The 72,089-nt window shown below is 37.2% G+C and overlaps 1 pseudogene; it reads left to right on the forward strand.

Moving 5' to 3' along the window:
- The first annotated feature begins 49,279 nt into the window (after nucleotides 1–49,279).
- On the forward strand, nucleotides 49,280–49,378 carry LOC122903861 (annotated as a pseudogene).
- Nucleotides 49,379–72,089: the final 22,711 nt, after the last annotated feature.

Consider the following 72,089-nt stretch of genomic DNA (forward strand, 5'->3'; position numbering starts at 1 on the left):
ATATCAAAGGGAAAGGTACCCTCAACCAGAAATAAATCTTTCTGCTACAGCTGGCTCAGCTTCAGGTACCGTCCAGGCTGGTCCCAGAAAAACAAAATTCTGAAATAGCAAAGTAACACTACTGCAAATCTAAATTTTTCTCCTCTTATCCTCTTATTTAGTCTTATTGGACTAAAATAGGAATCCAAGCACTCTTACAAACCTCACCTCTGCTCCTGCCCAGACAATAATAGACCTTCTTCTATAGTGATGATAATGATGATGGTTATGACAGCAATGAAAACAATGATTATAAAGGCAATGACCACACACTGAGCAATTACCATGTACAGGGCACTATGTTAAGCTTTCCCTTGTATTATTTTAGTTAATCATCTCAGTTCTATTAAGGTAGGTGCCATTATAAAAGTATTTTATAAATAAGGAATCTGAGTTTGGAGAGAACTACTACTTTGCCCAAGCTTCTATCTAGAGAGAAGCAGACTTAGGATTTGAATTTAGGATGAGAAAACAGAGGAACATCACTGAATTCAAGAGGTGGTATCTACTCTGAGGAATCAGAGCAAATGAGAGAATGAAGAAAGCTAAAGTTTGGAAAATCTCTAATCCATGTTCTATAAAGGATACTATACTTAAAAGCTGGAGGGCCCAAACATAAAATTAGGATAATCCAAGATCTGAAAGGTCTAAATGCATTTAAAGATATAACAAGTTTTCTAAATTAAAAAGTGCTGTGGAGGCAGAGCATAATAGATTTTTTAAAAATTAAACCAGGTTTGATTAATTCAAAATCTTGGAAAAGAAGTAAAATAATGAGGGGAAAGAATAAGGAATGTGAAGAACAGATCTGGGAGATGCAACATAAAAATAATAGGCATCCAAGGAGTAAAGAGAGAAAACAAAGAAGAGGGGGAAAAAATGCCTTAAAATAAGATTTGTATCGGGGCACCTGGTTGGTGCAGTTGGTTAAGTGTCTGACTCTTGGTTTCAGCTCAAGTAATGATCTCAGGGTCATGAGATTAAGCCCTGTATCAGGCTCCATGCTCTGTGTGAAGTCTGCTTCAGATTCTCCCGCCCCCTTTCTCTGCTCCTCCTCCTCCCACTCATGTGTTCTTCCTCTCAAATAAATAAATATCAAATAAATATCTCAATAAATAAATAGCTAGATCTCAAATAAATAAATAAATCTTTAAGAAACAGATTTGAGTCTGAAGAGGACAAAAGATTTAGAGAGGAGAAATACAAAGCAATCTGCCCAGATATAAGAGAAAAATCATATAGGAAAAAAAAGATTTTCTACCAAAAAAGTATAGCTTAGTAAAGAAAGACAGAGAGAGAGCTAATAAGAAAATTTTATTAATAAAAATCTAGAGGGTGCAGGGAATAAAAGATTGTCACCCAAGAATTCTATACTGCCAAGTTGTTGTGTATGAGCAAGAATAATTAAAATTATCCTCATAGATGGAAAGAGCTAGACAATCCCACATATGCCCTTATTAAAAAAAATTTTTTTTCTCATCTAATTAGTTTTCTAGACTAAGATTTAATCAAAGTAAAAAACATAGGAACAGGGAAACAATGGTATTAAGGAAAATATTAGTGAACAACAAAACCAGTAGAATATAAATAATTGTGATGACTATGATGGATGAATTTCTGTTGTGGTAACAAATCACCACAAACTATATAGCTTAAACAATACAAATTTATTATCGTACAAGGTCAGAAGTCTGGCATACACCTCACTGGGCTATTATCAAAGTAACAACAAGACTGCATTCATTTCTGGAAGCTCTATGGGACAATCTTTTTTTTTTTCCTCCCTTTTCCAGCTTCTAGAGGCTATCAACATTTTTTTATTCATGGTCCCCCTTCATCTTCAAAGCCAGTAGTGTTGCATTTCTTCGACTATTCTTCTATAATACCATATAGAAGTATTATATACAGAGGGTCCCTCTGATCCTCTCCTGCTTCCTCTTTTTTTTTTAAAGATTTTATTTATTTATTTGACTGACAGAGATCACAAGTAGGCAGAGAGGCAGGCAGAGAGAGTGGGGGAAGCAGGCTCCATGCTGAGCAGAGGCAGGCAGAGAGAGAGGGGGAAGCAGGCTCTATGCTGAGCAGAGATCCCAATGTGGGACTTGGTCCCTGGACCTGGGATCATGACCTGAGCCGAAGGCAGAGGCTTAACCCACTGAGCCACCCAGGCACCCCTGCCTTCCTCTTTTTTTTTTTTTTAAAAGAACCTTGTAATTAGCTTAGACACACCAGGATAGTCCTGGAAAATCTTGCCATCTTAATTTCAATAAATTAATTACATTTAAAAGTCCCTTTTTCCATATAAGGTAACATATTCACAGGTTCCATGAATTATATCACAGACCTCTTCAGAGGAGTTTTACACATATTGGGTATGGTAATACAAGATGTAAGCATTCAGCCTATTCTTAAATTTAATAATAGTAAAAATTAGTAGTTTAGCTCTTTTCCAAGATTTCTTGATTTTTTTTCCCTCAATTTTTCTTTTGACTCTGGCCCTTTATGTTCCTGTTCTTGACTTTGCAAACTGACCGTTTTGAGCTCCCATCTTTGGCTTTGAAACCTAGCATTGGTTTCAGTATCTTCTTCTGCACTGGAGTGAGAATAGACAGTCCTATGGTAGGACATTATATAATTCCAGCCTCTTATGTAAAACCTAGAGATAGAGATGAAATAAAACTTCCTATCATTACATATACTCTTCCATTCTTAGATGGGTTATGTGTAAGAAGGGAGACAGGAGGTTGGTATACTTATAGAAAAGTAAAGGAAATTCGAGACCAACTTTGGAATATGACAAAAGTAAGTATGAACTCATACATAATATTAACCAAATATAAATTTTAAGGTTATTCTTAAATTTTTCAATTGGTTTGGTCTGTGTATAAAGCATTACCTCATTTCTAATACCATCTTTAATTTAAATTAATAGAAAAATATGTATGTATATAAAACATAAACATATACATACTTACATATTTACACATGGGTACATATAAATATATATGTACTAAGTATATATAAGTTATCAAGGAATAAATAAGGCTTCAGCTCAGAGAAACCATTACTTGAAGCAGTTTATCATATGCTGTTGCTCAAAGGGTGGAACTAAGTGGAACATAAACGTAAGTTATGCTTGAAAACCTGCTTTGGCTAAAACCCTGAATTCTTAACTGATGAAAGAAAAGTGGAATTACAGTATATATTTCCAATCCAGTTTTTTAAAAAATGTTAACTTCTGCCTGTTAAAGGAGATCATTATTTAAAACCTAAATCTGTTGATATTTTTGTTGGACATTGATTCATTAAAAGAAAATTCACAGGCAAGCCATTTCTGCCAGTTGTCGGAAAAGCAAACTAAAATAAATTGGCATGTGAAGTTTTAGGCAAGAATGAGAGCGCTGCTTCTTACTGCCTTCCAATATGTATAGGAAAAAAAATGTGATATTATTTCCAAACTGGAAATTTTGGTCAGACTCTATCCAGCCTTCTGCATTTTAAAGAAATATATCCATAAGGAAAGTGTTGGCAGGCTTTTCAATATTACATATACTTCAATAGAATATATTTCTGGAATAATTAAATTTAAAGCCACATTTTATAGTAAACTCTGGGTACTTCGACTGAGGTGGTAAGAGCCATGCCATAAGACAAGTAAGTGAATGAACGGGAGAACTTTCATTTGAAGAAAATAAATTTAAGAAGAACATGGAGCAGATTTATTCTGCATTGTTCTCTGAGCTAGATATCTCCTAACTGCCACTTCAGAATAGTTTTCCTTTCTAGATCATAGGGCCTGCATTTGTTAGATTTTCTAGACTCTACAATTTCTTTTTTTTTTCTAATTTATTTATTTTCAGAAAAACAGTATTCATATTTTTTCACCACACCCAGTGCTCCATGCAAGCTGTGCCCTCTATAATACCCACCACCTGGTACCCCAACCTCCCACCCCCCCGCCACTCTAAACCCCTCAGATTGTTTTTCAGAGTCCATAGTTTCTCATGGTTCACCTCCCCTTCCAATTTACCCAAAAGCACATACCCTCCCCAATGTCCATAACCCTACCCCCCTTTCTCCCAACCCCCCCTCCCCCCAGCAACCCACAGTTTGTTTCGTGAGATTAAGAGTCACTTATGGTTTGTCTCCCTCCCTATCCCATCTTGTTTCATGGTACCTTTACAATTTCTAGACCAGAATAATCAATCTTTCTCTACAAAGGGCCAGATAGTAGGTATTTAGACTTTGTGGGCTATATGGTCTCTGTTGCAAATACTCATCTCTGGCACTGTAGCACAGAATCAGTTATTGCCCACAATTTTATATGTATATAGCTGTGGGCCTACTCTAGACTCCAGCCTATAATTTCCTGTAGGAAAGTGAGTCTGGGGTATGTAATTTATAGATGATTAGCCTTTGAGATATGGGGAGAACTCAGAAAATCAGATTCTTAGAGTACCAGAGGGGGGGGAAAAATTGCAATAGCGCAAAGACAGAGCTCCCTTTTAAATTATAAGAAAGTTATCAGACCTATGAAAAGACTCAGTTGTCCAGAAAAACAAGGAATCACTTTTTTTTTAAGATTTTATTTATTTATTTGACAGAGAGAGATCACAAGTAGGCAGAGAGGCAGGCAGAGAGTGAGAGAGGTGGAAGCAGGCTCCCTGCTGAGCAGAGAGCCCGATGCGGGACTCGATCCCAGGACCCCGAGATCATGACCCGAGCCGAAGGCAGCGGCTTAACCCACTGAGCCACCCAGGTGCCCCACAAGGAATCACTTTAAGAAGTCATTTTCTAAGCACCTTAGATATACATATGCTTATGAAATAAAGACAAAACAAAACAAAAAACATGAGGGGCAAGATCCCTAACAAAGCTTCAGTTCCAAGGCCCAAGGCCCAAAGCCTGACTAAGAATGAGGCCTGAGCAGGACAACAGAAAAACCTACTCTCACTGCTATGGTAAGTTTAGAAGATACCAAGTAATAGGCAACAAATTTCTGTCCCTGAAAAAAAGGTTGACTCCTACCATGAGATGCAAGCACAAAGAGAAGGCTGACGACTGAGGATGGATCAAGGACATTGAGGATAAACCTTCTGGAAGCACATTTTCCAAGATAACCCTGAAGGAAACAATAGTAACAATGAAACTCAAACCAAAGCTCAAAGATTCAGTAGATTGACTCAGCCTCCCATGCTGCTGATTTAATAGAAGAGTCATGCCCATTTCCCAGCATAATTGTTATTTGCCTCAGTCCCTACTTGGGCCATATGCAATGACTAGTTTCAATTAAAAAATAAATATACATAAGGCAAAAATGAGAAAAGAGAATGCACCATCAAGAGACAAATCGAATAACAGAACCAGACTCAGAAATGACACAAACATTGGAAATATCACCTAGGAATTTTAAACACCTATCATTAATAAATAATAAGTTATAACTTTTAGTAGAAAATAGAACCAATAGGCCTAAAGAGATAAGGAATTTAGCATAAAAATGAAAGCTCTGAGGAAGAGCCAAATAGAAATGCTAGAAAGACCTTTTTAAAATGATGATGAAATAAAGTCTTTGAGATGAAGGGATAAATTAATTAATTAATTAATTAATATTAGCAGAACTGTACCACAAGAAATTTAAAACAAAAAAGTCTTTAGGAAAAAGGGAGATGATGCTAGACAGAAACTGAAATCTATACAAATACTTGCAAATGAAGAACTCTAGGAATAGTTAAAATGAAGGTAATTATAAAATACAGTTGATCCTTAAACAGTGCAGAGGGCAGGAGTACTGATCCCCTGAGCAGTCAAAAATCCACATGTAACTTTTGACTCCCCCCAAATTTAACTACTGATCGCCTATTGTTGACCAGAAGCCTTACCAACATGTTTAGTTAATTAACACATGTTATGTATATTATATGCTGTATTCTTGTGATAAAATAAGCTAGAAAAAGTAAAATGTTAAGAAAATCATAAGGAAAGGAAACTACATTATAGTACTATATTTATATAAAAAAAATGTAAGTGGACCCATGCATTTCAAACCCATTGTTTAAAGGTCAACTATACATTTTTCCTTACTTTTACATGCTCAAGAAAATAATTAAATGTTGAAAGAAAGCTAGTAGGGATGCATTAGGGGTTTATAACATATGTAAATGTAAAAAGGATTACATTAGTAGCACAAAAGATGAAAGGGAGGTGTTGACAATGTGCTATTTTATGAATTGCACTCTAAATGAAGCAGCCTAATATTTAAAAGTACATTGTTATTAACAGTGTGCATGGAAGACCCTGGGGCAACTGCTAAATTTTTTTTTAAAAAAGGTATATATAATAAGCTAATCATGGAAATAAAATAGAATTACATAAATTATTCAATCAAAATTAAGCCAAGAAAAGGAGACAAGAAAGAACAAAGAACAGATGGAATAAATGGAAAACAAATAGCAAGGTGGTAGATTTCATTTAAACTACATCAATATTTATACTTCATAAAAATGGTTTAAATACACTAATTAAAAGAGATTGTCAGATTGGATAATGTCTTAGTCTGTTCAGGCTGCTATAACAAAATACCATAGCCTGGATGTCTTATAAATGACAAAGACTTTATTTTTCACAGTTCTGGAGACAGGTAGTATGAGACCAAGACACTGTCAGATATGGTGTGTGGTGAGAGAAAGAGCATGGTTCCTGGCTCGTAGAACAGCCATCTTCTCACAGTGTCCTCATATGGCAGAAGGGGTAAATGAGCTCTCTGGAGTCACATTTATAAGGTCACTAATCCCAATCATGAGGACAGAGCCTACCAAACACTCACTTCCTAATACCATCACAGTGAAGTTTAGGATTTTAACTTTTGAATCTGTAGGGGACACAAACATTCAGTCTTTAGCAGATAAAAAGCAAGATGCAACTTTACTTTGTCTAGATGAAACCATTTAAGTATGAAGAAATATATAGATTAAAAGCAGAAGAATGCACAAAAGATATACTATGCTAACACTAATTAAAAGAAAGTTGGAGTAACTATACCAATATCAAACAAATAGACTTCAGATCAAGGAAGACTACCAGGTAAAAAGAGGACATTACATAATGACAAAGGGTGCAATTAAACAATAAGACATAACATTTCTAAATGTGTATGCATTTAACAGCAAAACTTGAAATTACATGAAGCAAAAACTGAGGTACTTAAAAGGAGAATTAGTCATATCCACAATTTCACACACTTTAATGCTCTTTTCTCGAAAATCAATGGAAGTGGTTAAGTAGACAAAAAAAGCCAGGATACAGAAGTCTTGAAAGACTCTATCCTCTAACTTCATCTAATTAACATTTATAGAATTCTCCATCCCATAATAGCAGAGTAAACTTTTTTCCCAGTACTCATGGAACATTCACCAGTATAGACCATATTCTAATATGTAATGCATATGTTAAGAATTTTAGAAGAATTTAAATCGTATAGTTCTCCATAACAGAATTAAACTAAAATCAGTAATTCAGAGACATTTGCAAAATATTCCAATATCTGGAAATTAGATAACACACATTTAAACAATCCTTGAGGCAAGGAAGAAATTACAAGGGAAATTACAAAATATTTTTAATTTAATAAAAATCAAAGCACATCATATCAAGCTTTGTGAGATGTTGCGTAAGTAGAGCTTAAAGAGAAATTGACATGTTTAATGCTAATATTAAGGAAGGGAAAAGGTTTTAAATCTATTATCTAGGTTGTTACCTTAAGAAATTACAAAAAGAAGAGCAAATTAAGTCCAAATTATGTTTAATCATGAACATGGAAACAATATAATGAAAATAAAAAACTATTTTTGGTCAAAGAAATGATAATATTCTAGCCAGGTTGATGGGGAGTGAAAAAGAAGACACAAATGACCAACACCTGGAGTGAAAACGGAATATCTTTGTAGAAATAGCAGGTATTAAAAGGACAGTAACAGGTATTAGTCCTATGCCCTTAAATTTGACAACTTGGAAGAAATGAACAAACTCCTTAAATAACACAAACTACAGAAGCACACAGAAGAAAGAGAGGATCTGAATACTGTATCTATTAAATAAATTATGTTCATGGTTAACTGAGGCATTTGAAGTGGCGGGGGGGGGTGGGAGGTTGGGGTACCAGGTGGTGGGTATTATAGAGGGCACAGCTTGCATGGAGCACTGGGTGTGGTGAAAAAATAATGAATACTGTTTTTCTGAAAATAAATAAATTGGGAAAAAAAAAGTAGCTAAAAAAAAAAAAAGAAGTTTCCGAGAAAGAAGACTCCAAACCTAGATGATCCCAGTTGCAAATTTTATCATGTTTTTAAGGAAGAAATGAGAACTCTACAAAAACATTCCAGGGAAATTAAGTTAAAAGAACATTCCTATCTTATTTTATGAGGCCAATGTTACCCTGGTATCAAAACCAGATAGAAACAGTACAAGGAAAGTATAGAATAGCTTTTATGAACAAATAGGGAGAATGAAATGATAGAACCAAATGAGATTTATCCCAAGAATGCAGGGCTAGTTCAGCATTTCAAAATGAATCAAAAAGGCAAAGCTGTAGAAAGATAGAAAATTGATCAGTTGTTGTCAAGCACTGGGCTTCTTATTCTAACCAATATTTTAAAATCAAAATAGATAAAGCTTTTTTTATACAATACTTTTGACAATTAGCATGCCATCATATGGAAAAGAAGTAGGAGTATGAAGTGGGAGTATGAACATCAGAAATGATTCAGGGATTTGAATTACTTTTTTTGTGTGTACAGTGCGTGTTAAATCACTCATCTCACACAGTAACCCACACTCAATACTATAAGACTCATTACCATGAATTAGAAAGAAGTGAGAAATGTTAGTTTATCCTTTAAGTGCTAATGCTGTAATACTTGGCATCATTTTAATGAGTTTCCTTGTGACTTATTCATAATCTAGTTTTCAATGAAAAGAAAAGATATCTCAGGCATTACTGCACATTGAAATAGATAAAGAAGAATTAATTTTTGGAAATAAAGCAAAATTCTGTATAGCATTCCTTTCTAGACACACATTTGGAGTAAAAATTTATCTATGAATTTATAGTTAAAATATATTTAAAAATATATAACATATTCTTATGCCTGAAGCTCTCTATCCCATATGTTTTGGTTGATACAGGCTGAAATTTGATCAAAGGAAGGTAAATATATTTAATATTAACTAGTGTGAATTGGGTCATCTCTCTGTGTCACAGTACCCAACTGATCATATCTGTTTATATTTCTGCTTTGCATGAAAGGGAAGAAAACCTCCACAAATTTTCATTTTTATTTCTTATTATACAAATATTTTAGAAATTATAATTAAACACCAAATAAAAGGACAGCATTTATTCATAATCCTGTCACCTCAACAAATTAAACTTTTTAATTTTTCACTATCCTTTTGAAGCCTTGACAATATGCAATAAAAATGTGACATAGTAGTAAACATAGCAACAAAACCATTTATTTATCCATTCATTCGCCAAATATTTATTAAATGTCAACATCATTTCAGGAGTTTGTTATATATCAGACCAAAAAATCTCTGCTTTCATGTAGATTAAATTCTGAGAAATTGAAGACAATAAAAAAGAAGTAAATTTGTGTAAGTGTTAGAAGATGAGAAATGCTTTGGTTAGAAAATAGAGAGAGGATGAGGGTATCTGGAGTCCCAGGGCAGGGGGAGGGACCTTGCAGTTATAAAGAGCATAAACAGAGTAGGTCTCCTTGAGAAGGTGATACTGGAACAAAGATTTAAAGGAAGTGAACCAGTTAGCTTTCAAGGGTGAGAGAGTTCCAGACATAGGCCAGAGCCAAGCTAAGTCCTTTAGGCCAGTGTGCCCGAAGTGCAGCGAGCATTAGGGAGAGACAGGAGGTGAATTCCAAGTCAGTGTGGCGAGAGGTCAGAGTAGACCTTGGTGGGTCTCTGTAAGGCCTTCAAGCTTTTGGGTTATATAATGATCTTCTGCTCTTGTTGCCCATTTTTTCCCCACTCACCATCAAATCAGAAGCATTTTCCATATCATTTCATCCTCTTGAATGGCAAGTATATGGTATGATAGAAAATAAATCCCCAAGTGTTATTAGCCTGACCAGTGGAGTATAACCAACCCTCTCTATAAAAAGATAGATGGATGGATAGATGGGTGGATAAACATAGATTATAGATAGAAATATAGATATATGGCTGGGTATGAATCCATATACACCAGGCAGATTCTATTTTTGGACTCCCTCTACTTTCTCTCAATTTATTTCAATTTACTGTTTCCCATTCCTGTTACCACATCAGTGTCACAGGGGAAACATGACTGTTCTCATATTCATATACCTTACAGTACGAAGGATTTGATGTTTCTTTTGTTGTTGTTGTTGCTAATAATGTTTTTTATTATGGATGTGGGAGAGATAGTGTTTGACACAAGGGGAAAGTGCAAAGAAGGAATTTCAGACATTGGAACCTTCTGCTATCATGTGTAAGGAAGACTATTTAACATGTGAGTCCTTAGTAAGCCAGTATGCTTCCCTCCCATGAATGTGTGTGGCTAGAACAGGAATTCAGTCCAAAGGTGACTATTAAAGCCATACAATTTTGAGCCATATACTCTTTCCATTATAGCTTTAAGAAATTCTGTCCTCTTCCCAGGAGATAGTATTAGAATTGATCTGTCTCATACCAGTGTTTCATATCTCTGTGCTAGCTATTCTGAGAGCTTTACTCATTTTTCCAAAACTATTGTCAGTATCCTTTGTATCTGCCATAAATAGAAACCAGAGCCTACTCATTACTATGAAATGCTTTCATGATCTCATATTATTATTTCTTTTTAGATGCAGCCAGCTAAAACGTGTTTGTGAAATGTGGCAATTAAACAACAGATCCCAAATTTCCCTTTTCACTTTCAAGTGACTAGTTAATTAGATGATTTACTATTTAAATGCTACCCAACCTATGTGACTGCTCATTATATTTATTTCCAGTGTAAATATAAACTTAAAAACAAAATTTAAAAAAGCTTAGGATAAGTATTAGCTACATAAAATTGAATGTGCTCATTTCATTTTGTGTTATTTTGGCAATTTCACATTAGATGTTTTCCTATGTGGAAGTACTTTGGCAAAACAAATTAGTCTCCTCACATTTTCATCATTTATTCTTCATAGGAGTCATCATCCCCAAGAAGTACAGAGGAGATATTTCAGATTTTGTTACACTTGATAGCCATGCTGTATTTAGACAATCATCTCCCTTTAGTGCTGTCACTGCTGTCAAACTTGATACTCTCAGTTTGTAAAAACAGTTTCAGTTCCTAAGTAAGTCTATACTTTATTGCATTGATAGAAGTGAGTGGATTTCAGTATACTTACACTATTTGTAGGAGGCACAATTATTTTGTTAAACAGAGTAGGTAACCTCCTTTTTCATCATTTTCACTTCTAAAACATTTCTCCTGCATCAATGCCTTCTTCTTTGAAGTGCATTTTATCAGCCTTTCTTCTTTCTTTTTGCTGTCACCTATGAACTCCTGGCAACTGTCCTTCCTACCTGGATCCCGTGGTTACTAGTTACTTGAATACATGATTCACCGTAATGGTCTTCATTCTGGTCATTTATTATCCACAACAGTGACCCGTCCCACACCTGGCATCTGTTCCTTCACATGCCCTCCTCAAAGGCTTTTTCCTCTTTAACTGCACTACTTTGAAAAATCTGTTTCAAGCATTCCCCTCTCTGACCTTCAGTCTTTTCATTCCTGTTGCTGTGTGCTTGCATTTTGGCAACGCTGACCACACTAGGTCCTCCAGTCCATTCACCCCACTGCGCTTCGCTCTCAGTCACCTCCATGTCCTCCTCCCTTTCCTTATCCAGCTTGGATTCTGAGTCTATTAAAATAAACACACCTTTCCCCTCAATACCTTTCTTTGCCTCTCTATAAATCCAAAACTTCTGTCACTCTTTACCTACATCCAGGAATCTGAATGGCCATAAATACACTGCCAGGTTATTATATTTCTCCAGTAAGCTGCCTGCCCTAGTCTCTGAAATGAATACTTCAGACATGTTCTTTTTTTTCTTTCTCCCTCTTTGAGTTTCTGATACCTATCCCGTTTTTATCTTGGCCAATCGCTTTCTTATATTTAGAGAGAAAATTGATGCTAGCAGATGAGAACAGCTTGCTCTTCCCATCACCAAATTCATACTACATCTATATGCAAATTTCCATTGAAATAGAAGAAATGTCTTTCTTCCTTCCTAACGTTAACCCTCCATTTGTGTTCTGGACTAACCTCCCGTCAGTTTTCTAAGGTAGTACCATGTAGTCCTAAACAGTTAAGACATATTACTTGACTAATGTGCATAAGTTTTCTCATCCATAACCTGGAGATAGTTACAGCACCTCACTCAAAGTGAGTGAGGAGTAATTAGTACATGCAAAGTAACCAGATTAGGGCTGGTCATAGTTAGTACTTTACCAACATAAACCATTTTTTTTTCTTCTCCAAGTTTTTTTTTTTCCTGCGTTTTCCCACATTATATCCTGCATCATTTCCTCACTCTCACCTAGATCATTCCTGTCAATATACATAGGTAACTTAAAAACTTCCTCTAGATATCAAGAAGCTCTGCTTCTTGCTGTGCCCTATACTCATTATATGTATTCACCTCTCTACTCTCTGTCTTCACTTTGTCATTTTCAATTCTCTCTTCAATTCTCTTTTTTTTTCCCAATTTATTTATTTTCAGAAAAACAGTATTCATTATTTTTTCAATTCTCTTTAATCAAGCTTTTTAAACCAACACTAAAATAAATCTTATAAAGGTCATCATAACAGTGGTTGTTTGACATGGTTGACTTCTTCTTTTATCTTCAAAAACTCTCTATTTCATGGGATTTTCTTCTAGTACACTCAGTAATACTTCTAATTTACCGCTCCTTCTAATTATTTCTAGTATCTATTTCCTGTTGGGAAATATTCAGCACATCTTACAAGCAGAGGCACTGGCTGTCTTCATTTCATTCTGTTTTGTTTTGTTTTGATTTGTTTTCATGCATTTTTGTGTAGCAAATAGATAGTGTCTCTTCCCAATACAAAGATAGGTTTGTTTACTGCCCAGTACAATTAAAAAAGAAAAATTTGTTTCTCTGGGTGGAAATGAAAGAGGCTTACTGTCTATTGGAAAGATTTGAATTTCCTAGGTTCATAGTTCCTCATTAATGGCACAAAGCCAATGCATGCAAGGCGCCCACCTCGACCCCTTTGCATCACCAGCCATGAAACTTGAGACAAGAGGAACTGATGCAAACATTCCAATGTGCATGCCACCTGCCCTGTTTTGAGTAGTGAAGCCCTTTGATTCTGATCCTGGAGCCTCGTATCTTCTGCATGGATTCCTGAAACTTGACCAAGCTAACTTGTTAGCTTTCAAGAAGGCCAAAATCTCAGAACTTTCACAATTCTTGCCACTTCTTAGTAAACAAGTCTTCTTCTGTATGTTAGGATGTTTTAAGCTTAGCCCGTGTCATTTTCTTCTATTAACATGTTCTCCCTTGTCGATCTTATGCAATATTCTGCCTTTAAATGGTTCCTACCCTGCCAGCTCCCAAATGTCTGATTCCAGCCCAGCCATTAAGCTCCAGATATTTAGATTCAACTTCCCTTAAATGTTGACCTAGCTATCTAATTAGCTATCTTAAATTCAGTATGGTAGGGGCACCTACCAGGTGGGTGTCTCAGTCAGTTAAGTGTCCAACTCTTGGTTTCACCTCAGGTCATGATCTGAGGGTCCTGGAATTGAGCCCAGTGTCAGACTCGCATTCAATGGGGAGTCTGATTGGGATTTTCCCTCCCCCCCCCCTCTGTCCTTCCCACTGCTTATGCAAGTACATGCACTCTCTCTCTCTAAAATAAATAAATAAATCTTCAAAAAATTCTCTCATGTCATTAAAGTGCTTTGTGGTTCACAGTTTTAACAGCAACAGAATATTCCATCATAGAGACAAAACATAATTTATATAGCTACTATCCTAGTGTACATTTGATTTTCCTGAAGTCAGAGAATAGGATCTCAGTTTGACTTACTGATAGAACCTTGTGGCACTTGGGACACTTGCAGGAAAATTCATTTTCTAGCAAAGTTAGGAAAGGAAGGTATAGGTTGGAATGGGCCATACCTTGATAATTAGTTCCCAATAGAGGACTCTCTAAATAAGATAAAGTTTGTGGACCACAATAAGTATATGTATAGAGTTAAGTAGTTTTTATGTCATTTAAGGTAACTCTTCAGAAAAAAAGTTTTGGAAGAATTTTAAAAAGAGGTTGGGGTGCCTGGGTGGCTCAGTGGGTTAAGCCTCTGCCTTCGGCTTAGGTCGTGATCTCAGTGTCCTGGGATCGAGTCCCGCATCGGGCTCTCTGCTCAGCAGGGAGTCCGCTTCCTCCTCTCTCTCTGCTTGCCTCCTGCCTGCTTGTGATCTCTCAAAAAAATAAATGTCAAATAAATAAAATTTAAAAAATAAATAAAAAATAAAAAGAGGTAAAGTAATAAGGGGGAGCTGGGTGGATACATTTCTGAGGTGTAACCAGTGTAAGACATAAAGGTTTTTAACCATGATTAGTGTTTTAGACATCAGGGCCTGCCATTATACTCAAATTGAATCATGTCAAAATTGGGGTGGTTTAGAGGAAAAGGATCTATCAAATATCTGTCTTGACCATAGACTTCAAAATAAAGATGTATGGTTCAATAATATTGACAAAGAATAAATTGTTGTGTTAGGATCATATTTATCTAGAATTTACCTGTGATAATTTTAACAACCATGATACTATATTATATCAGGAACAAAGATTAGTGCCTTTTGACAACATGAATTTCTTTCCTGATTTCTGATTTTTTAAAAAAAAAAAATCTGTCCAGGAAATGCATATATGTATAAAAACATAAAATTCTGTGTACCTATTCAGGAGATTCAGGGATGCTTTAAAACAAATTGTTTCCTTTTAGCTCAAAAATCACAATCAAGACAATGAGAATTAATACAAAGTATTCAGAAACATCCTCATAGACAGAACCAAGCAGTATAGCCTATTAGTAAAGGAATAATAAAAAGAGAAGAAAAAAATCCATAAAATAATCACAAGATCTAAAAAGGCATGGGAATTTATCACGGTGGCAAAGGGCCCTGTATATGTCATGTGAGAATTCCATGATGATTTAGTTGGACTTAAACAGTATATTATGATAGATGGTTACAGCACGCTCCCTGAGTTATCAAGAATAGCTAAATCATCTTTGGTGTTTCTATCTAAAAAGGCACTTCAGAAAGGGTTCCAGAAAAAAATGACTTTGTGTTAGAAATTTTAAAAGTTATAAGCTAAACAGTTCCTCTGAAGAGACGCTTTCATTTCCCAATGACGCCAGATAAATAAGTCGCTATTTTGACACTATCAGTCTCCCAGTATGTTAGCTCCTTCCTCACATGTTTAAAGACTTTCCCTACGTTATTATATCCTTTCAGTTAAGAGGCCTTTGGGGGATCACCTTCTTATAGTTAAAACCTTTGCAGTTTTGCCAAGATTGATTTTGGAAATAAGTTAACGTAACTTAGATGAACAAGCGAACTCATCATTTAAAGAAGTCGTGTAGTTGGCAACTTCTTCAAAAAGTTAAACACAGAAATTTCAGTCCCAGGTATGTGTCCAAGAGGATGAAAAACATATAGCCACATAAAAACATGTACATGAATGTTCACAGCAGTCAAAATATGTTCATGATGGCCAAAAAGTAGAAACAACTCAAACAGTAAATGAAACTTGCTATGTCTACACAATGGGGTATTATTCAACCATGAAAAGATTGAGATATTGATTCATGCTTCAACATGGATAAATTAAAAAACATTATAGTAAACAAAAGAAGCCATACACAAAAGGACAAATATTATATGATTCTATTTATATGAAATATCCAGAATAAGCAAATCTACTGAGACAGAAAAAGATGTTAGTTGTTTCCAGAGACTGATAGGAGGAGAGAAAGGGAAGTGACTGCTAATGGGTGTGGAGTTTCTTTCTCGAGTGGTGAAAATGTTCTGAACTTGGAGATAATAGATGTACAACTTTGTGAATAGACTAAAAACCACTGAACCCTACATTTTAAAAGGGTGCATGTTATATGTGTGAATTATATCTCAATGAAAAAGTCATTTTTAATAAATTTAGATATTTCATGCATCAGCTCTTGATGTAAACCACACCCATGATTTACTTTTCCTGGCGTATGACACTTTTATAACTGAATTCAGAGGCTCCGAAATAAAGGGGTAACTCTAATAAGGCAAAGTTATAAAACAAGAAAAGGGACAGTGATTTTAGGGACTAGTCATATCAATAAAATAACAGTAATTAGATAAAATATCTGAGAATAGTAAGGACCCAATTAAATCAGTGCCTCCTGTTCTCTCTTCCTCCTCACTCCCTCTTTACTTCCCCTTTACCTTCTTCCCCTGACCTCCACCTCCAATTACAGACTCCTGAGGCATAGTTCCGAGGCAGAGTAAGCATCTCGGCCAAGAAGTTGCAAGAGGGGAGCAAAGCAGTTTCATTGGTACTCTATTTCTTCCTGATTTATGCAGTTCAAATTAAGTATTTTATCTTTTAGCTACAAAGCAAATGCAACCTGGCCTGGGGATGCGGAAAATTGTTAATTAGGAAAATGGCAGAGAGAAGGAGAAGAAATCTAGCAAATACACTTAAGCTTTATATGCAGAAAAGTAATAAACTTCTACATAAACATCTGTGGTTTATGAGAGCACTATATAGTTTATTATTAAGCAAAAATCATGAGACAGCAGAGAATACACTAATGATGGCATATATTTGCCAGAACTAGATAAATTGCCTGAGCATAGAAAGGTTACATTTGTTAATAAAAACATCATAAGATTATTTTAGTATTTTCCCTTGGGGAAGGATTTTTCAATATTTTATGAAGTGTAAAGGATTCCCGCTCCTCATTCACTGTTTCAAAGACCTTGTATGTTTTTATCTAATGGAAAAATAACACTCGTTCAACAGTATAAACTATTGTATAAACTCTGAGGCTTTTTCCTCCTGAGCCCTCGCATCTGAGCCATGTGTAATTTGTAGCCCTGTCACCGAACTACTGAAAGTTCCTCTCTTAATTCTCAGCTGACATGAATTGAACCAGAGAGTTCTGGGTAATTGTCACATTGGAGTATTGCTTCTTTTGTGGAGTATTTTGTTATAATGATGATATGCTTGGTTACAGTGCCCAACCTGTTCATTTCAAGTTCATCTGGGAGACATTTCCTTTTAGAAGAAAAACCATCTTTGTGAATCATCGCATCCATAAAATTTTGATGATTGCTTATAAGATGGTCAACATGATTCAGCAAGTTATGTGACAGTGTTTTGTGTTCAGGCGTCTGTAAGGAATTATAACAATGGTTGAAATGCTTGAGACATGGAAATCACGATGTAGAACTTATTTTTAAACAGGAAGATAAGAATTTATTCAGAACATCACTAAAAATTTCCATGTTCAGAAATTATGACATGTGATTAGTATTCTTTAAGGAAAGAAGAATGAAGGGGTACCTGGGTGGCTCAGTTGGTTAAGCAGCTGCTTTTGGCTCAGGTCATGATCTTGGAGTCCCGGGACTGAGCCCCCACATCAAGCTCTCTGCTAAGTGGGAAGTCTGTTTCTTCCTCTCCCTCTGTTCCTCCCTCAACTCCTGCTCGTGCTCTCTCTCTCATTGACCCTCTCTCTCTCAAATAAATAAAATCAAAAAAGAAAATAAGAAAGAGTTTGTTAATTTAAAGAAGTGTCATTGCATAGCTGTTTTGTCAACTATTTCTGACTGTAGAAGTAATATAAAGGCGTGCATTCATAGATTTAAAAAATGTTTCTAAGTATAGAATGGAAGATTAATGGGATAAAAAGGGTCTCTGGAGGGGGTTAGTAAAATATCAATATTTCATAATGTTAGTTCATGTTAGTCATGGTTCAATGGAAGGTAAAACCGAGTTTACGAAATGATTAGGCTTGGCTCTAGAAAAGGACAAAGATTTGATATGTTGGAAATAGAGACCATGATAGTGACAGATGTGGGAGCACTTAATGTTAGTGACCAGTTTATAGGAAACATATGGAGGCAACAAAAATATGTCACTGAAACATGAATTTATAGATTCCAATAGTACTTTCTCCAATTTCTGAAAATATTTCCACACTGATTTTTTTTTAGTCATTTCTTTTCAGTCTCCTTCTCTTTCTGCTTGACTCATCTCCATGATCAGCATAACTGCCAGAGGCTACTTTGACTAGCCTAGCTTTACTCTTCATTATAAGAATGGGATCACAAATCTTTCTGATATTGACAGAGAAGATCAGACACCAGCAGGTCTCACGGCATCGAATTGATGTAATAACCTATGAAAAATGATGACAGTATAATATTTGTGTCAAACATATTCTGAGCTATAGTCATAGTTCTTCAAGCACCTATGAAATAAGAGGGTATATTAATTAAAGACATCAGTGATATTATTATTTATATCATTATTGATAAATATTAAGTGACTTCTCAACACTTTTTGCAGTTTTATCTTTTTAGGTATGACTGGTTCTATTATCTTTTGAATGACAATTTTAATATCACATAATATTTGTGATCTGTTAAAAAAAAGGAAGAATAAACAAGATATATTCAAGGAAAATATTCCTAAAAGAAAATACTATATTATATTATTGGAAATTTAAAAAATTATTTCTTAACATTTTCTTCCAAAGATATTTAAATCTAGGGGCACCTGGGTGGCTCAGTTGGTTAAGCATCTGCCTTGGACTCAGGTCATGATCCCAGGGTCCTGGGATTGAGCCCTGCATCGGGCTCCCTGCTCAGTGGGGAGTCTGCTTCTTCCTCTCCCTCTGCTTCTTCCCTCTGCTCATGCTCTCTCTCTCAAATAAATAAATCTTAAACAAAAAAAAAAAAAACTGGGGGGAAGACATATTAAGAAAAAATCATATTTAAATCTATCCAAACTTACAGTTTCACTCTGGTTTCTTTAATACTTTCTATTTAGTCCTCCTTATTTGCTAATTTGCTTTAGGCCTTAGAGATGTAGGAGTTTGTCTTTTTGAACTGATAACAAGTACAGAGTTAAGTTAGTTATACCTCTCAGTTCTTTGCACATTGTCGTCATTTGTCAGTTTAAGGCTTCAAACCATTATTTTTCTTCTTCTTTTTAAAAATATTTATGTATTTATTTGAGAGAGAAAAAGAGAATATGGAGGAAGGGCAGAATACCCATTGAGCACAGAGCCCCACACCAGGCTTGATCCCATGACCCTGAGATCATGACCTGATCTGAAACCAAGAGTTGGATACTTAACCAACTGAGCACCTAGACACCCTGTTTCATCTTTTTTCAAATATGGCTCCCATTCCCCATATACTCATGGCTACCACCCTATTTGTGATACAGGTCTATGCACGCATCCCTACAGTACTATTTTGTAGGAAGGTATTTTTAAATTTATATACAAGACATTTTGCTGTTAAGCTTGTCTGTTTCATACTTTTCGTATTTAACACATTTGAAATCTCTCTACTCTGTGGTTTGTACATTAAGTTCCTTATTTTTTTTTTAACTATGTGGTTTTTCCATTGTCTTCAGTTTATATTTTACATATGCTTGATCAGCAAAACCTCAAGTGGTTTCCACCTTCCTGGCATCACATGTATGAACATTGTTATACATGTTCCCTTAGGAAGCTATATGAGAATCTCTTTAGGTATATATTCAAGATTGGAATCCATGGGTTTTGTTTTTTGTTTTTAATTTTTTTATTTTTTATAAACATATATTTTTATCCCCAGGGGTACAGGTCTGTGAATCGCCAGGTTTACACACTTCACAGCACTCACCAAAGCACATACCCTCCACAATGTCCATAACCCCACACCCCCCTTCTCCCAACCCCTCCCCCCAGCAACCCTCAGTTTGTTTTGTGAGATTAAGAGTCACTTATGGTTTGTCTCCCTCCCAATCCCATCTTGTTTCATTTATTCTTCTCCTCCATGGGTTTTAAGGCAAATGGATAATTTGTTCCAGTAAATAAAATACCAGTTTGCTTTTAGAAACATCTCTACCAATTTATTTTCCTAACAACAGTATATGAAAGGTTCTTTTTCTTCTCATCGTTACCAACATTCATTATTAAATGTTTTTTCTTATTCTTGCTGTTCTGACTGATGAAAAATGAAACATCATTATTATCTAATTTTGCCTTTATTTGATTAATAGTAGCATTAATCATCCTTCCATATATGTTGCTGTTAGCCATGTGTTTTTTCTTTCCACAAATTGCTTGTTCAGCTCTTTTCCCATTTTTCTATTGATATTCCTATTTTTTTCTTACTGATTCATAATTTTCTCTGTAGATAATTAATATCTTCACTTTGTCTATGTAGTTCTTCATTAGAAGTCTTTAATTTTGATGTAATAAAATCTGTGTTTAATTTTGCCTGGTAGTTTGTATGTTTTGTTTTAAGAATTTTTTTCTATGCCTAGGTCACAAAAATATCTTCTACATTTTTTAACCTATCTATTTTTATTTTTTTTTACATTTTTAACATGTTTTTAGTCTGCCATCTATGCTATGATCATGTGCAAATTTAGCTTTACTTTTCTTCATATAGTGAAGCTGTTGTTTTTTTAAGATTTATTTATTTACTTTAGAGACAGGAAAAGAGGTAGGGAAAGAAAGAGAAAATTCCAAGAAGACTCGTGCTGGGTATAGAGCCTGATACAGGCCTCGATCCCAGGAGCCTGAGATCACAACCTAAGCCAAAACCAAGAGTTGGACAGTTACCTGACTACACCACCCAAGCACCCCTAGTGAACCTGTTTTCCAAATACCATTTATAAATAATCCTTTCTCCCATTGCTTTGTGGTGCTATATTTTACTTCCAAACTCTATTCCTATTGATAGGTTTGCCTTTCAGTTGAAGTTAATACTATACTGATTTTATCACGACAGCCTTGGTTCTGTCTTAATATTTGGAAGGGAAAGTCCCTGCACTGCCACCCATTCATGCACCTTTTACCTTCTTTTTCAAAGCTGACTTACCTACTTACAGACTTTTATTTTTCTGTAAAGATTTTAGTGTGAGTTTTCTAATTCTTCCCCAAAAATCTTTTAAAAGTGTCTCTTAATGACCATATATGGCAACCTAGTATTACATTTTATACAGGAAGCTATTTTCTTAAGCCTTTTGACAATGTTATTCTGCTCTACTGTACACTCAAAGTGTGTTTTTTGGAAGTCTGATACCAAAATTGTTTGTTTTCCATTATGGATAGTCTGCTTTTCTCTCAAGAAACTTTTAATTTTTTCTTTGTCTTCAATATGCACATAATTTGCCATAATGTTTCTAGGTTTAGACATCTTATTCTCTATGCTTTTTCATTATGAAGCCCTTTGAATATGAAGTTTTCCATTCCTCAGTTGGGGAAGTTCTTGGGTATCATTTCTTGAAATAGTTTCTTTTCTGTGTCTATATATGTTTTTTTCTCTCATTTTTTCCCATTTTTCTCTCCTAATGGGAGTTCTTAAATATACATTTTGATATATCTATCAAAATATTTTATATATAATATATATTTGATATATCAAAACTTTTTTCACTTTTTCTTCTTTCCAAATCCTTTTTTTTTTTTAAGATTTATTTATTTGAGAGAGAGTGAGAGTGAGTGGCAGACAGACTGCTGAGCAGGAAGCACAATGTAGGACTCATTCCCAGGACCCTAAGATCATGACCTGAGCTGAAGGCAGATGTTTAACCAACTGAGTCACCCAGGCATCCCTCCAAACGTTTTTTGGGGAAAATATTTTAACCTACTTCCTAGGATCCTATTTTATTCTTTGTCTGTATCCTTTTATTTATTTATCCAGTGCATTAATAATTTATTGAAACTCACATATTTTTCACACCAAGTATACCTACCTGATTTTATTTAAAAAGGTTTATTTCTGCTTCATATTCTAACCATTTCTTAATTCCCTGAAAATTTTTATTAGTTTTATTTTAAGTATTAAATAAGATAACAAGTAAATAAAAACTAAGAGCTGGTTCAGTTAAGTATTTGCACTTGTATTTGTCGCCTTTTTTTTTGTAGTAGTTATGCTCCTCAGATATCTAGTTATTTTTACGTTGGAACTTGTTTCTCTCTAGCTGGTTTTATAAATAGGGAATCCCAGGTTCTAACTCTTGTGGTTTCTGAGAGTTAAACCTGATTGGAAGGAAGACAGTCCTTCCTCTGTCTTAGACAGAGAACCCACCATGCCACAGTCTGGTATTTACCATCCCTCTTTGCTCTCTCCTCACCAATCTTACCTACCCTTTGGCTGTAATTAGCTAATGCCAAAGATGGGTTTGGTGCTGCAGTGTGATTTGCCATACTCACTGGGCCCTTTCGTTATCTCTCCTAGCCCAGTGTCAGTCTGGTGTGCAGCTTGACTATTATCTGCTGACCTGGTGGCACTGGGTAGGCACTGCTGTCCCTTGAGCTATGGCCAGGATAATGGGAGAAAAAAAAGGAAAAAGCTTAAAACTCTCCCCATCTTTTCTCTCCAGCATGGTACCTTATTCCTCAGTCATATCTCTATTTGCAATTATTTCTGTCAATCTTTGTTTCTTTTTTCTCCAAATTCACTTTCTTTTACCTCTGGGGCAACTTCTGGGATGAGAGGAGAGGAGAATGCCAACATGTAGGCTAATTCTCAGTTTTGTTGAATCCCATCCATGTTTGTTTTTAAATGATGAATATCGAAATAGTATCAACTTCAGCTGAATGCTTTCTGGGTGCTAGGTTCATACTGTGTTTTTATATACATGATATCATCTCATCCTCACAGACCCTCTAGGAAATGGTACTTTTATTATACTCATTTTACAGATGAGAGAATTGAAATCTAGATAAAATACATCACACCGCCAATAACAAAGCCAAGGTACAATTTAGGTTATCAGATTCCAAAGTTTATTTTTTTAAGGCTATATTGCATTTAGTCTTTGGTTTAAAATAGGTTTGTTTTGGATGGATGCTTTCCTGATGTCCAGGAAACCCCCTAAAAGTATGTCCAAAATTTTGTTAGTGCATACAAGATAAGGTTTATCAGGGATTGAATCCATTGCATTTATTAGATGTTCACAGGTGTCCATGACTTCCCTCAAGGTGAAGAAATGTTTTAGGTAAAAACTTATGTGAGGGCTTAGGCTCTAAAGTTAGCCAGTAATACAAAATATGGTGCATTGTGATATACCTCTGAAACTTTCTTAAATGAACCTCATATTATCTCTACTGGGCCACTGGAAGCTTAAAAGCCAGAAGCAATAGATTATATTTCTCTTCACTTTTGGCGTCAGTATCTCTTTTCCTGTAGCAGTGGAGAACAAGTTACTTTGAAATTATGATGGGGGCAGAAAAAGGCTGAAAATGGGGTAAATAAAGGTTTCTCTCTCAATAAACATACAATTGTGTTCATTTATTTCAATGTTTATGCAATAGAAGTTAACTCCAAATTGAGAGGGGAAAAAAACCAAACTGGATCAACATCAACCTGGTATGAAGAATAGATAAATAGTAATATGTTCAGTGTCTAGTTCTCCGTACTCTAAAACCCGTGGAGACATTTACCAGCTCCAGGGGTTGTCAGTTTGACCGTCTTCTGTACCCAAGTGACCCCATTCAGTCTAGTCAGAATCTGGTGGATTTTCTATTCACAGACTTTCAGGAGGACAAGCCTGTTATAAAAACTACTGACAGATTCTTTCTGGCTAATGAAATACTCTCTGATGAGGCTTAGAGAACAATCTCCCCAGGATGTCAGAGGCTCAACTTGGCTCAGCTTCAGAGCTGACCAGAGCTTACAGGGCTCCTCTGTAGCAGGGGCTCCCCCAGTTCCATTTTCCCAAATCCATTTCTGAGCAGCTAGATGATCCTCGCTCAAGGGAAGCCTGAACCGAACCGCCCTCTGGAAACGATAAGTATACTGGACAATTAGATCAACCTTTCCTCTACTGAAGGAAGCTGTAAAGCAGAAACATGTTTCATAGAAAAATACTTACATGATAGATTTCTAGGTCTCTTCAAAATGTATTTCCTATCAAAAGAGGGCAGCATGCATGCTTTTTTTATTGGAGAGAGAATACAGCATGCTAAATAAAAGGAGGGATGAGCTAGTTTACATATCTATTTGCGAAATTGAGAGGATAGGAAATGTCAAAACTTACTGTATGCTACTTTCAGAATCCAATCATAATAGTGAAAAATATTGAAATAATAGTGATTTATAATACTGAAAGAAAAGGAAAAAAATTTTCTGCCAGTTTCAGTCTTGAGACATTTTGTGTTCTAGAAAGTGTCAATTTATTGGTTTTAGTTTTCTGGTCCCACATGGACTTTAAATAAAATTCCTCTGTGAGGTGTTAGCCAGTAGCTTGTAGAAAATGTTCTCTTGCCAAAGGCACAGAACGTGGCTCTTGAGTTGTCCCATAAGGAGTAACTGACTCTGAAGGTGTCAGGAGTAAAATGACTCCATTTTATAATCTCTCCCAGAGGCAAGGAGCTTCTCAGTTCCAGAATAAAGTGATGGTGAGATCCATTTTCTAGCTGGCAGGGTGATGATCAGCAAAGCTTTCACTCCAGCCTGCTGACAAGGGAAAAGTGCCTGTCCCAGTTGGCAGGTATATGCGATTTGTGAAATGGAAGGCTTTCTAACCCGGCATGCACAATGGTTCCACTGAAAATCTTTATGTGTTATAAGCACAACTATTTGCAAATTGCGCTCACATGGGGATACCACTTCTCTCTCCTGTATGTGTGGGTTTGATTCTTCCTTCTTGCTGTTACCCAATGTGACACTGTCCATTTGATAGCTTCTGTGCATCTCATTCCAGTCAAAATCCCAAATCTAATATTCTCATGTGCAAACCTCAGTATGGCTTTACATAAACTGTAAAAGGCTTTCACATTTGTTTTCTATATCCATTTAATTCTGAGTAAATATCACCATCTTATTTTACAGCTGAAAACACAGAAACACAAGATAGAAACTACCCATCGTACAGCATGGGCTCCTTTATCCCTTTACTGTTTGTACTCTTTTCCTTGATTGGGAGTTCTCAAACTTAAGTATACATAAGACTTACTCAAATTGTTTGCTAAAAGTAATAGGAATGATGGTTAGTATAGTACTTAATATGGGAGCACCTGGTTGGCTCCGTCAGTTAAGCGTCCAACTCTTGATTTCGGCTCAGGTCATGATTTTAGGGTGGTGTAATCAAGCCCCACCTTGGGCTTCATGATGGGTGTGGAGCCTGCTTAAGATCCTCTCTCTCTGCACCTCCTCGCCCATCCCGTGCCCCAGCCCCACCAGCTCCTTCATACTTGAGGGCTTGCTTGCTCTCTCTAAAAAACTGTGTATGTGTGTGTTTGTTTGTGTTTGTGTGTGTGTGTGTGTGTGTGTGTGTGTAGTATTTAATGTGTACCAGGTGCTTTTTTAAGCACCTCACACATATCAACTGTTTTTTTTTCCTCACAACACCGTGGGTTAATGAGTTAAGTTTCCTTTCAAAGGAAAGAAAGTGGAACTGTAAAGAAGCTTTGTCAATTACTCAAGTTTAACACTGAATAGAGGCTGGAACTAGAATTTAAACTAAGGCAGCCTGATTCCAGAGGCTGTGTTTTTACCCACTCTGCCAGTCCCAGGAGGACTCCTCCTTCCCTTTTCCAGAGCTTTTGGAATTCTTTTATCTGGGGTGGGACCCAGGAATCCAAATGTTCAACATATACTTCCCCCAACCCCCAGATGGCTCTAATGTTAGGGGTTCTCAGACCATGTTTTGAAAAGCATTGACTCTGGGAATCAAAGACATGGTCTGGTTTTCAGTAGTCACATATTGCAATGAAAATTCCCCTAGAAGACATTATATGCTAATAGTTCATAGACAGTAGAGCAAAATATAGGTGGGAGGGATGGGACTTGGGTTGGTGCTTGATGGTTAGAAAAAGGTAAGAGGTATCAAAGAAAGGAGAATTTTGATGGTAAGAAAAGCCACAAGAGAAAAAACAGACATCATCTATCTTATCATTTTCCTTAGAGCTAGATTTTCAGAAGACTGCTCAAATCCAAGTTTGGAAATTAGTGTAAAATTAAATATAAATTTTTTCAAGTGCTTTTGAGAAAAGTCAGTGGAGATAATGGCAGAGGGGTTGGGTGAGATTTATTTACTAACTGGTGACAACTCAGTTTTCCTTCTTTGTTGGATCTCTAGCTGCCCTATCCAAAATAATACATACTAGCTACATTATTTAAATTAGTCAAAATTAAATAGCATCTAAAATTCAGTTTCTCAGTCACCCTTGTTATATTTCAGGTGTTCAATAATCACATATGACTAGTGGCTACCGTATTGGACAACACACAGATCTAGAATCTTGCCATCTTTGCAGAAAATTCTGTTGGACAATGCTGATCTATAGACCTTTTCCCAAATATTCTCATATTTTCTTTTTCCTACCATTAGCAAAATCTTCTCCATTAAAGTAATTAAATGATGGGCATTTAGCATTTGCACTTTAGGCCTGGTTCAAGAACACCCAAAGGTCTAATTTGTAATTTTGCTGTGGTCGTCACTAAGCATTGCATCTCAATAGGGATTTATTTTTTCAGTTTATTTTTATATGGGGTTATGTGGGTTAGAGGGATGGCGGTCATGTGAGAATTATAAATCCTCTAATGCGAACAGGCTATCTTTCATGCAAATATCACAGACTCAAGGAGTTCCAAATGAACACATATCTTAAAATGAATGCACCAGGAGGGCTAGGAACCACATCAGCACCACAAACATGACCTCTTCCATTTTGTATTTAGCTTGGAAATGACTTTCACTTTCAATTGTTATTGAAAGTCATGGATGGCGGATTTATAAGACTTTCTGCCCTGATATAAGTCAGGAGTGATTTTGTTAGATTCATATACACAACCCACCGTCGCACAAACCAAAACATCTGCTGATTACACCATGTGAAGGCTCTGGGTCTTCAAAGACTCCAGGCTGCAGGTTATTTCAGTTACAGTCCCCTTCCTCCCACAGGATAATGAGCTATTGGCCATGATTCAGCCTCCCATTGCTGGACTGCTCTGGCCTCGTGCTGGACCCTAGAGCCATGAAATTGTTACAGCACTGGCCTGCTATTTTAGGGTCAGATTCCTAGTGTTATTTCAGACACTTTCCTGGAAGTGTGGTTTAGCACATAGATACCCGTTCTCGAGAGTGATTTTTACAAGAGAGCCAGTTAGCCCTAATGCATGTGATATTAGCAATTATGAGTCATACTGACCCTTGCTCTATAATCCTAAATAGAGCCCTAAACAAAAACCCCCAATCACTGAAACTTAGAACTAGAAGAGAATTTTGAGATTAACTAAATTCTTCTTTCGAGATTAACTAACCTCTTCTTCTCTAAACAAGGAATTGCATCTCAGAAAGGCTAAGAAATTACCCAAGATCCCCAAGCTAATTAAGAGAATTAGAGCTGCCAACACATATCTCTTAATTCCTGTTCAGTACTATTTCTACTGTATCATCCTTTTCTGTAGGTGCAAAGACTTGCGCTATCACATAGACAGTATGGAAATGAGGGAAGATGCTTAGACCCCAGTTCCAGAAGAGGTACAACTTAATTGCAGCTAGTGCATATAGGGTACTAAGTATATACTAGCCACTGGTAAGCACCATGGATATGTGATCACATTTAGTCCTTTTGACGATGCTGAGATCCTATTATTATTCCCATTTTACAGATGAGTGAGGTGAATCACAGGGAGGTTAAGTAACTTGCCTGAGAGCATATAGCTAATACTTGGCAGAATCTCAAGTCAAGCTCAGGAAATAGAGTTCTAGATGCCACACTCTAACCATTCTGCTTTGCTGCCTATAAAGGTCATATCTGAGATCACCAACTCAATGAGTAAATACAGGAAGATGAGGTTGGGGGAAAAAACCCTCTGTGTGTATAGAGTACTCAGTTCTAAGGCAAAATTTTAATAACATTTTCTGGTTAACATGAAAAGTAAAGCTGTTATTTTCTTGAAAGCATTCATTATTGAAGGCACTGGGTTTTTGTTTTTAACTAAAACCTTTCAGGGGTCATAATGAGTCCAGTGACAATGTACACAGAGCAGTAAAACCTGCTACTCTGGGGGCAATACTGAGCAGTCATTTCCCACTGGGAACAGCACTGCAGAATAACGTGTTCTCTGGCTCTCTGGGGTGCAGCCCTTCAGAACGGAGACAAGCTACATAATCAGGAGGGATTTCCATTTGAAATGGTTCAGAGTTGTTAGTGTGGGAAATTCTATTCCTGTTTTCTGTGAATGAGTGTTGATATCACAATGAAAAGGGAAAATATATTCTGATGAAAATGGACTCACTTACTTAATGTAAATATGCTGGTTTGCATATAAGGTAAGTCCCTGGGCCTGTCACAAGATAGGTTTTTGAGCTAGAGATTAAGGAAAACTGATTCCCAGGATGAGCCCTTACCCAGTATGGGGTATGTCATGTTTACAAGATGATAACATGAACACTTGACATACTGAATGAAATAAACATAAAATGCAGAAGAGACAGCCTGTCCAGATTGAGCTCCTTGTCGATGGGGACATGTGTTGTGTTTCTGTGCTCTCTGCCTAGCATGACACACAGTCCCCAGCTTAGATAGGTGAGAAGGACACATGGTTAAGGTTAAGAGCCAGAAATGGAGACCCTGTGAAGAGGAGAAGTGCTAAGAAGGCTTCTTCCTTGTTTAGTCTTGGCTATGGGTACAGAAGGAAGCTTTGATCTATAGTCTCATCGCTGATTAGCTCTCTGGTATTTAGCCATATGTGACATCTCTGAATCACAGGGCTCCTGATTAAAATGCTTATTCCATTGGGTAGTAATAAAAATAAAATTTGTAAAATTCTTTATAAAATCTAAAGCTATAATAAGTGTAAATTATTACTAAATCCTTTTGTAATCAGACAACTGGTAAACAAAACTGATGTGATGAGGAAGAACATATCTACCTCTAACTGCCCCCCCATTGTGACTTTCATACCTCAGCACCACCTATCTCCATCACCACCAAGGGTTAATTATAGCCAAAGTTTCTTCCTCCTCACACCTGTTCCTGCCTTCCGTCTACTCCATCTTCCAGAAAAACCATGTGTAATCTTCTTCTTTTTTTTTTAAAGATTTTATTTTATTTATTTGACAGAGAGAGATCACAAGTAGGCAGAGAGGCAGGCAGAGAGAGAGAGAGGAGGAAGCAGGCTCCCTGCTGAGCAGAGAGCCCGATGCAGGACTCGATCCTAGGACCCCGAGATCATGACCTGAGCCAAAGGCAGCAGCCTAACACACTGAGCCACCCAGGCGCCCCCCATGTGTAATCTTCTAAAGTATGTATATTTTTTCACAAAATTTCACAGAGAATAAATCTTATCTAAAACCCAGGAGTGACCAAATGTCTATTGTCAGACTTTAATCATTTTCAATTGTAGCTGACCAAATGTCTATTGTCAGACTTTAATCACTTTCAATTGTAGCAGCGTTTGTTTGCCTAACAGAATATTTAAGATAGACACTAAAGAGCCCTGATAACATAGAGGGGGAAACAAGTTCTCTGGGTAGTGAATTTTTAACCACACAAGTACTTGTGAAAGTTTAACGTTCATACAAATCACCTGAGATCTTACTAAAAAGTCAGAGGCTGAATGAATTAGCTCTGGAGTAGAGCCCAAGTTTCTACACTTCCCAGGTGATGTTGACACTTCTGGTAGATGATCTACACTTTGAGTGACCAGAAGCTACATGGTGATTTTTAAAATTTCCCAGTGTGAGGGTACTCTTGAGAATCTATATATTGGCGTTTGTGATTATAAATTTTAAAATATGTAGAAGCATAAAATAATCTCATCAACCAAAGACATTAACCACAACTAAGTTGGTTTATATATGGTAATATATGGGTACCAAATCAAACTTGATGTCCAGCTATCCACATTGTTTCAAAGCTGGCTTTAAATAACTTTAAAATTACTCAAGTAATACATATTCATTTTAGAAAATTCATCAAATAAAAACAAGCCAAAAGAATATAGAACTCACCTGTAATCTCATCACTTGGACGCAAGACACAAACAATATTGACATGTTAATCCCTTCTGTCCCCCATGCCCAAACCCAACCCCAACTCCATGGCTACTGCACCATTATACCAACGTCATGGTAAGATTAACAGAAAGACACAGACACAGCTAGATAAAATTGCTTGAAATAAAGGTTAGGGGAAAAAAAACAACAACTTAGGAGACTTTTTAAACAGCATGGAGTGGGGTGTATAGGACTTTGCAAGTTTCTCAAAGTTTCCTGTGGCACTTACAGAGGGTGGACTTATCCATTTTCCCCCTGGAGTTTTGTTAAATTTGAGTGCTATTGTTTGCCATATCTAGTGAGGCTGAAGCTTCTCTTGGGAAAGGAGCATGCCCTGGCTTTTAGGTTACTTTTTTCGATTCAAGGCGAGTTGATGGATACCTGCTACTGTGAATACTTCAGAAGAGTTTTCTGACTTCAGAACATAATATATTCCTCAACACCATAGTTATAGGTCAGTGCTAAGATAATGAATTACATCATAATTTTATGGAAAAATAATGAGAAAAACTTACAGGAAGTGGTGTCCTGTGAGTTCAGTGGTTGATTGCTACCATAATCTGGCCTGCCAGAGGTCAACATGGGTTTCCCTTTTATCCTTTTCCCAGAAGTTCATGGTAATTGTGAAAACTAGCAATAGGTATGACAATAAGACATTCTCTCACTAATTCTAATTACCTTAAATGGAAGTGAAACAGCCACATCTTTGTAGTTTTCCAATTGAATCAATATCCATCAGGAAGTGGGAAGCCAATAGGGCAAATTTTCCTGAGTCCTAATAGCTGAATAGCCCTCTGTTTCCTCATAAGGAAGGATTACTTTTGATGCTCATTACTACCATGTTGCTCTGAATTAGAGATGAAAAGAGGTGCTGATGTATAAATTAAATTCTTACAAAACACAAAAGACAAGCATACTTTCACACCCACATTTATATGCTCAGTCTTGTACAATGTATAGTTAGAGCCTTTTCTTGGCACCAGAAATTTTCATGATGCATTTATGTTCTTGTGAACATCAGAGGAGTACATTGGGGTAGAACAAAAAGGTCCTTGACCCAGGACTTGGATGATCTGAGTTCTAGTCTCATTTTTCTTTTCCATTTTAGTATGTCACCATAATTCTCCAAAATTTCTCGGTGATGTGCTTCTGGGTCTCAAAGGCTATAATCAAAGTGTTGTCTGGGGCTATAGTCTTATGTGAGGTTTGACTGGGGAAGCCTCTACTTTTACCCTACCATGATGTCAGCAGTACTCAGTTCCTTGTGGATTGCCAGACTAAAGGCCTCGGTATCTTCTTGTTGGCTGTCAGTCAGAGGTAGCCCTCAGACCTTGCCAGATGGGTTCTTCCATCATGGTCATTTGCTTCCTCAAAGCCAGCAAGAAAGAGACACTCTCAGCAAGACAAATACTGAAATCATATGTAGTGTAATTATGTGCATGTTATGACATATGTCCCATCACCTCTCTTAGTTACAGGTAAGTCAGATCCTGCTGACACTCAGGGAGATAGGACCACACAAGAACAAGAACACCATATGGGTATATATATATATATATATATATATATATATAATTATAAAAAGATTGTTCTTAAAGAACTGGCTCATAAGTTGTTGGGACTGGCAAGTCAGAAACATGTAGGGCAGGATAGGCTGGCTGGCTGGCAACTCAGGCAAGACAAGAATTGATCTTTCTTTCTTTTTTTAAAATTTATTTGTCAGAGAGCACAAGCAGTGTAGCGGCAGGCAGAGGGAGAGGGAGAATCAGGCTTTCTGCTGAGCAAGGGAGCCCAGTATGGGACTCAGTCCCAGGACTCTGGGATCATGACTCAAGCCAAAGGCAGATGCCTAACCAACTGAGCCACCCAGGCCTCCTGATATTTCCTTTTTGAGGAAGAATTTCTTCTGTTGAAAACTTAATTTTTTTGCTATTAAGGCCTTCAACTGATTAAATGAGATTCACCCATGTTATCAAAGGAAGTCTCCTTTACTTAATGTTAACCACGTCTACAAAATACCTTCACAACAACACTGGATTAGTGTCTTAATTAATAACTGGTGCTATAACCCAGCCAAACTAGTTGTATTCGTTTGCTACAGCTACCCTAACAAAGTACCACTAACTAGATGGTTTAAAACAACTGAAATTTATTCTCTCACAGTTCTGGAGGTCAAAAGGCTAAAATCAAGGTGTAAATGGGACCATATTACCACCAAAGCCTCTAGGGGAAGAATCTTCCCTTGTATGAGGAAGAATCTTCCTTGCTTCTTCCAGCATCTCGGAGCCTCAGGCATTCTTGGTTTCTGGTAACCTAACTCCAGTCTCTGCCTCTGTCTTCACATAGCCATCTTCTCTCTGTGTCTGTCCCAATCTTCCTCTTCTTATAAGGATATCTCTCGTGTTGGATTAGAGCCCTCCCTAATCAGGTATGACTTCATTTTCACCTGGTTCGATCTGCAAAGACCCTATTTCCAAATAAGGTCATATTCACAGGTACCAAAGATTAAGACTTCAACATATCTTTTCAGGAGACACAATTCAACTCATCAAAACGGACATTTATCTACCATCTTGGGCTTTGCATTGGCAGAGGACTACCCCCAAGACTGTCAACTCTGGTAATTCAGCTTGCCTTTTGAGTGTTCCAGGCATAATGAGGCCAGAGAAAACTGTCAGGCAGAGCTTGCTGACAGCCATTAGCTTGTATGAGAACAGTGAGTGCTGAGGGGATATCGGGATGTGGGTGGAGCATGGACACTATCCACTGCACATGGAAAACACCACCCAGTGAGACTCCAGAGGTAACATTACTAAAAAATTCACACTGTGTGCACAGTGAGTTCATCAGTCTCATAGCAGCTAAAAAAGGGCATGTAGTACATTAGCTCCTGAAACCCAAATGACTAGAGAGAAGAAAAGCTACTACTGCGCAGCTCTTTTCTGAAATGATATGCAGTACTCCACCCTGGGAAGAAAACTTTTTTGTTTGGGGGCGAATGCTTCATGGACCTCTTTGGTTATATAAAGATGAAGCCAAACCTTATCTTGTAATGATGATGTGAGACAACTCTGTCATTATAATCACATCTTAGCAGAACTCCTTTTGATCTTAGCTGTGAAGTAGACCTTACCCTAGCTGTAGAGAAAGAATATTTTTTCTTCTGATCTGTCATAGGGAACACAAGAAGGTTGGTTGAGGGGCCTAGAGAGTAGGTAAGGAGAGCCCAACATCCTTGCTACAGAAAGTTACAGATTTATCTCTAGGTGATCTGTACTCTGCAGGGCGGCAGCAGGCTGGAGCCAACATGCAACAGGACCTATGGAGAGGCCTTTTCTGAAGTTTGAAGGAGCCATAATGCCAGTACTAGTTTGTTGAAGCTGCTGTAACAAAGCACTGCCAACCAAGTGGCTTAAACCAGAGAAATTTATTGTCTGATATTTCTGTCGGCTACAGGTCTAAGATCAAAGTGTCAGCAGGGCCATGTTCCCTCTGGAAGTGCCAGGAGGAGATCTATTCTGGGTCCCTCTCCCAGCTTCTGGTCATTGCCTTGGCCGAGGGCATCTAACTCCAGTCTTCCCATGGCATTCCCCCATTGTATTTGTCTCTCTGTTCAAAGTTCCCCTTTTTATGAGGACACCAGTAATACTGGATTAGGGGCCCAGTCTCCCTCATAGACAGCTTCACTTTAACTTCATCACCAACAACCTCATTTCTAAACATAGTCAAATTCTGAGGTCCTGGGGGGTCGGGTCTTCAATAAATTGTAACGGTATCTTCAACTCATAACAATACTCTCATGCAATTTTAAGATTTCTTTCCTTTTTTTTTTTTTTTTTTGGTGGTTTGTTTTTGTCAGCACACATCTTTAATGAAGTGAACTAGTTTTGTTTTCAAGCCTCTGCCGGGCCTGTGGTGATGCTGTATAAGAACACTTCCTCAGAAGCCTGGTGGTCCTGGTTAGGACATACACAAAGCATTTTGCAAAGAAACTGCTGGTGGGGAGGAAGACCACTGACAGACATGTTAAGTGACAACCAGGACAGGTTTTAGGACTTGTAGGTATTACTAAGAAACTAAGAAATAGAGGTGAAAAATGACAGGATTCCCTACTAATCAAGCAGCACAGAGACTGGGACTATTGTTGTTTGCATTTTGAAAGGAAGAGTGAATCCAAGGTCTGGAATACTTGAGGATATGCAGTTTTAAACATCATCTTGCCAGGATCTTTAGGAAAGATCCAAGTCTCAGGGACACACTCCCATTAGTGAAGCTCACTGAGAAGGGTATATTTCAACCACAATGTTAATCACTTAGGCTACTGTTAATCAATTTTAGGTAGAAGAAAATACTCGAGTTGGCCAATTGATGCATATACTCCCTGTGACCCATTTCTTTTTTTATTTAATTCAAGATTTTATTTATTTGAAAGAGAGAGAGAGAGCGTGAGAGGGGAGATGGTCAGAGAGAGAAGGAGACTCCCCCACGGAGCTGGGAGCCCAATGAGGTACTCCATCCTGGGACTTCGGGATCATGACTTGAGCTGAAGGCAGCGGCTTAATGAACTGAGCCACCCAGGTGCCCCCTGTGACCCATTTCTTGTAGGAAGCCCACCAGAAAGCAGGTTTACTTTTTTCCAAAAAACATGTCACCCCAGGGAAATTGGATATTTATGTCAATCTTCCCATTGCCTTCTCTCTCTGTAGGCCAAAGGATGCCTGCAGAATCAGAACAAGGCAAGTGAGTATTATCTGACTGGAACACTCAGATTCAAATGCTAAGGGCTGATCTGCCCATCTTCACAGAGGGAAATGCCTCTCACTCACGCTCCCAGACTCAGAACTGGATAGATAGGTAAATAAAACAAATCAATAAAACAAAACAATAAAACAAAATATGGTCTTTCCTGATCTATTTTCCAGGGTGAACTGTGCCTTCTCTGCTCACATTATCCTTCTTCAAAAAAAGGACAGCACCTTTGTTTAGACTGTAAAACACCCAGATATCCTCATATTTATTTCTGTGCTTCTAAGTTGTGAGTGTTCCCAAACCCTTTGATCACAGAGTCACATCCATTTTCCCAGTTTAGTCCCCGTGATAACTGGTCACACCCTTAGTGTATGAATTTTGCTACTTTATCTACCAGAGAGCATCATGTCCCTCCACTTCAAGTTCTATAGAGAAGAACACCTCCCTGTGACCAGCATATTCTAACAAGATTCTAGATTTTGGAATTTTCTGACATATGTACACAGTCAGGAAGATCTTATAAAGACTGAAAGTGATCTCGTGATCTAATCAAACCCTCTCATTTCATAAATCATGACTTGGAAAATGTCTGCAAGATACTGGAATACACAGAGATAGTGAGTGACAAGGTTGAAGCAGAACCTGGCCTTTCTGACTGCTGTTTGCTACCTCCCTCTGTTCTGCAGCCGCTGGGCTTCCAAGTTTTCGTTGCTTCTGCCATATACCTAGGAGTGCTCACTGATAACGATCTTTTTCCTTATCCATTGTTTCTTCTTTCCCCTCACACAGGATAGAATGTCACAAAACCAAATCACTGAAATGTAAAAACACTTAGAGGGTTTAGCTATTTTTTTCTTCCCATTTCTTGTCTGAGGAAGAACACACCTCTTTGTCATCAAGACAAAGTGGATTCTTTGAGAGGATTGTTTTCAACAAGGCTGCTGTGTAGTGGATATTGGCCATGACCTGCTAGAAAATGAATTGAGCCATTCAAACATGTTAGTGGCCTACTATTGAAAATTTATTTTCTCATTCTAATGAAAGATGATGGCTTCTTCAATCATAAACCTAGTCTGGCTTTATTTAAATATTGTAAGTGTCATCATCATAGGATCTATTGTACTGGGCTTCTGAAGAGAGAAGCAAATAGTCACTTACTGAGCTTGATTGGTCCTGATGTGATGTGCTATGACATGCAGGATAATTTATTCTTTGCTTGAAGTCTAATTCAGGAGAGACAGTCCCCAGGACAGCAGAGGTTTTGATGGCCTAGGTTTGTATGGATTACAAAGATGTCTTTTGGAAGGAAAATTTACTTTTAGATGGTCCATTCCACAGCTTGAGTTAGAAAAACAATTTTTCTTAGAAAATGTACTGTTACTGATAAATACCAGAAGTCAGTTTCTATCTTTGAGTTAATCCCAGCAACTGTAAGGCTGAATGCTCAGCCATCTTTTACCATTCCACAAGCATAAACTGTGAGAGGAGAATGTGCTCTCACAGAAATGGGAGAAAGCCTGGGTTCTGGGGCCACCACCCCAGCTGTGTTAGAATTCTACCTCCTTCAGTGCCTAACTGTGTGACTTTGACAAAGTAATTGACCTCTCTGTACCTCAGTATCCTCATCTGGAAAATAGGGATGATGACGGACATTGTCCGCTTGCAAAGTTGGTAAAGTATTTGAGTATTTTAGTGTTACAATAGGTAAGAAAGTGCCTGCTGTTAATAAGACTGCCTAAATATGCCCCAGTATGATAATTGTTATTACATGTCACATTGTTAATAGATAATAATTAGAGGTCAAAGTCCAATATCATGTAGATGAGCAGATATAAATCATATAACTTCCATTAACACTACTGAAGTAACTTAAGGGACACATGGGTGGCTTAGTTGGTTAAGCATCTGCCTTTAGCTCAGGTCATGATCCCAGGGTCCTGGAATCGAGTTCCACATTGGGCTTCCTGCTCAGCAACAAGCCTGCTTCTCCCTCTGCCTGCTGCTCCCCCTGCTAGTGCTTGCTTTCTCTCTGACAAATAATAAATAAAATCTTTCCCAAAAAAATGACTTCAGATTTTTATTTATATCAACTGTTGATTTACATTCATAAAATGGACAGAAAATGTATCTTGGAGTCATGCAGTTCAAGAGTTAACCCAAGACGCCTGTTCACATCTCAGTAACTAAGGGTTAGCACTATTGTGCCTATGTTTCTTTCTACAGAATGGAATAATAATACTTATCCACAGCTAATATTTATTGAGCACTTACTACATATCAGACACTGATTTAAACATGTTAGATGTGAGAATTCATCTTAACAGCCACTCCTTGAGAGAATAAGCTCTTGTCCCAGCTCATATAGTTAATAAATAGCAGAACTGAAACTGAAATTCAAGCTTCTTGATTCCAGAGCCCAAGATCTTCATTAGCACATGTATAATGCATTCATTCATTCTGCAAACATTTACTTCATGCCTCACATGAAATAAATAATGGTTTGGATACAGCAGCATATAAAATAGAGAAAATAAACAAATTCCTTCTGACAAATTTAACTCTCCATGGTGATGTCTGAATTAATGTAGAAAGCAGCATGGTTCACTTGAAATATAATGCAAGCCACAAATGCAAACCACATGTGTAACTGAAAATTTTCTAGTAGCCACATTATGAAAAGAAAGAGGTCAAATTAATTTTAATAATGTGCATTATTGAGCCCAAATATCTAAAATGCTATCACTTTGACTTGTGGCCAATACAAAAAATTATTAATGAGGTCATTCTTTTTTTCTATCCTAAATTTTCACAGTCCAATGTTTATTCAACATCACAGCTTACTTCATACTGGCCACATTTTAAGTGTTCCACAGCACGTGCGGCTAGGGGTTACTGCACTGCACCAAGCAAATCTACAGGATATGCCTGAGCCAGTGAGAAGGCCTTAGTGCAGAGTGGGGAAAGGGCTTTGAACTTCACAGGGTATAGAGCATAGTGAGGAAGTGGGAGAGTAGGCAAGAGGAGGTTTGCAGGAGAAGCAGGGGCCTGATCATACAGAACCCTATAGGTCATGATCTAGATGAGTCACCTGGGCAAAAGCAGGGGCCTCTTTGCCCTGGTACTTTAAGGCACAGCTCCCTGTATCTTTCAGAGTCTGAGTCCTGAATCCAATGAGTATATAATGAATAACTAAGTCACAGCCAAATCTTGTTAGCAAGAAATTGTTTGCGGTAGTGTTCTTTTCACTGCAGCCTGTTCATTTTATCAGGGAAACCAACGCCTCATTTCATCTGAGTTATAAGTGGCTATAATATTAACTTCCAACAGAGCTTTCAGTGTGTGAGCCAATCAAATTTCACCTTTGCAAGCAGCATGCATACCTAATCAGCTTTGAGGTTTGATGGGAAATGAAGCATTTTCATCCAGGGTTTGTTTAGTTCATTAGAGCTGTCTTTGATTTAAATTCCAAGTGATACTTTAAGCTCATGAAACAGTTAAAATGGAATGAAATTATCTGATTCTAAAGCTTCACCCCTTTCTTTCAGTAACCTTGGAATCCGGTAAGTGTGTGGCATCAGGTGACATAAAGTGTGAGTGTTGATCAGTACAAGAATATCATGAATCCTGTATTACTTTTCTTTCAAATTTATATAGCGCATTCAAGTTCATGGGTGACTTGGAAATTTTATACGCTGAAGAACCTGGAAGCACTAGAGTCCACAGAATCTTTCAGTGCTAACAATATGCCTTCACTAACTGCTGGACATAATTACAGGTACCTTTCCATAGACAGGCAGGAAGCATCCTTAGCAAGCTGTATACATTTAGAAAGATCCTTATATCTGTCTTCTTATATCCTCCACAGCCTATTACGAAGGTATTTTGCATTATGAATTTAAAAATTCTTCAACATGGAAATATTTTTATCTTGGTAGATAAATTTAATGATGATGAATTATATATCCAACAATATCCAAAGACCTATGCTTTTATTGGAAAATGCTGATTCCTGAATTTCCCTGTTTTAACAAAAGCCAGCCTACACATTCCACTCCTACTATATAGAGCAGAAGTCTTTGTATGTAATTATCAACAGACTGAGCTCAGATCAGCATGAAGCAAATGAAACTATTTGGGAATCTAGTTTTTGCAAATGGGCAAGTTTCTGCCTTTCTTATCCTCACCCTTGCACTCTCCATGATTCATTTATTCATATGTTCTTTCAGTATACATCCGGAGAACTTTTTATTTAAGATGCTAAGCTAGGTGCTGCGGAGTGTATTTTTTTAAATAACATTCTCCATTGAGAATGTTACATAGATTATTATAACATGATTCAGAATATGCTGAATGCCTCATAAGTTAAATACAAAGTGATAAGAAATTTAGAGAAATGAGGGACTCCTGGTGCCATTCAGAGATGTGGTTTCTGAGGTTGGTTTTCAGAAATGCAAAGACTTGCCATAGGAAGATCTCTGAGGGGATAGGCATTTGAGAGAGGGAACCTGTTCAAAAGAATGATCACTGCATTCTGTTTTTAAGTTAAATTCTCCAAAAAAGACAGTAAGAGGGCAAGAATGGAAGATAAGGCAAGCTGGGATTGGTGTCCAAAAGTTTTGAGTGGCAGCTAGGTTGTCAACATAATTTTGTGGAAAATAGGAAGACTTTTTGAAATTTTTTGAGCCAAGAACTTACTACTACTCAGATTTTTTTTTTCTTGCAAAATATTTAGGATGAATTGTACAGGAAATGGACAGGAAACAGGCCAGTTGCAAAGTAATTCTAACAGGCCAGTGGGAAAATAATAGGGGTTGAAGCTACCAATCTTAGTGACATTTTGGAATTTTAATCTCAAGGCCCAGATCTTTGAGACAAGCAAGTGGAAAATGTTGATGATGACACATCGTAAGTTTCTGATCTGGCCAGTGTGAGGAATAGGAGGGTGAGTAAGCAGCTGGTTTATGGGGAGCACAATGTATACTAGAAAAACTAAATCTGACAGTCTATCCATTATCCTCTCTAGAGTGCTGACCTAGAAGCCAAACTGAAGTGAAAAGAAGGGTTGAGGAGGAGAGACAGAGACATGGCAGTCTAGAGATAAGATATAACGATCCATGACATTCAAACTCTTCTCTAGATAAGATGAGGCCTGTTCTAACACAATTCCATACAGACCAATTTCAGATTGTAGCTGTTTTCTTCTTTCTCTGATATTGTGATTTACAATAAGAAATATATATGTTTGGGCTTTGTCCCTGTTTTTGGCACAGAGTTCCCCAAACGCTTGGAATTTAGGAAGTGTTGAGAGCAATAAAGATGTCTTCTGTTATGTTAATGAGTGGCTTTTGGACCTCATCTAAGAATGAGGACTGGTTGCCAATTGAGACAATCATGTGATTAGAAGGTTGGGCTTTTCAGTCTTGTCCCCCAAACCTCCAGGGAAGGGAGAAGAGTTGGAAGTGAAATTCAATCACCAATGCTCACTGACTTAACCAACCATACCTGTGTGATGAAGTCTCCATAAAAACCAAAAGGACAGGATTCAGGGTTTGGAAAGCTTCTGGGTTGGTGAACACGTGGATCCTGGAAAGAGTAGCATACTCAAGAGAACATGGAAGTTCCATACCATTTCCCCATACCTTGCCCTGTGCATCTCTTCCATCTGACTGTTCCTAAGTTATATCTTTTTTTTTTTTAATATCTTTTTATTGGAAAAAACAAACAGACAGACAAACTGGTGATCTAGTAAGTAAAATGTTCCTCTGAGTTCTGTGAGCTACTCTAGCAAATTAACTAAAACCCTGGGGAGGGAAGGGTCATGGGAACCTCTGACTTATAGGCTGTTGGTCAGAAGTGTGGGTAGCAACCTAGACTTGTAACTGGCATCTGAAGTACAAGAAGGGGGTCATTGAAACCCCCAGGTTGGTCAGAGGTACAAGTGACAACTTGGGCTTTCAACTGGCATCAGAAGTTGGAGGGGCTGTCTTGTAGGACTGAGGCCTTCACCTCTGGTGTCTGCTGCTATCCTCCCAGGTAGATTGTTTCAGAACTGAGTTGAGTTCTTGGACACTCCGCTGGTATCTGAGGATAGCTTGGTAGTGTGTAGGGAAGCTCCCCACCACACACACTGGAAATGGTCTAAGATGACCAAAAGACTTCCCTCAAAAAAAAATGAAATCATCGTTCTGTTGTTTCATAAAAAAATTAAACATATAAGCTGCTATTTGTGGAAGATTAGGACATTGATATGACTGTCTTCGATTTTCTTCTTTAAGAAGAAATACTTCTCTGTTGTGTCTAGAAACACAGTCTGTGCATTTGTCCTGAGAATGGGTAGTGCACATGCTCTAAAAGAATGAAAGACCCTTGATTTTTGGGGAGAGATTTTAAGACTCTCCAACTGTTTCATCGACCCAGGTCAACAGATTACTTCCTGCTACCTTTCCTCTGCTTCTCCAAAATCTAACCATTCTTTCAAGTTATGTGTAAACATACCTCATCCATGAAGCAGCTTTTCATCTATACTCATATATTTTCTGTTCTTTAAACTCTTTTAGCAATAGATATATAGCCATTATTGACATTTGTTTAGTGACGTGCAGGTTTCCCTGTTAGATTCTATTATCTTTGAAAACATAGACCATCACTCATTTTCCCAACCTGCAAGTACCTTGCACATAGTGAAAGGTTGATAAATAATTGGTAAATTAATCTATGTGCAATCACTTAGTTTGCTGAGGAAATTCAGTATGCCAAGCAGTGCTTTAAGTGCTTTCCACGTGCTACCTCATCTCATCTTTGCCACAACCCTATGGGAGAGGGACTGCTATTTTGCCTAAGGAAAGGTGAGAGTACATACTTCCTTCCTTGCCATCTCAGTAGCAGAACCAGGATATGAACCCAGACAACCTGCTTCAGAACCTATAATCCTGCTTATTATGTACTGCTGCTTCCACGTACTGCAGTGCCCGATTCATTTACTGTATGCAGCAGGAAAGACAAAGGGGCAGAATGGTATTTAGAGCCCTGCCTGTGTCATCACGGACACATGACTTTGTACAGGTCATAAGTGAACTTTTCATGTTCTTCAGAGAAAATGGATTAAGAGTAATATTCATTTGACAAATTTTTTGTGGGGTTTCAATGAGGCAGTGCATATAAAATGCACATAATAAACATGAACTTTGGTGGTGATGGGGAGGATATTCTGGAGGTGTGGAATCTCACTTCTAGCTCTGGCAGTGAGACTGCCTCTGCCTTTCTGTACTTGGTGCTATACTCTTTTCCCTAAGAACAATGATTTCTAGTCAATTTGAAGCTATTCAGTAGCAGTTGTGGACAGAAAATTGTGGACAGAAAATAGCACTCATGCACTGTAGTGAGAATATGCAGTGGGCCAAAAACAAAATTAAAGGTCTTATAATTTTATAGCCAAAATAAATCTCCCTCAAATGTTAAATTGTAGGCATCTCTTGGTGTCTTATTACTAAGTGATCATTAACTTCACTCAGTGTGGTACCATGTGGATATGTTTTCCTTTTCCAACCAAATTGTTAGGTTGTATGTTGTCTATAGCACTTGAAACGCACAGATAAGGGGCGCCTGGGTGACTTAGTGGGTTGAAGCCTCTGTCTTGAGCTTAGGTCATGATCCCAGCGTCCTGGGATCCCCGCATTGGTCTCCTGGGATCAAGCCCCACATTGGTCTCTCTACTTGTCAGGGAGCCTGCTTCCCCGTCTCTCTCTGCCTGCCTCTCTTGCATACTTGTGATCTCTCTCTCTCTCTCTCTGTCAAATAAATAAATAAAATCTTCAAAAAAAAAAAAAAAAGAAATGCACAGATAAGTAATCCTGTGGGGAGGAAAGAAAGATCATTTTATTATTTTTTTAAGATTTTATTTATTTATTTGACAGAGAGAGAGAGAGAGCACAAGCAGGCAGAGGGAGAGAGCCTGCTTTGGTGTTCGAACCCAGGATCCTGACTTCATGACCTGAGCCAAAGGCAGACACCCCATTGACTGAGCCACCCAGGTCCCCCAAGAAGAGTCATTTTTAAAGATTTTGGGGGGGTGTTTATTTTAAAAAGATCTTTTTTCTAGTTTGAGATTTTTCTGAAAAAAGAGGTACTTAACTTCAAAATTACAGTGAAAAAAATGATGCTAACTTCACTGAAGAAGAGATAAGAGTGGTTTAAGAAGAAATGTATGCTATAACTCTCACATATTCCTCAAATAAAATAATGCACCTAATGGTTACATATGTGCCAGGCAATGACAAAAGAAAATAATCATTTTCTTACAGTGGATTTTTGTATGCAGAATTCAAGGGCAGGACCTATTCCTATCTTTGAGGGGGGAAAGTATCTGATTTATGTATCTACTTATCTCCTTAGAAGAATGTGTAATGTAATGCTGGCAAGCCTTTGCATAGCATATTATTAACTTGAAAGTCGGGATTTGTCAAGAGGTCTGAGGTTCATAGTAGTTTTCCTATAACTTTTTTCTACCTCTTTTGAATTATGGACATGGGAGCCATGTTTTAAACTATTTGGTGGGCCTGTCAGCATTTGTGGTAGCATTTGCAGTGTGCGCCTTGAATTTGAATGTGTATATGACAGCTGCAACCAAGTGGCCTATAAGATATTATTCGTTTCTTTACACAAAATCTGCTAGGAGATGATATTTTGAAATTTTGTGGTATAAAATACAAACTTTCAAAATATTAATTGAAACTCAATGGGAAGCGATGTAGCATATAAGAAGCACGGTGTACTGCTTTGAATTGCAGTCTTAATAAATCTCACTATGCTAAAATGATGACTCTTGTATTTTGCTTGCATTAAAATCATTTTAGAAGGTAATTGGTTTAGCTTATTGTAATACTGCCTGATAATATTTCTTTTGTTTTTCAAGGAAAGAATAAGGTATCATTAAATTATTGTTGCATGGGGAAGTCATGTATTATAAATGTTAGTGAGTACAGAATATAAAACAGTCTTGCGAAAAATAAATACACTTCTTCACACAGGAGACTCACTACAGGTTTCACTGGATTATTTAACTCATTCAAATATATTTCTACTTCATAGACTGGGATCACTTCATAACTCATTTTAGTTATTTTTATTATTTCTAATTTACTAATTGGAAAATATATGCAAATACATAAAGCATGAAAGGGCCTATTTTGGGAAAGTAGCACGATTCTACCTGAGTATTAAATGAGATGTGTTGTTATTGTTTGGAGCATTTGAAGAACAGAGTATATCAAAGCTTTTTTGTTGCTGCACTTGAAGAGAGAGAATGCCTAGATCTTTATGATTTTAATGTAAATTTTTTTGAACATTAGAGTTTCCATAACCAGAAAAATTAAACCATTTTTAAAACTGAAGGATCCTCAGGGCATCGAGGTGGCTCATTTCATTAAGTATCTGCTCAGGTCGCAATCCCAGTGTCGCAAGATTGAGCTCCATGTCAGGCTCCCTGCTCAGTGGGGAGTCTCCTTCTCCCTCTCCCCGCTGCTTGTGCTCTCACACTCTCTCTCTCTCAGATAAATAAACTCTTTTTAAAAAAATAAATAAAAATAAAAACTGAAGGATTCTCATAAGTTATATATAAGTACATAATATATAGAAATATATGTGTGTGTGTCTACCATACATATATAATTGTATCTATTTTCCAGTGATGGCTTTTTTAATGACTTAAAATAGAATGCCATTTCACTGAGTTGAAAATGTTTTTAACTGAGTAGAGTCATCCAATCAGCTGAGCATTTTCCTTCTGCAGAGTCAAAGAAAAAATATCAACAACACTTTGCTTATTTTCTGGGCTGAAGCGAATTGGCTGCAGTGGCCAGTTCTGAGGGACAGGGTGATTCCTAAAGTTACAGCCCAGGAGTCTAAAGTTTCTCTGGCATCCAGCTTAATGTCATGCCTACTGTTGTACCCAGTCTTTAATAATTCTAGCATGTGCTTCTCACTTGTTTATCCTGATACATCACCACATTACCCAGCTGTAAGTTGGGGGCCAAGTGCCTTGTGAGTTATTGGCTAAGCCTCAATTAGCTGAGCACACACAGCATGTACATATGTTGGAAGAGATAATGGATGCATTGCCAGATGCCTCCCCAGCAAGGAAAATTAGAAACTGTCCCTGAGCCGGACAAGAGAAAGGAATGGAAAGCAGGACAGACTGCTCTGATCTAGGAAGCAGTGGTGGTCTAGCTGAAGCAAGAAGTGGAGGACAACAATCCTGGAGGTAGTTTAGTGGCTCTGTACTCTATAGAATCCTAGTACGTACATCTAAACAACTTTCCAGCTGGAGATGCTTGGGAAGGCAAAGGAATAGGGCACCATACTTCTGTTGCAACCTGGGTAAAATCAATGTTTAATTTTAAGGGCTGAGCAAAGACCAATCTCTGGCATCTGCCATAATAGAATGATTATGTATGTAAGTACCATACTCTCTTGTCAGGTTGTGGAATGTGTGCATTGGGTTATATGAAATACTCTCTTATCAGGTTGTGGAATGTGTGCATTGGGTTTTATGAAATAGACTGAATAAACTAAATATCTTGGTACATGCAGAGTTCAGAGCTAATTTATTTTAACAAATCACACAGCCGATGCCTTGATTAAGAATAAGGTGGGAGGGCGCCTGAGTGGCTCAGTGGGTTAAAGCCGCTGCCTTCAGCTCAGGTCATGATCTCAGGGTCCTGGGATCGAGCCCCGCGTTGGGCTCTCTGCTCAGCAGGGAGCCTGCTTCCTCTTCTCTCTCTGCCTGCCTCTGTGCCTACTTGTGATCTCTGTCTGTCAAATAAATTTTAAAAAATCTTTAAAAAAAAAAAAAAAAGAACAAGGTGGGAAATGTCCAAAAGGCTGTAATATAAACACATAAAGCATGTGCAAGATCTAGTAAGCTTTAAGGGAGTTGGACATTTCAGTTGATAAAGACAGGAAGAATGACAGAATCCAAATCAACTTAAGGCAAAAAGTTCAAGTACCAATTAAGATAGGCCCTAATAGAAACTATTCGTCAGCTATTAAGTGACTATGCAGACTGGAAAGTCTATTTGCTACAGAGATTTGTTCATGGTTTTTAATGTATTTAAGTAAGAATTCTAAATATTTTCAGATTTTAGCTCAACAGAACTGTTAGTGGTTAGGAGAAGAAAATTGCTATCATTAAATTTAATAGATTATCTAGACCTCTGATTTTTTTTTATTTCTACAGCTTTGGTTTTCTTTCTGCTTTAAGACTCAGTTATTTTATCTATAGTTATTATTTTATGTGGGAAATTCTAAATGTAGTCTTTCTGAATTATTTACCCTAATGAATGGAAGTAATGTCATCAATAACTGGACACCCAGTAACTGAATAAAAACAGTCTAAAATATTTTATTTTTTAATTTTTTTCAAAGATTATATTCATTTGTTTGTCAGGGGGAGAGACAGTGCACACAAGCAGGGGGAGTAGCAGGCAGAGGGAGAAGCAGGATTACCACTGAGCAGAGAGCCCGATGCAGGACTGGAGCCCAGGACCCTGGGATCAGGACTCTGGGATCACGATCTGAGCTGAAGGCAGGCACACACATGGTCTTGATGAAGGCATTTACTTCTCTGAGTCTCAGTTTCCCCATTTACAGAAAGGAAGTGAAAAATGTCTGTCTTACTGATCTTACCATGGGAAGCAAATGAAGTAGGTATGTTACTCTACTTCAATAAATATATGAATTAGAACTCAGTGGGTTACAGAGAAGTACATGAATTAAAACTCAATGGGCTATAGACATATATGAATTAAAACTCTATGGGATCCATTCTAAATAAAATTGTGGAACAGAACATAAAAGAAAGTAGAGTTTATTTGGGGGAAATCTATCTAATCTCCTCTTTCTTCGTTTCATTGAATACTTTTATTTCTTGGTCAAGAAAATAGAAAAAAAATAGCTCTATAAGCTTAGACATTTGACAGAAATCCTTTGACTTCTTTGTGAACAAGTTCTATAAATACAGAGTGGATTCAAGTGAAAAGGAATATAATTAAAATTTGCTAAGCATCTTTATCTGTGGCAGTCACTGTGCTTGGTGTTAGCATACATCATCTTGCTTAGTTCTCCCTACCTTGTGACTAGCCTCCAAGGAGCAGTAGATATGAGTGGATGAAAGTACACACTCTGGAACTAGAATAACTGGTTTACATCCCAGCTTCTTCACTGTCAAGATTTGTGACCTCAAAGAAGTCATTTAACTCCAGTGTGCCTTCGTTTTCTCACCTGAGGCACATTCAGGGTATAAATAAAATAGATTATACCTTTATGGGGTTATCTTGAAGATTAAGTGAAGAAATGCCTATAATACCCCTTAGAATACTTCTTGGCACGTGGTTAGCTGTCAATGAGTAATAATTGCTGGCATTTTTGTAGAGCAGTTATGAAATGCTAACTCAGAAAACAGCATCTCATTAAGACATTTTCCCATGTTCTCATAGAAATTGAAAGATGGAGCATTGAATCAGGTCTTTCTGAATAATACCCACTGGCCTTTATGGCTTCAACACTTGGTTTCCTAAACACCTCCGTCCTGACCTGTTTGAACTTGGACTCTACTGAAGGTGTAGGTGATGAAGCAGGTTTATATCACAGCCCTGGAACCAACTAAGAATGTACCATTTGGTATTTCTGTGCTAAAAATTACTTCAGCCTCCCCACCACTGGAAACTTCTCACTGGACATGATTTTATGCAATTCTGGCATCCTGCCATATTCTCTAACATTTCTTGTTTTCTCTGCCTCCTGTCTTCTCTGATACCTCTCACCCCTGTGTTCCTGATCATTTCTTATGTGAAGTAGTTTTGCTTCTATATTGTTTACTTATCCTTTTTCAGGCCTGTTTTCAGGACTTCATCTACCATTTTGAAATGCTTATTTAAATCTTTATTTATAACAAAAACAAAAACAGATTCTCAGGTTAGAGAAACTTTGATACCAACTGTTGGACTGCTTCCGAGCTACTCATCTGACCATTTTGCTTCCCTTCTTTAAAAACCTAGAATATTTTTGTTACATCCAGAGTAAAATTTTAGGTCCTTTGTAGAGCATTAAAGGCCTTTTGTAATCTGCACCTTAGCTATTTTTCTACTGCGATCTTAATTCCACTCAGCGGGGAGCCTGCTTCCTCCTCTCTCTCTGCCTGCCTCTCTGCCTACTTGTGATCTCTGTCTGTCAAATAAATAAATAAAAACTTAAAAAAGAAAAGGAAAAATAAAGAAAAGTCAAGACAAAAATTTTAAAAACAATCCATAGAACCCACCACTCAAAGATAAACCATGTTACTCTTTCAGTGTTTAGCCTTAGAATTACATCTTATGTATATAGATACATGTATTTTTATTTTATAAACTTTTAAACTTACTTTATATTCTTTCTGATAAACTTTTCTTAAGAAATGGACAATAAATTATTTTCTAATGTCAATAAATACTCATCTATAATATTCTTAAGGGCTGAAAAGAAGTCAATAGATACTCCCAACATTAATTTTACCAATCTATATAACTAAATATTTAGGGTTTTCCCAACTTTTTGATACTGTAAGCAGGAAGGTTATATATATTCTTATAGCCAAATAATTGCATATCTCTTTATAACTTTTAGTATGTATTTACAAATGTGGATTTGGTGGGTCAGTATAGAGCTGTAAAAACTGTGTTGCACTCGGTCTTTCTAGGGTATGTAGGGTAGGGCTGTATGTTACCAAACTGTAAATATTTGTCACTTTTTTTTTAAAGATTTTATTTATTTATTTGACAGACAAAGATCACAAGTAGGCAGAGAGGCAGGCAGAGAGAGAGGAGGAAGCAGGCTCCCCGCTAAGCAGAGAGCCCGATGCGGGGCTCGATCCCAGGACCCTGGATCATGACCTGAGCCGAAGGCAGAGGCTTTAACCCACTGAGCCACCCAGGCACCCCTATTTGTCACATTTTTTGGTGAAAATTCTATCTCGTGGCTACACCCAATGTTGCATAACTTGTTCCTATCACCTAGCACATTTAGGTATTTATTCATGTGTTTCAATTTTCATTTTAAGCTGAGGAAAAGTGTTCTTATGCATAGCACTTAAGAAATCCAGTGATTATTGTTCACTTGAGCATCTCGTATACTAAAATTGAAATGATGCGGAGATTAGCATGGCCCCTGCACAAGGAAGATACTAGAAGTGGATTCATATCCACTTTCCTGTTTTTATTACGGAGAAAGGAAGTGAGGTTCTATGCAGAGTTCATACTAGACTAAGTAAGAGTCCTGAAAATGGCATGAACAAAATCTTTTTAATACCTTAATTATTCTGCTAATATAGTACCTTAAATTGTATTTGATAAATTTTAGACTCTTTAATATGGTTTATAAGACTCACATTACATGGCCCTGTCTCAGGATGGGTTCCCCAGAAGCAGACACAGGAATAAGGATTTGAGCACCATGAAGGAAGCACTGGCAGAGAAGTGGGGAAATGAGATGCAGAAGAAAAGTCAGCCAATAAGGCGTGTCTTGTCAAGGTGGTTACCACTGAACGTAAGTAAATCTTAGTCCACTGAAGAAAACTCTAAGATCATGATAAAACCTGTGCAGCAGAATTGTCACACTGAAGGGATAGGTATTATTATGTTCCATCTTTCACTAGTGTTTGGTTGAAAGCTGCTGAAGGGGGGGGGGGCATAAATTTTCCAGCACTTCGGGTCTGTTTCAGGGACTGGCAAAGTAGCTTCAGTACTATGTGCCTAAGATCTAAAAGGATGTGGGCAGCTTTCATGGCATCTGCTGGAGGTCCCTTCTTGCATCACTTCCTTCTTATGCCACATACCTTAAGAATTTCTTCCTGCCTGTTTGATTTCATTACTCAAGATATTTACAGAATGCATACTATGTACTAGGCACTTGCTATGTAGTAGGGATTACAAGGAACAAGACAGAAATGGTCCGTGCATTCAAAGACATGATGCTTTTCTTTCTTTCTAAAACATTCTTCCCTCCCTCACCTAATAAACTTGTTTGCAAATGACCTTTACCTGTCTTTACTCCCCCACAAAAATGAAAGTTTGGCAAAGGCAGAATTCACCTGAATTCCCAGGCCATGCCAAAGAGCTTTGCATAGACTATATGTTCAGTATATTTCAGCTGACGATGTTGTACTATAGATAACCATAAATAGGAAGGTTGGTTGGGGTAGAGTAGGAACCACTTGAGGGCACTCGCTATACCTTGTTAAGCTTTGTATCTCTGAAATCAAGCTCATCTCTGGCACATAGTAAATATTCAGTATTTTTTAATGGAGTTGAATTAAGTTTAATCAGATCAAGCTATTTTTCAAAATACATCGACCCAGATATGCCAATAACTTGAAATCAAGTTTCATTAAAAAATTCCTGCAAGAATTTGAAATATTTTATATAAAAAAGATAAGACTTGGGAAGGACATGTGCATGTCTTCAAATATAAGAGAAACTGATAAAAGAGAGAGACACGAGGCTTGTTGTGCCTGCCCCCCCCCCAAAATGGACTGTAGCCCTGGATTAGGGAGAACTATCAGATTTAGTACATTATTGGTAAAATCAATGTGTTGCTCATCATTAGAGATGCCCAAGCAAAGTCTGGGGGGTGTGGTAGACAAAATTCAACACTGATATGTATAGTCAATATAAGTACCTGAGAACTGAAATTCCATGGTTTTTCTAGATAAGTATAAAGTTATATATTTCCTCAGTCCTTTATAATTTTACAAAGGGTGTTCTGGAGGAAAATTATCTCTACCTTTATCACAAGAAGGTTGTGCTTACACCTAATAATTTGATTGCTTTATACTTTACAAGTGGCTTTCATATAATCCTTGCAGAGATCCTTTGAATAGGTAGACCGAGTATTATTTCCATTTTACATGAAAGAAGACAGGGGTTATATAGATTAACTCATTTGTCCAAGGTCACACATATAGTAATTGATGTAAATAGAACTTGAGCCCCAGTCTCTGTGGTTTCTTCTTCTGAGTTGTTTACCACACCATAACACTTCTGTTATGACTGAGATGAGAGAGGAAAGTCAGAACCTCCTTTTTAAATACGAACACAGATCTTCCCTTACAGGAGTCTGTCAAGCCTTCTGTAATTATAGTTAGCCTGAGTTTAAGTGCTATGATCAAGAGCAGGGGACAAAGAGAAACAAGATCCGGGTAAGAACACAGGGCTCTGGTACCCTATGTTACTATTTGCCTCACAAATAGTATCTGAATCTGACTGTTTTTCCTGGGAAGGAATTATAATGATGCTTTTATGTTGCCGGCCAGGAAATGTTTATAAATCATAATGTACCATTTGCAAGTGATGTTACCTTATGAATATTAAAAGATTAGGAAATGACATTGGCTTTTGTTGAAAACCTTGAGTGACCCTGTAAGCAGACACAATAAATTATTGCTTTTATTGCAGTGCCCTCTAAATATTATTAAAACTCTTTATAGTAGGCAATAAATAATGGCAAACGAATGCTTGATTTATAGCAATTACAGTACAGATGAGTTGGATTCATGTGCTGCACTGTAATGAAGATAATAGCTCAAAACACACGAGAAACAGTCACTCAGTGAAATATGAGCTGATTTGCATGATCCATGTCCCTTGAGTAACCTGTAATTGGCTATTATGAAATGGACTAAGAATGATTTGGTCTGCAAATAAGAGAAGTGCTACCAAATTACCATATAATCTGTGTGTATATCTTTTATTTTCAACACCAAACTATTTCTGTGGCTCCTCGGATCTGTGCTTCCATATCTAACATGAGTGAGTATTCAACAGCTGAGGACCTCCTCTAACTCCTTTGAAAATGTTTTCTTTGACGATTACTATCACTTCAACATTATGCACAGGAAACATACAAACTTGCTTTTTATTTTAGCTTCCTGAGGTACCACATTCTTTCCTAGTATCCCTTGCAAGAATAGATTTTGGGGATGAGGCTGAAATAGCATCATGGAATTCTTAAACAAAGGGAATCAGAGCATACGTGTGACTTATTTTATTCAGCAAAGCACATTTAGTTAACTCATGTTAATATTTTAGATCTCAGGACATGACAACACTTGACTTTCCTAGTTTTGTTTTGTTTGTTTTGTTCTTTGTAATATTTGTCTAAGTCTCTCTTTGACTCTTCCCAATAGAAAACCTCACCAAAACAATAACAATCCACATGAAACTTTTTTTTTTTTTTTTTTTTTGGTGGAATAAGCAGCCATTTGAAAGGCAGTGAAGGGAGCTGTGCCAAAACAGTATTTCATGCCTAGACCGTCTGTCACGCTCCTGAAATCTCATTCTCATTATCACGCAAATAACCCAGGGGATAGAGCTAGTCCCACTGGCAAGGGGGATCATCAGTGTTTATTCTAAGCTGCTGTTACAGTGGCCATAATGGGAAAAGGTATACCATAATTAAGAGCTATAGCCAACTAATTAAGTCAAATTACATCTAATTATAAATCCAATAATCTATGCCAAAACCAGTTGTTGATAGCTAAGGGAAAAATATACAGTTTTAATTAACCTTCATTATGGATTGGTTTTTAAAGGCATTTTTTAACTCAAAAATTTTTTTACAAAATAAATGCTATTCTCTTCTCTCTAATACTTTGATTTAGGAATGGAGCAACTAAAAAAATGGAAAATCGTTTTAGCAAAGAAAAATTGACCTTTAAAATGTATAAATTATGTTAATTATTAAATATTCCTAGAAAATTTGAAAGAAAATTATAAGATAATATTGGTGCTGGATAATTATTTAATGTACTATAATAAAGTCTTCCTAAAACAAATTAAGAAGGATATATAAAGACTGGAAATAGCCAACAGTGGACTTAATAAATAATAAGTTGGAAAATAAGGTGCACATAATGAGAAAAATTGAAGCTATGTAATATCCACATTAAGTTAACTAGGGACAAATTAATAACTAACTTCAAATAAATGAAAAGTAGAAATAAGGAAATAAGAAAACTGCTGACAAGCAGTTTTTAATTATTCATCCTGCATCTGAACAAAAAGTACATTGAAAACATTAGTCTAACATAAAGAACTTACTAATCATAAAGATGGTTAGTGTTACATAGTCTCCTGCAGAAAACTATGGAACTTTTATCTCTGGATGTCTTTAAAAATAATATTTGTGTGTGTACATATATATATACATGTATATTCACACATGAATATGAATAAAATCCCTAAATGTCTCTTCCTTCTAGTGTTGCTTGATAATTTAAAAATCTATAGAAATTCCTAACTTTAAAGAAAATAATTTCAAGAAAATAAACATTTCTATTTGGCATATGGTGTATTTGTTTCTGGATAAATCTATTTTGAAATACAAGTACCTACCTTCTTCTAGGTAAAAAACATGATAGCCTCTATGGCCACAGAAATCCAAAAGAATGTGAGCTTTCTCAAAAGTTTGTGCTTCAGCTCCCAGCATATGACAAGGCTATTATCCTGAGACCTGGGATTTCGCAACTGAGTTGTTAGAGCAACTTATGTCTGAGCATAATGATGCATTCCTGCATTTATTAAATAAATATCTATTGGCCATCTACTACATGTCAGCCATTAAGCTAGATGGATGTGTAGAATACAAACTTGAAAAAGACTTAGCTCTTGTCCTCAAGAAACTGGTGCAATAGAAGGAGAGGTAAGATCTATATATAAATTACTAAAAATACAGGTATCATGACAGAGATACCAACAAAGTACTGTGGTTTCAAGGAGGAAATAACCACTTCTTGGAAATGATGTATCAGGAGATTTTATAACAATTGTACCATTTGATGAGCATGAGTTGTGGATAAGATCTCGATAGGAAAAGAAGGTTGGTGAATATAATTCTTTGCAAATCAAGTGAGAGTGGTGAATTTAAAGAGCTTTATAATTGATCATTGTCTTTTTCTTATTGTTCAATTCAGTCACATATGTTTTTACTATATGCCAGGTTCTAAAATAGGGGCTGGACGTTTATAAGCCATTTTATCCTTATACAGAGCTAAACTTTATCAAATTACAAGTCTTGTACCTGTGAGTCTTTCTCTTGAAGAGCAGAGGCATTTTCTCCCTTCACTCTCTCCTCTCTTCTCTTGTGATCCAGTCCAGACTCGTGACTTTTATTATCACCCACAAAGCTTGTGAATTTGTTTCTCTAACCCAGAGCTCGTAGAGTTCCCAGCCGTGTATCATTTGCCTAATTGATATCTCATGCACCTAACAAAAACGTTTATAATCTCTCCCCCAAGCCTGGTTTCCCCCCAAGCTTGGCCATCTAGTTATGCAAATCTGAAACCTAGGGATTATCTGAACTACTATCTCTCACTACATGCCACACTAAACTAACCAATTCCAATATTCCAGCTTTACTATTAAAAATCTCTAAAATTTATCCGGTTGTCCTCATGTTGTCCCACAATATGCAGACACATATTACCATTTTCTTTCATATGGACTATCATTAGAATACATTATTGCCCTACATCAATTTTTTTGTCTCCTTCCAATTCATCCCCCACTCTGCAACTGGGAAGATTTTGTAAAGCGAATCTCATCATGTGACTTCCTGGCTTAAGCCTTCCAAAGGCCATCAGAATGAAGACCACATTATCTAAATAATTTGATTCTAAATTTCATGATTTGACCCCTGTCTAGTTCTTCAACCTGTTCTCAAAAGTGGACCATCCTTGCTGTTTGAGTAAAGCCTTTATTTTGGTTCTCCAATGCACCATTCTCCCTCTTCTTCTGTGGATTCTCCGTATATGCTTCTCCCTGACCAGTGTTGCTTTCTGCCATGTCCATTGCTTTACTTTCAATTGATTTAACTTCTACTTATTTATCAGATCTCAGCTCATATACCACTCCATTAAGAAAACTATCACCACAACATTTTTTCTTTGTGATCTGTCCTTTTTTTTTAACCTATACACATAAAATTAAGGTGAGAAGTATTATTTAATACATCTTCCAATGAAGATGGATTTGTAGTTTAACATGGTGAAAAGCATATGCATTTATCTCTTCTCCAGTCCCCAACTTCTCGTTCAAAATGTATAAATACACAGGAATAAAGAGAATAGAATAAGAATCAATATTAGACTAGAAAGTGAAACCAATTAATTAGAGATTAATTGGTCAAACTGAAATGAATTCATTGAGTAGAATCTGTTTTCAAGCAGAGGAGGGATTACTATCATCTAAAGGATTTTTGAGAGGAATACCAAAGCAAGATATTCTAATTTGTACCCACAGAAATCTAGAAGTCTCAAGAATTAGGAGACACCAAATATCATGGAAGCAGGGTAAGGTGAGTGAATGGCTGTAAAGAGTGGGATTGTTTGAAAGTCTGCCTAAAAGGTGTTATACGACAAAGATACCACTTCTTTACCCCCAAGCACATTAAACTACCAGATGATGAAGCCACTCTCTACCTTCAGATGAAGCCAGAGAAGTATTATCTAGGGAGGATAAACCAGAAAATCTCTAGATTCAGAAATACCAGAGACCCAAATTACAGGGATGAGGTGCTACACTGATAACAGGAAAGAGTAAGAATCTGCACATGAAATTTTGAGAACCTCATGTCTTTTTGTTATATTCAGTTTCCAGAGTACAGGCAGAAATGGATAGAATAGGATACTTGTCAGGCAAAAGATGGGAGTATTCTAAAGAAACTGATCAGTTCCAGATAAAAAGCTTACAGATACTGATGGTTGTGAATTCCCGAATAAAAGAACTTTGTCTCTAAACGATCCTACAGCTGAAAGCTCACCAGCCAAGACACATCCATGAATACACAGCTTCTAATCAGCTTTTTGATGCCTTACTCTTAAATTTGATGGGTAATTAAGAAAACCAAATAATTAAGGAATGTCTATAATATGAAAGACAGAGAACTAAGAAAGGCATTCATAGGAAACAGAAACAAAGCAGGCAACAGGAGAAAGTGTTTTAAAAATTCCTCTAATTACCTCAATGAAGAATATGTTGTTGCATATGAGAAATAAAAGAATTCAAGGAACATTTTGGGAACAACAATGTATTGGGTAATGAAAAAAATGATACCCATACAGAAAAATTCAATAAAGGGTTTGGAAAATAGCAAATGAAATCTTTGAGATCTAGAATTTAAAAAAAAAAAAAACTGTGGACAATACATGAGAAAAAATTAAGTTGGAGAATTTATCCAGGAAGACTAACATTTGGCTAAGAGGAGTTCCAGAGAGAACAGAGAAATTGGAAGAGCAGAAATTATAAAAGAAGTAATTCAAGACTATAAAACTGTTTTTCCAAACTAAACAACCTGAGCTTCCAAGTCAAAATGGTTGACCATATGGTTGGGGGTGGAGATGGGGATACCTTTAAAATAAAGTAATTTGTGGCTCTATAGCACCTCCCCACCCCCAGTGGTGATCACAGTCCTGATCTTATGTTATTTCCTTTCTTTTGCTTATAATTTCCCACCTAACGTATGATTCTCTTAAAAATGCTTTGCTTAAAAAAATGCTTTGCTTAAGTTTTATTTTAAAACTTATATAACAAGGAATCATAGTGTTGAAAAAAATAAAATAAAGTACTTTTAATTTTAAAATGCTGGGAAGAAGAGAAGTTCATAATAGCAAGATCACAGAGAATCGGTACAGTGTCAGATATTGGCAAGAATGATGACTAATGATTTAAAGTTACCCTCACTTTATTTCTTGAACTAACCAATAATCAAACAATGCAAAGATAGATACAAGACAAGGATACAAATAAACAAATATGGCTCACGTGGATCAGAAAGACACAAAGTTCTGTGGGCAGGGCAGCCCATGAGGAGGAGGAGAACCAGGTGAGAGGAGCTCAGAAGTGTAGGCTCACTGACGTTGCAACACTGGGCTAGAATAGGGCCACATAAGCACTAAAGGGCCCAGAATTAATAACTAATAACACATGATGGAAGTCTTGTTATGACAAAATCCTATACTTCCTCATTAAGCCAACATTTGGCCTGGCCATGACCGTCCAAGCAAAGGTAGGCACAGGCACTAGAATAGCATCATACATCTCAAAAATAATACTTGGAAGAAAAAGGAATTAAAGCAAAACCTTCAAAATTCTAAGGGAGATTGACTTCTTACTCGTGTTTTATAACGAGTGTGATGGGGAATAAAATATGAGAGTAGAATAAAGACACTTTCAGACATATGAGTCCTCAAAAATTTTATCTTGCTTGAATACTTTCTCAGGATGCTGAAGGATATACTCTACCAAGAAACAAGTTTCAGGATCTAGATAACCTACATAGCAAAGATCCAAAGGGATTTTCTAGGAAAAGTCAAGGGAAAATTTTAGGACAAGAGCTATGCAAAGATTCCAGTGTGAGGACAGAAGGATCTGGAAGTGAAACAGAAATAATTGATCACCTAATTAATTTGGCCTTATAGAAAATAATGCAACTGAAAATATTTAAAAGGCATTTTCAATTTCAGCAAGTGTAGAACAAAGTACAAAAGGAATTGTAATCATGTCATTTCTCTAAGCAATCAATATTATTGATACTCTCCTGATATTATAAACATTGGGATAATGGGAGAGAGGTCGTAAAGCGTAAGAGGGCCAAATTCATGTCTTCTAAAACACACATTTATCCTTTGACCCCGCAATATCATTTCTAGGAATCTCTTCCCAAAAATACAACTTGCAAAAAATTTTTAATGACTTATGCTCAAGGTTATTTACTCTGACATTATTTACAATAGCAAAACCAAAAAAAGATATGATTCAATTGTTCTCCAATAAAGAACTCATTCAATAAATGATGGGACATTAGCACTGAGAAATATACAGCTGTAGAAAAATAAGGATGACCTGCTAGATGTATTATTAAATGACAAAAATTAAGGTAGAGATGTCACTCTTTATAGAAAAATTATGACTAAAAATGCAGGGCAGATAACTGAAACAATTTTTTTGTAATTCTTTGAGAAATAAATAATTCAGGCTAAAATCATCATTGCATGAAACCATTAGAAGAAAGTTTTGCATTGAATTTTGCAGTGGAGAGATTGGGGTTTCATCCCTTACATCTGAGTTTGCATTATAGCACCTCCCAGGACTGGGAGGAGCAGATCTCATCCAGACATTACATGCCTCTGGAGATTGCCGGAGAGAAAACTTAAACCAAAATTGAAACTTAAATTCAATTTTTTAAATTTTTATTCATCGTAAAATTTTCACATAAGTCATACATTCTACTCCATAATATATGCGCTTGTTTTGACAGAGCCCTATCACTGTTAATTACCTGCCACTGAGTGAAACTGATGCTACAGAAATATACACTTATCTCTTCTGTTGTTTTTCATACTTCCTGCCTTTCTAGCTTAAAGTTTTTTTACCATAAACTCATTAGTCTGTGTTGAGTGTGTGAGAAAGGGGGAGGAGGTAGGGAAAGGGAGGGGAATCAGTCAGGTTTAGGCAACATTTTCAGGAATTGGGGTGGTGAAATAGAATTGAGGATAGTGTCTAAGATGATACTGGGAATGCCTTTTTTGTTAGGTTGGTTGAATTTTAAGGTAAAGAAGACATAATTAAGATTGTTAGCATGTTAAAAGAAGTAAGTGGAGAAATAGGGTGAGAAGATGACAGGAAGCACAAACAGAAGGAAGGAGAGAAATAGAGAACACACGAAAGTTTGCTGAAAATATATTAACTCAGTAAGATGATTATGGAATGCAAATATTTAATCAAATTATCACCAAAATAGGTGGGACTCACTGATACATCCAGCTCCTAAATTCTAGTGTGCCCTCTCAAGAGTTAATTTACCTTTCTGGATGGTCTCAGTCTATTTTAATTTAATTTCACTGTATACAAATGATATTAGCATGTGCCTGGGTGGTTCAGTCGGTTAAGCATCTGCCTTCAACTCAGGTCATGATCTCAGGGTCCTGGGATCGAGTCCCACATCAGGACTGTTCTGCAGGAAGCTTACCTGTCCCTCTGCCTCTGCCTCTCTCTGTCTCTCATGAATAAATATATAAAATTTTTTTAATGCTATTAGCTGGCACTTATTGAGTGCTTACTGTGTACCAGGCATTGTTCTAAATACCATGAATGTATTTACTCATGCAACCTTGTGAGTAATACTGGATAGTATTTACATCTCCAATGAATAGATCAGGTGCCTGGGTTAGAAATGTTGATAGACCGAACCTACACATCTTTGAAACAACACCAAATGAAGGAACTTGAGTACAATTAAAACCATTTTAAACCACTTTTTAAAGGGAAGAAAAAAAAAACAAAAACCCTTGCATCCCTAATATAGAACAGGCCTTTTTTTTTTTTTAAAGAATAGGCCATTCCTAAGAGAAAAACAATACTATTCATGTGTGGTAACTTACTAATATAAATATAGCTGGTTAATCTCAGAATTATGCAAGATGACTGGTCAAGGTCCTAAATGATCCATGGAAAATTAGTTTCATGTATAAATTCAATTGTGTTAATAATGGTCATTAATCAGTATCAGCAATGGCAAGTGGAATAAAATTGGTGAGTTCTACTAATAAGTAAACAAAACTGGTATTTTCTATTACTGAACAAAAATTATGTTAAACATTAAGTTGCAAAAACTCTTTTGATCATAACATACATAGTTTTGCATCTTACTTGTTTTCACGTATAATGATAAAAGGGCTGACAATATAACAAAATATGTGCTGGATGTAGTACTCTGCTGTAAAAAGTTATGGGATGTATAGCAATGGGTATTATTTAAGAGAAATTGTTTTTAAAGATTTTTATTTGTTTTTTTATTTGAGAGAGAGAGCAAGAGCAGGAAGAGGAAGAGGGGGAGGGGCAGAGGGAGAAGCAGGCTCCCTGCTGAGCAGGGAGCCCTATTCTGGTTGAATTCCAGGACCCAGAGATCATGACCTGAGCCAAAGGCAGATGTTTAACTCACTGAGCCACTCAGACTCCCTTAAGAGAAATTGTTTAATTGCATTTTAGACATTTCACTATTTGCGAAAAAAAAAAAATCTTTTTTTTCTCTTAGTGTACTGTACTAAAAGCTAAATTAGTTAATTGGGAAAAAAAAACCCACAGGAACCTTTGATTTCCTTTTAAATAGAATAAAATGTTCATATATTCTATAATGGTCTATCAACTAAATCTCTTAAGAATAATATAATTGAACTGACATTTAACTTGGCAGTTAAGGAAATTATCATAGTTTCATATCTGATGTACACTGGGAAGCTGATGTTTTCAGGTTAACTGAGAGTTGATATTTTAAATGGCGGCAGACTTCCAGCATCAAATGGATTCATTCATGGAAGACTAATGGTTCAAGCTGGAATAAACTAGCATAGGGTAGATAAGACATCTAACAGAAATCACCAGAAAATCTGAATTTATCTATCTATAAATATATATGAAGATAAACATAAACATGTATTTATATATAAATATATGTAATATGATATATATTAATACAGTATCAAAAATTATTATATAAATATATAAAATTTATTTAAATATGTATATTTAAAGCATCACAGGGCTGCTGAGGCAACCAACATTTGAAAGAGTAAGATCCTAGAGGAAGGAGAACAGAAAGGTGAGTCATTTTTTTCCCGTGAACATCTGCATATCTTGGCTCTGATTTAGCAACTGAGTCTAGGCAGAAAGCCATAATGAAGTGGAGACACCAGCAGAGCACAGTCTCACAAGACGAGAGAGAGAGACAAATGTTGGGAGGTCAGGGTGCTAGGATAAGAGGGTCCAAGATCCTGGTGAGATGGGTGGCACAAAGTAACTCCAGATCTCAGTGGTTTTCCCCTCTAGACATTTGCCCTATTTTTAAGCTTGTCAGGGGAATTGGCTAAGAAGCTAAGTAGAACCCCCCTGAAAAGCAGAGTGGAGTTCAAAATAATAAAATTTACAAACTCACTGGATACAAGGTTTATCAATGAACTCCTATATTATGTGATGAATTTTGTACCATATCCTGTGTTGTAGTGCTAACCCCTAATACTTCAGAATGTGACTATGTTTGGAGACAGAGTCTTCAAAGAGGTAATTAAGATCAAATGAGGTCATTAGAGTGAATCCTAATCCAATACGACTGGTACCCTTATAAGAAGAGAAGAGTAGGACACAGAAACATGCAGAGGGAAAACCATATGAAGACAATGAAAAGCCAGCCATCTACAAGAAAAAACCCATCCCTGTGACACCTTGATCACATACATCTAGCCTCCAGAATTGTGAGAAAATAAATTTTTGTTGTTTAAACCACCCAGCCTGTGCAGCTTTGCTATGACAACACCAGCAAGCTAATACATCCTATATGCCAGCAACTGAATAAAAATTGTAAATTTTAAAGCAATAATTTTAGTAACACCAAAGATATTAAAACTTGGGAATATATTAATTAAACTATTCTTTCCTATGTGTGTACTCTATCTCATAGCCAAAAACTACTCCCTTAAATCCTGCTTTTTGAGGGGTATTTTATAATTCTGGAAGTAGTCATATGTGATATATATCTTCATCAACAAACTTGGCTTTCATTCTTCCAGAAGTTCTGAGTCACAGAAAACTGGAGTTGTCCATATAATGGTCAGAGTTGCCAGCTTCTTTTCTTCAAACAGTTATGAATATAAAATTCTCCAGGGTTAGTTTAATGAAAATGGTCTTTGACTAAGCGTACGATTCTTAAGAAGACTGAAAACAAAATGATAAAGATATTGAAAGAAAATACAGAAGACTGTGTTCACAATTTTAATACATGGAATAACTTGAGAAATGAAACACAAGCCATTATGGAAAATATTGGCAGGTTTGGCATCACCAATATTGCCATTTTCAATGCAGCAAAAAAACACCTTGAACAAAGTTAAAAGACAAATGAAAGGTCAGCAGAGAATATTCACGATGTACATCAAGAATTCTAATAGATGAATAAGGGGACTCTCAATTCCCCATTATCAGATGTGGCTTTTATAGGCAAGATAAAATATTCAGAGAAGTAATGTATTAAGCCCTGGGAATACAAATAAAAATGGGGCAGAGTTATTGTCATCCAGAGACAAATAATCTATGGTGAGATGTTTGAATCAACAGGCATAAGATAAGATAAACTATTAAAATGAGGCTGGGAACAAATGTTTATGGGTATATAGAAGTGGGATGGCCTAATCTGAATTGGGGTCAGTGAGTTGTGATGTGGAGAAGAAAGCAAAAGGTGAGGGGCAATGAAGCACTAGAAAGAACGCAATTAGCATCCTCCCAAAGGTAAAAGCAGAAGAAACCAGGCAGACAACATGTCAAAAGGAGTCTGGAGCAAGACCCATAATATATGAATTAAAGAAAGGCATTTCAGACAGAGAGAATCACTTCTAAAATATGAAGTGTTTTGGGACATTTGGAAGGAAAACATGCATAGATTTAAAAATACTTTCTATCACAAAATAAAGCACATTTTCCTATCCTGGGTATAGGAGTATGGGCATTCTCTATTGCGTGTTACCACCGATGGTGAAGAGGTAGCCACTGGGCACAAGTTTAGAATATTCCCATCATGGGTAGACCCACAGAGGCCTTAGACTGAATCATTTCTGATACAACTCAAGGTTTATTAACTGTTACTTCTGATGTTACATTTCTTTTCCCTTGAGCCCTAACCCATGCCATCCCTCTCAAGCCTTCAGCTCCAGCCCTGATGTCATGAATGAGATCTCAAATACTATGCCACTTCCCAGATCCTGGGAATCTACATCTTTGGCAGGTGACAAGTCACAGCAATTTCTAGGGTGTTTTCTTAAAATGTGTCTATATAACCACAACAAGCTGCATTGGAAACACAAGAAGAATGGCAATTATAGAACGCTTTTCAGCATTTTGTTTTCAGAATGACTCATCCTATCTGATAAGTAGACCTCAGAGAAGCAGACTGAATTTTTGTGTAACGTCACCACCACGTCCTCCTCCTTTTTCCCTTGTGGTGCCATGTTTTCTAAAGTTTAATTTCACCATGATTCACTTCCACATGGTTACTTTGTGTGATCTAATCATTAAATACTTAATGACAAATTAAGTATTTAAGTCCTCCATAAACATAGCAAATTAATGGCTCAATCCAAATTTTCATTGGATTAAATTACCTAGGCTATTTCCTAAAGTCTATACTATAGTCTATGGTGCTTATAATCACCAAAATTACAAAACAAAGAAGTAGGAATTCAAAGAGTCTCATAAAACTCTAGTGACCTAACTTTTTAGTAAAGATGTAAAGTCCTAAATTGATTTAGTTAACAAATATTTGTTAATTATCTTCATCATTGGAAGATAAATCCCCTAAAAAAAGACATTTCCTTGAAGAAAAATAAGCATAATTATATATAATTTCCTTTTTCTAAAAACACAAACATAATCAACTTCTTAACATTGTATCTGTGAAGAACTCAAATTGGCTAATTTTAAAATGCAAAATTTTACAACTATACAAAAGAAAGATGGTTACAATATGGTTATATTTTAATTTTTCATTTGATGTATAATCAAAATATGTACTTGAGGATGTTTTCTGCAAAGAATACAGTGTACAAATAACATAATAAAAATCTCAATTCACTAAATGTTACATTATTCTACCTTTATTTTGTAAATGGAGCTGAATATTGTCAAATTATCATGTTTAAAAGTAAAAGGTGGCATGACAATTTTGCTGATTATCACCTATCAAAAAATGAATAACGAGTATCAATTTTCAAGCACCTTGACTCATTTGCATGATACTATGTGTAGTTTCTCTTAATTTGCTCTACCTGTGATTTTATGTCCACTAGAGCTCTAAATTTTGCTAAACGTCAAAAATTGATTTGGTAGTAATTTAATCATTAACAAGTCAGTTTTCCGAATCCAATTAACTCGAATATATTGGAGTATGTACATTTAAGGAATGGTCATATTGACAAGAACAAAATCATTTAGTTGCTTCAAATCCATATACATTGTTAGCATCAGTGAATTTAAACCTGCATAAACATATCGTCAAATACAAACATAATTTATCATATATCACAATGACAAGGAATATGTATTTATATCAATGTACTGTAAATAAATTCTTTAAGAGGATATTGAGCATTTAAAATTCATTTTCAAATTGAATGAGTTACCGTTTTTGCCTCAGGAAATGTATTAAGTCTCCAGGGAAAGGTAGGCAAACAAGGGTGTTCGGTTTGTGCCCAGCATAAAAGGCAGAACTGGGATTTTCTAATTCATTCTGTTTCTGTAGCTGCACAAATTTTTTAAATGGTCCTTTTATTGGCAGGTGAACTGGGGAGTCCCTGAGCCCTCAACCCAGCCAGATGCAAGGAAGTCCCCGAAGGTTCTCTGTCTTGTCACAAGAATGAAGTCAAGGACAGACACACAGCACAGGTGGATTAGTAACACTAGTAGGAAAGTTTATTAAAAGCGAAAGTATCCTTTCGACATATGAGAGCAGGCTACCTCTGGGGAGAGCGAGAGAAGAGAGAGCGCGAGCTTGCACACATGTGGGCACGAGAGCTCCAGGAGCTGCACACCTGCAGCTTGGGCTTCCGTCTTGTTGAAGGTTGTCAAATGACAGAATATTCATTACCTGGGGTGGGGATTTAGTCAGGGGTTTCCTGTCATGGTGCCTGCCATCTTGGGCCTGTTTGGTTTGATCTTGCTCTGGTGAAGCTCTGGCAGTGATTTCCTCGTTGCTGGACTCCAGATATCCTGGTAGAACCTGACTGCTCATTCAGACAGTTTTCTCGCCAACAGAGCAGGTATATTTTTCTATAAATTAATAATGACCAATCTGAAATGGACTCTCAGTACTGTTCAGTTCTAATGTACTAGTCAGCTTTTTTCCCTTTTTGTGGCAACTGTTTTAACTGATTGCCCTTTCCTCAAACATCCAGCCTCTCTCTGCCTTACCTTTCTTTATGTATTATCTTAGCAAATAAGCTCATCACTTACTTTATGAAGAGAATCTTGAGCTACCTGGTGGGTGTTCCTTCACTTTCAAATCGACATCCACGTGTATCAGCATCTATTTTATTTCCTCTCCAGCTGTTGAGGTTAAGGACATTTCCCTCCAGCTACCTAAGCCCAATGCCTCTTTCTGTGCTTAGATCTCTGCCACTCCTGCTTTTTCAAGAGTTCACACTATTGGTTTTCCCTTCTGTCCGTGGAAGGTTCGGCCCCCACTCTCAGCTTGATCATTCTCTTCAAGCTTTTAGACATTTCCTATTAAAACGAAAACAAAAAACAGGTAAGCAAAAGCCAAACCTTCTGTTGACTCCATATTCCCTTTTTCCCTCATCATGGCCAACCTTCCTTAAAGAGTTACCTACACTCACAACATTTTTTTCCATTTCCTCATAACCCGCACTGTCGTCTCAACCACTCCACTTCAGCTCCCCTATCATTCCACCCAAAGAGTCACCTCCAAATTCACTGTTAACCTCTACATTGCTTAATCCACAGGGTACTTTTTGTTCTTCATCTTGCTTTATTCAACATCTGATCATTATTTATTGAGCACCTCCCAAATCAGTGTTTCCTGCTCAGAGAATGGCACCACAGCCTCTGTAGTTACAAACTCTTTTTATCCTCCTTTCCAATCCGATAACAAATTCCATCAATGATTAAACTGTATTCTTTTTTTTTTTAAAGATTTTATGTATTTATTTGACAGAGAAATCACAAGTAGATGGAGAGGCAGGCAGAGAGAGAGAGGGAAGCAGGCTTCCTGCTGAGCAGAGAGCCCGATGCGGGACTCGATCCCAGGACCCTGAGATCATGACCTGAGCCGAAGGCAGCGGCTTAACCCACTGAGCCACCCAGGTGCCCCATTAAACTGTATTCTTAAAGGATTAAATATCAGATACTTAAATAAGACATTTAAATAAAGCTGAAATTTAATTTTAAATTTATTAAATCACATTAAATAACATAAAAATGAAAAACTTGCAATTCTTATATTCAATGTCCATCTAATTACCAACATAAAAAAAAACCTATATTTTCTTGTACTTTCTGTACATCTAGATCTACATCTATGCAAAATTAAGATTTAACACTGCAAAATGCTCTGCAGTCCCCATTTTCTACTTTTGCATATATAATGCTAATTCATGAGTACCTCTAAATCATAAATTATAACAGAAAGAAAAACAAAACAAAAAGAAATAGATGCTGTGCACGACTGGGAAATGATACTTCATTATGTAAAAATGTATTGTATTCATGCCATTTGAGAGGAAGGATTTGACAAGTTAATTAATTTGACTTTTCTTTTACCTAGGCATTTTCATGGTTCAAATTCTCCCCATGTTTTCTCACAGTTTCCATATCCAGTGTAAGAAACAGTACAACGCACAAACCCTCGTGGTATGAATGAAATCTTTCATTTCAGGAACAGAGGGCAAGATAAGTGCAGGAGCATTGCCTGTTCCTGATTGGTGTCCGTTAATCAGACGTGATATTTGTGCTTAGAGGGGGGTACTCCCGTCATGCTGATGCTTTGTACAAGGCAAGCTCTTGAGTCACAGGATGCCTAGTAGTTCAGTAAGTCTCCGCGTGTGTTTGTGTGCCGCTGATGGAAAGGGCTCTGTCAAGGAAGAGACTAGAGCACGGGGCCCCTTCTTTGTGTCCAAGCATACATAGTAAGGCCAGGGAATGAGAGCAGAATCTTCCCTTAGAAGGGTGTAGTTAAGACGGATACATGAAGATAAACTAAGAGTTAACCACGGAAAGAGGTGGGTGTGGTGGAGAGAACAACTTAAGCAGAGGCACCACCAGATGCTCTGTGGCAGGAGAGCTCACAGTTTGTTCAAGACCAGAGAGAAGCGCAGTGAGTGGGCCACAGGGAGCCGCATAATGGTAGGTGGGCAGGGCCTGACTTGAATGTTCTGACGCAGCTAATGATAACAAAGGTTCTAGTGACCCTATCGGATTTTCTAGCACGTATAAAACAGAACTGAGTAAATCTCCAGGTTCTTAGGCTTGTGGGGGAAAAAAAGAGGGCAAGTTCTCAAAATAGACACACTAGATTTCCTTCCAATAGTGTGATGGGGCTTCGAGTTATTAATTTGAAAAATGTAAGGACAAATGGCCATTATTGTCCCCTGAGCCAGTGAAATAGTTCATGATGAGTCTAGAAATTTATTCTAAACAGATCCCTGATGAATTCAAAAGAAAATCTCTACATATGGAAATTCACACAATATTGTTTATAATGGTGATAAACCTGGAAACAACCCAAATATCAATGAAGAGGGCTTCGATTCTTTGAACTTCCCAAAGGTAAATGAGTAGCACTGGACTTTCTTATTCCCTTGCCTAGATGTGGGCAGAAGGGTAGCGGAGAAGGATAGAGCTTGAAAACTAACAGTACTGAGACCTCAAAAATGAAGTCCAAAGCTTTACTACAAGTGGACTGTTTAAAAAATTACTACAACTATATGTATATATTAACATGGATAAGTATAAAAACCAAGGGCAAAGAAAATAGTGGAAGAATCCTCAAAGATTTGAAGAATTTGTTTGAAGGATGATATATAACTAGATAAAGGTGGGTTTTCCAGCAAAAATACATAGTTTAAACACATTAAAAACCATACCGTATATTGTCCATGAAGACATACATGGGCAGTAACGTTATGGAAATATGTGTGGGAATGACAGACTTCGGGAATAAAGAGAAGGGAATGAAACTCAGGGTGGTTAGGTTATAAAGGGGTCTGGAAATCTTTCAGTAAAGATTTAGTTCAAGAATATTGTATCCAAATGTTATACATGTTGCAGTTTGGTAAAGCTGGGTTGTGGGTAAAAGGTATTCCTTATATTATTCTTCTCTGTATGTTCAAAATATTTTATTGAAAAAATGAATAAAGAAACCTTTTACACCAATGAGAATGGGAAGCTTTTATGATGCAAAGGGTCAGGGTCTGTCTCGCTACCATACCCGAGTGGAGCTGTAAAAGGGGGTTGATCCAGGTATCATTCTGCTCAATGCTGCATGGTCTTACCACAGAACCTGCTGGCTGACTGCTGCAGTGATGTCTTGAAGGTACAGAGACCCCTCTCACTAGGAACCAGTTCATCTCTTTGTGCCAACATTTCTGGTTTCTAAATTTGTCCACTTCACCTTGCATGTCTTTTGATTCTTATACGCCATCACTCCCGTGGGCAGCAAATGGCTTCAGAACATGAAGTAGGGCATTTTGGTATCCTTCACCTCATAGACCTAAAACCATCATCCCTCTGTCTTCCCTTGGAATCCACCTAGGACAAATTTCCTTTTAAACCCTCAAAACACAGGCTGTAATGATGCCCCCTTAAACTCCCCCTAAAGAAAGTGACCTTCAGTAATTCTGGGAGCCCTCCCATCCATCCTCGGAGTGTATTACCCATGGATCTAAGGAGATTTGCTTTCGTAGGCAAAGTCCTCAATAAATTTCAGGATTTCTAGACCTGCCCTTCTAGGAAGGGATATGACAGCTACTTGCATTTATTCTAGTGACTCTCTAGCTGCAGAGAAGAAAAGAATACACACTTAACAACAAGCAGAGCATCATCAAAATTACTTTAACAGTCATGAAAGTAAAATTCTGTATTTGTTTTTAGGAAAAATGTATTTTGCTTGACCTAAGTTTTTTTATCAGTCTTGCAGGTGTTCTCATCAAAGGGATATACATACGTGTACTACTTTGCTTTCAGTCTTTCTCAACCCCTCATCCCTGTCAAAGCTGCCTGGTTTGACCAGTGATAGGGGTGTCTTTAATCCCAAACTACTGCAATTCCAAAATCAAGAATGTATGGTATTAAGATTTGAGCAGCAAGCCAAAGAACATAGTAATATCATGTGTCTCCAACTGAGGTTGCAGGGGAAAAAATTAAAATCCAACACGAAAATCCAAGGCAGGAGAAGGGGGCAGGAAGCAAGGGGTAGAAGCAGGAGCTGTGGAGTGTGGCAGGAAGAGGATTGGTAGGAATGTCCAGGGACGCTTCTGCTGCTTGGGTTTTAAATCCATAGCATGTACAGAGCAGTGAACAGCTGGCCTCGTCCTCATCCATCACGGTCAGGCTGGACTGTGAAGCCGTAACTGAGACTCCTCCTTGGAAAATAAAACAGGGAAACTCTGAATATCTCAGAATCTGAAGATTAAGACCCTCCAACTCTCAAGATAGTCTTTCCTTCTACTTCCCAGTATTAAAACAAACTGGGGGAAGATGCTTTTGAATATATTCAGAAAGCCTTGATGGGCATCTCCAGGCAACGCAGGCAACAGTGTGACTACCAAAACGGGGCTTGTCTGTTTGTGTACGGCGATCCTTGCGAGCACCAGCTTAGTAAGTACGTTACCTCGTTCTGAGCAGAAAGCTGCAGGGTCCTGAGTAAAACCTTTACACCCCCAAGTCTCACGTGAACAGCTTTTATTCATGAGGCCAGGTGCTGACAGAGAAAAAGATTAAAAAAAAAACAATAATAAAAAACAAAACATGTTTTCTGCCTTCCAGAAGTAAAGATTTTTTTTTTTTCTGGTAGTTTTCTTTCTAAATTTCAGAAATCTTGACTCCATCTCCCCTTTATAAGCTTTATGATGAATGGGTTGCCTCATTAACGTGGATTCTTTCATGAGACTTTTCTGTTCAGATCTGTAATCTTTGTCAGGGAATTTTGAGATCGTCAGCATCTCTGTGTCTTTTGAAGATCTCAGGTATCTGCCTCCTTCTGCTTGGACTGTAGCATGTCTTGATCTTTCAGCCAGTGCTATTAGCAGTGGCTCTGGCAGGGAACTGGGTGGCTTGATGACCAGCGCTCTGACCACTGGTCCAATGTAGATGTGGACCTCTGTCCTTCCTTCTCATCACCCTCTCTCCATGGCAGGACTGTTAGTTCCTTCTTTCCATCTCTTCTCCCTTCCTCCTTAACCCTCCTCCCCCTTTCACATAGGATTTGGAATAGACACCAGAAAGAGCTTCCATCTCAATTCATCAATCCAACATATACATTCCTTCTGTTGGTAAATGTTCACATCGTTTTGTTTTAATGGCATGCTCTGGTACATAGAAAGACACCTTGCTTCCAAGGCAATACGTTCCCTTGTCTGCTTAAACAAAGTATTATTCTCACCTTAGTGGACTCATGTGGCACAAAAATAAGCTTTCATGTCAAAGTGTGGCAGACCCAAACAACTCTATTGACCAAAAAGAAAAACACACACACAGAAACACACAAAAATCATCTCATTTGCCACTGCGTTTTCCTAAGGTGTTTCTTCTCCCCCTTTTTTTGGCAATGCGTGTAGACCTAATCTAACATCCTGTTGAGTACGTGTGCACTGAAGAGTGTGATGCTAAAAAGGACAAATGTTGGCAGCTCTAATTACATAATCCACAGGAGACAGACCGGCCAGGACATAACGGAAAGGGAGAGGGGTGAGAAACATTTGACATTTTTCAGTTATCATTGTCTGCGGTATCCTTTTGTTTTCTCCCTTCTCTTATCTTCTTTCTTTTCCTTCCTTCCTTCCTTGCTTCCTTTCTTCCTTCCTTACTCCCTTTCTTGCCTTCTTTCTTTCTTCCTTTTTAATGTATTTACTTGAGAAAGAGAGAGTATGAACAGGGGACGGAGGGCAGGAAGAGAATCTCTACCAGACTCCCCACTGGCTGTTGGGCCAGATGCGGGACTCAATTTCTGTGACCCTGAGATCATGACCTGAGCTGAAATCAAGAGTTGGATCCTTAACCTGCCACCCAGGCACTGCTCCCCCTTTCCTTTTCAATTCTATGTGGTATCTTTTTTTAAAAGGTCCTTCTCCTCCCTGTCATCCCTATAAATAGTCCATCTGCCATAGCATGGAATATTGTTGGAATATTAATATCTTCATTTGACTCCTCTTGAAGTTCTAGAGGCTGAAAAATCCAAGATCAAGATTTGGTGTCTGGGAAGGATCTACTTGTTGGTTCATAGGTAGTTGTTATTTCACTGTGTCCTCACATGGCAAGAGGAGCAGAGTTCCCTAGGGTCTCTTTTATAAGGGCACTAATCCATTCCTAAGGGCTCTACCCTCATGACCTTACTCACCTCCAAAAGCGTCATCTCCAAATATCATCACATTGGGCATTAGGATTTTAACATAAATTGCGGGGAGGGGGGACACATTTAGTCTATAATGAGCCACCTTCTCTTCCCATTTCCCTTCCCCATATTAGCAACTGTTGGGCTCTAAGTCACTTGCCTTCAGGGAGGATAGTGTCAGTAGAGATCAGATGTATAGGGAGTTCCCCAGGCTAAGCTCAGAGGAAGGGAAATGTTTAAGAAAAAGACCAAAAATGTTGCTGTCAGAAGTAGGAGCAAGGGAGCAAGTTTCCTCTCTCTTGAATGAATGGGTGAATGAATGAATACACAAATGAACAAATAGACCCATCCATCCATCTGTCAAGCTATCCATCCACTTTTAAGGGAGTAAAGAGGACCCTGAGGCAAACTTCCTCCCAGTTTGAAGAAATGTGAAGGTAGAGACAAGAGTCTTTCAGGTTTGCTCTAGGAAATACATGTATGTTTCATAGAACACAGTAAGGCTAGTAATAGCAGTGATAGTCATGTTTGTGAGAAATTCTCTGTATGCCTTTTACTCTGCCTACATCTCTTCTAGATGAAGTCATGAGCAAAAATCAGACCTATAATCATTTTTATACTCACAGTATTTATTTTTCTTTAATTAATCTTATAACATGAAGTAAGATCATCAAGAACACTGTCAATGTATGTTCTGAACTCCTCAACCCATAAGGCTTCATAATTAATTCAGTACCATTGATTTCAAAAATCCTTACAGTTAAGGCAACA

This window comes from Neovison vison, chromosome 3 (assembly GCF_020171115.1).
Source record: "Neovison vison isolate M4711 chromosome 3, ASM_NN_V1, whole genome shotgun sequence".
In the NCBI taxonomy this organism is placed as follows: Eukaryota; Metazoa; Chordata; class Mammalia; order Carnivora; family Mustelidae; genus Neogale; species Neogale vison.